The following is a 72,089-nucleotide window of genomic DNA, read 5'->3' as shown; positions in this document are numbered from 1 at the left end:
ATTCCACTATAATAGTGATGCAAACAGGAGCTGCCATGGACAACAGAATGTACAAAAAAAAAAGCATAGTCTGGCTGCTGTCTAATGCTGGGAGAAAAAAACTGAAGACTGGTTTTGAAAATGGGTTTTTCCATATAGGTATCATTGATCACTTTGTTTTATGTTTACATTTCTAACCCATCCTCCCTTCTCAGTTTTAAAAGAGAGCTTGTGCAAAGTAATAAAAGAAAGACAACTCAAAGCTACAGCCTCTGGGGTTTCAGAGCAACTGCCATATATTGCATTACAGGAGCCAGGAACCGTGAAAAAACCTCAATTTTTATGTTTGACATACTTTCTAATAGAAGAGTATATTGACACTACTCTCTTAGTAAAGTGGAATTCTCCATGTCACTCTAGCTGGGGACTTGTGATGTGTTCAAGCACCTGCACAGGATTCATATTCTACACACATAGCAAAAGTTTCAACGTCTGACTTTGAAATCATAACTTACTTACAGTAAAGTAGTAATGTAGTAGCAGAGTAGCAGAGTAGCTAAACTGGTAGACCTGAATTGTCTTTTCTTTTTTTTTTTTTTTTTTTTTTTTCAGAGGATGACAAAGAAATTCCCCTGGCACCCACTGCCAAAGATATTTTGTGTTCTGATCATGGTCCTTCTTCTTCATCAGTACACATGCTTGCTTTGTTACACACATACAGTCTGACCAAAGAATAAGCACATTTGCAAAGATGTTTTTGGCAGCAGGTTTGCTATTTTCTGAGAAAGTAGTTTTTAATACCAGAAAATGTGACAGGACCTTCACTGTAATGGTGCTGTGCAGTCTTGGGGAACTTAACACAAAATTTTATAGTTGAGGTGTGAGAGAGACTGCATGTGAGTGAGGCAATGGAGGGTTTAAAGAGCGATAACGTAAAAAACAAGAATAGTGCAAATTATTCATTATCAGGATAATAGTTACAAGATCAGTAATTTGTTATTATACATCGGAGCTTAATAAAAATGTCCATTACCTTGTAACTCCTTTCCAAGAGCAGTGCAAGCTGCTGCTTGCTCACTTCTGCAAGCCAAGGGACAGCCACTGAAATCCCCACAGACATCTACGGCACATCAGGATTCTTTCACATTAAGAATGAAACATGTCCAGATTGATCAGTTTATCATCCTGAGGTTCTGCCAGACCTTGAAAGATGGGTATCAGTGAGCAGCTCAGCACTAGATACACCCAGCTGCGTAAGATACCAAGTGGGAAAGAACACAGAGGCAGGCAGAACTCAGTTAAGTTGACATCCTTTGGTTTGTTTGTTTGTTTGTGTTGTTTGTTTGCTTGTTTGTTTCTTTGCTTGATTTAAGATAAAATCTGTTGTTTGAGGTCTGGTTTAGTTTTCTAAATCAGCCAGAAAGCTTTACATTCTAGATCTTATTTGAAAAATAGCATCCACTGTGATAAGAGAATTCAGGCAATGGAGTCATGGAGTGATACCCTTACTTGCTTACCACATGGGGTTGAAAGGTTGTGCCTGTTCATAGGAGTGGAGAAGGCACTCACAAGGTGCATTCACTAGTATAATATTACACCATTTTTTCTGGTCTGTGATGTCCTGGCCCACTATCATGAGTTCACGGCACCAACAACTACATTTTTAATCCCACATAGAAAGAAATGCTTGCTGTTGTTGTGTTTTGAAAGGCAGACCTGCCTTGGCTGTTTAGGCCAGATGTTTTTTGAGAAAATGATGCAAGAGCAACAGAATTTACTGTGATGACTGCACTTGCTCCTCCAAGTTCACCAGCTATGGATGCTCTTCAAGATAGCATGTTCAAAAAACAACAGCAGCAACTTTATAATTCAGAAATGAATCAACCATGCAAAACCTGGTTTGGTGATTTCATCTATACTTTCTCTCACTTCTGGAGTCCTTCTGCTTGCTCTTCAGAGTGTCTAGTGTCAGTATGATGAGGCAAAGTTTAGTACCTCACAACCATGGTAACCAAACATTTAATTCCTTGATACAATTTTTTGATCATACACACACAAATGTGTTGCTAATACCATCTGATTGATCAGTAGTTTCCAAACCCACTTTAATGCTAGAACAGAATGGAAATTCTTGTGTCCATAGCCAAGCTTCAGCTCTTCACACACTTCCCTTGCCCCTTCCCTCATCTAAGATATATAAATACACTTGGATATATATGTATCATCTGGCATCTCCCCCTGTACAAAACTTCCTCTAGTCATTACACAGCAATGTATTTAAAGGACTTGTTCTTGAAAGCTGTCTTAGTAAAGCAACTGTCTAATTAAAATAGTTATGTGCTACTCAATAATCTATTCAGCACATCCCTGTTGCCAGTTTTTAAGAACCAGCAAACTCAAAGGATAAATTTTGCCATAGGACTTAGGAGTTTCATGTTAAAGCTCATATTCTGTTTGGCACCTGGACAAAAATTGTTTGCCTGAATAGTGTTGAAAATTTTATAAAAATGAACTTTGTTTACATTCTTTGCTTCTTTTAGAAGAAACTGTTGTTATCCCTGTTGCGGAAGAAAAGAAAATTTTGATCCCCTGGAAAAAGTTAGTCTAATGATTTAACTGAGTTGTTAATATTACTTTCATCCAATCCTACAAATTTATCTTTTTTTTTTTTTTCTTTTTCTTTTTTTTTTTTTTTAAATCTCTAAAGCTAAATTACATTTCACTTAGCTTCATCATGAGGGAATATACTTTCAATGGAAGATTTTTGTTGTAAAATCTTAGTTTTTCAGTCCTTAAATGGGGAACAGAATAGCAAAGCTATCTAAAGAATATCTTAACACTTTGCCTTTCCTAAACAATTTGGGCTTAGCAAATCAGCATTTGTTTCAACAGTTGCAATCCTGATATACATTGACCATTGTCACATTCAGTCTGCAATCTTGATGAATAACTTCCCTTTCTCCTTCATCTATCTTATTTGTGACTACACACAAATAATCACCAGATTAGCAAGCTGTGTTGCAAATGGAAGGTAAATACTAGGAGTACAATCACCACCATGAGCACTGCCACTTTAGTAAGAAAACAACTCCCATTTGTTATTTGTTGACTATATTCAGCTGACTTTTCCTTGTTGTTTTAAAGTTTGTAAGTAAGACAAAGTATGTAGGGATAGGTGATAATATTTTTAGGCCACTTGATGATAGATTTCTCTTAAAAAGAAAAAAAAAAAAAAAAGAAACTGAAAAGAGAGATTTATCCTCAGTATTTCTTATGCTTCACATTTCTCTGTTTTAAGGTAAGTTTCTATTAGTCTAATCTAGTTCCATGGAAATGTCTCATGTATCAAAATACATTGAAACTGAAAGAGTTTCAAAATTATCAGAAGAAGACAATTAAAAACTACTGGATTAATCAACGTCATGTTAGATTACAATCTACTTCTTAATGAATTAGATGTTATTTCCTTGAAAACACCACCAACAAAATTTAGAGCACAAATTTCTTTTTCCCCAGTGTTTATCTGAAATTTTCAGTGTTTCCATTTGACGAGACTGATATCACAGGTTCCTTACAAGCCAAGTTCAGAGTCTGACTGGTAAGTCACTGCCAACTTTTACACATTTCCTACTTCCGAGAAAATTATTTGACTGTGATGTCTCATACTTACATTATCAAATGCTGGTGTGAGTTAACTGCAATAACACATTTCCTCCACCTCCAGAGCACCATCAACTCTAATGACAACAATCAAATTTCCACTCCTATTTAGAATAATCTTTTTGGCTTTGCATTGGGCAGTATTTATATTTGGAAGCAAACTGGTTGAATAGAAACCTTCAGTTAAGCCTTCCCTTGTCTTCAGACTGAAATGTACTTTTAGTATTGGAAGAGGCTCATTCTTTATGTATGGCCCTGTAAAATAAAATATGTTTTATAGATACACTTATCTTCTAACAACACCTGGAGACAAAGCTATAGAGAATACTCTTGTCAAAAGAAATAGTGCCAGCGGTTAAAATTGGGTATGTTCAACTTGGTGCTGCTTATCTTGTAGCTCTCTGCTAGAGTAGCTGGTCTTAATAATATTGAAGAAAACTATACTCTGCCATGAGATTATTAGTGCTCTGAAAGTGGACAGCATCCAAAGCAAGATAAAGCTTTGTTTAGAATATGTACATTGATTACCACTTATGTTACAAAAGGAATAATTTAAGACAGAAATGGCTATTGTAACTATTTGGGAAATGGAAAAACAGTGACATAGAAAGTGATCAATGTGTTTAGTAATCAAATGCTGAAAAGTAATCTGATAGTTTTATTATTATTATTGTTAAAACAAAAAATACCAGGAGGAAGTATTGGCTAAATAGGTGTATGAACTGGTTATAGGCCAAATTAGTAAGGTAATTGGAATAGAAAAATCAGTACTTTAGAGGTAAGCCATTCTGGACTGGTATTTGAAATGTCATAAGGATCACAAAGAATATAATGTTTCATGCAAGCAACTCACAAGTGTGTAACTGGGATTTGATGACAGGATAGAAGTCATTCTGATGTTGAAAATTAAAACTTGTGATTTGTATCTTGGGGTGGTTAACTTCTTGTATCTGTAACGGAGGCTTGAAAGGAGACTGCATTTCCATATATGTATTTTGCACTGTATTTTAAATACTTTAATCCTGCCAGCTGTTTACCTGCAGGGGCCAGAGAGATTTACATTTTCCCTCAGTGCATAATTTGGCTTTTGGGGAATGAGGGTAGGCAGGGTTACTTTCTTTTGAAGCATCAGACAACGGCTGCAGAAAGTGATGGGATATTGGGACAGAATTTATTGGTATTTTTTTTAAGCTGGACAAAAACCTTTTCAGCCCTGCTCAGTTGTTTAGGAAAACCCTGACTGCCCAGGTCAATCAAGTTAAGTGCATTATTAAGTATAATACAATATGAAACATGATCATTAAGTACAATACACATTCCTCTCCGAAGTTCAGCATGTGTTGTCTGACTGTTGACAGTCTTTTCTGTTTTCTGCCTTTCTTTGTGGTATCAAGTAGTGTTCATCTTCTAGGATCCCCTATGCCTTTTCTTAAAACAAATGCCCCATTACTACTAAGGCTGTGATAGGGACATTCGTGACATCTTTTTTTTTTTTTCCTATTTTATTCTTGCATATTATCGTCCCTCACATTTTTTTGTCTTGATGCTGAAAATTTAGGGTTAGACACAGAGTGGCAGAAACTGTTATATAGGATTTTGAAGTTTCGTGGGGAAGTGCATAGTTACATATTTAGGGCAGTCAGAGTAGATAGTTTTGTAGACAGTTGTGGAATTTGTGGTTGGCTCATATTGTTCCTTAGCCCTTCGATCTCACCAAATAATTGTCAAACCTAAGATTTTTAATTTGCTTTGGGAAAGACTGAAAAAAGAACTGTGTCTGAAATCCAAAGACAGGACTGAATCTCCAAGCAGGCATTTCAGTTCAAGAAAGAATTTGACTGGAACATTAGTCAGAAAGAGTCCTCGTCTGATGGACTAGAGCTATTCCTGTGTGAAGCAGACTGAAGTTAAACGTGCTCTGTGACGGTAGCTGTTTAGAATAGGTTTGCTGTCCTAAAAAACATTAAGTATAGGCAATTGCTCCTTATGTCCTTTAATTGAACATACTGAGAATATACAGTTTACAATCGACACTTAATTTTTTACCTTTTATTATTATTATTATTATTTTATTTTATTTTTTAAAGTAGGCACTCCTATGCCCTTCTCTGTTTCACTGGTTCATCAGCCAGAAGAGTAAGTTCTAGCTTCTGATGATGCAGGAATATAATAATCACTTATCTGTGTTTCCATTCTGACTTCATGGTGTACACAGGTTGGCAGTATAGCAGGATTTTGTCTTTGGACAGTGATGTTAAGAGTCGCAACCTTCTATGCCAAACGACATAAAAAACATCACTGCAACTTACCAATCACTATTTTTGGTACTGTTCCAAAAGCAGCAGAGAAGATTGGACAGCCTATATTAGGTTCCTTGCTCAGTTTTGTAAGGTGTCACTCAACACCTGCTTGACACTTGGAGACTATAGGCCACTTCATTTATTTCTTCCAGATGCATAAAGCCAACTACTAGTTCTACAAGAAGTTTTGTGGTCAATGAGCTATTTTTGCAGGAGGAACTCCTACTGAACCACCTCGGTCTTACATCTACACCTTGATGGTGCAGCAAGGTGCACCCGGATTGCTGTGTATACAGCAATAGTAAACCCTATTCTTCCTAGAAGGGAAGAAATACTGGATAGGGCTAAAATAAAAGTGTTTATCCCATGAATTATGAATTCCCTGATAAACATGCTGACTGGCCAGAACAGATTAGTTATTCGGGAAAGGATCATTCTTGTAAAACCGCCATGATCCAACCTGCTGGAGCTAATTCTGTCTACTCCCTGAGCAGAATTGTGATGATCCCTTAAAAGAAGAAACACCTATATATCCTTAGTTGTTATTGAGTGAGTAAGATATATTTGGAATTACAGCTCAGCTGTAAAGACAGTATAGAATGTAAAGAGAATACCCAGCACTGGTTAACAGTGTGCAGACATCAAACCAGTTGGATGCCCTCAGGGAAACATTTGAACATAAGCTTATTTGATTAAGCAGCATTTCAATCTTTATTTAGCTGGATGGTAAGCATCTCTTTCCTATCACTGGATTAGCATTTGCAAGGGACCAACAGTGAAATACACAAATACTCACTCAAAGGAGACCAAATTGTTTCTTCTCCTACAGTTGCTGTATTATTAAATCTATTTGTGCAACAAATCTTTATCTGTTGTGCATAAGAATACTTAATCCAGAGCTGTTACATGTTCCTCATTTGAGTCTTAGGTATTCCCACATCACATTCAGGGATGTGTAAAGGGACAGATCAAAGCCAAAGGCCTTTTATTTCCTTCCCTTATAAATCTGTTAAAAGCTTTTTAATAGCAGGGCATGAAATATGTGTGTGTGTGTATACACACACACTCACAATACAAAGAACAGTTAATTTGTGGAAGTAATTCAAAGGAAGGAGAAAAAAGTATCATGTATTTTACTCTTGGACATGACTTCAGTGGCGGGAGGTAATTGCTGAGAGTCTGACTGAAGATTAAAGTACCACTCTATCAAAATAAGCATACATCCTAGACTTGTCCCGCAGGGAGCAGTGTTTCATAAATGCATAAACAGGTGGCATAGTGCATACTCCAAAGATGGGAGTATTTCCAAAAGAAGCTGCAGAAGCTTTTATGGAGTAAATCTTTATCTGTCTGGGGAGAAGATTCTCATTTAGCTATCTGTTAACACAGTGTAATTGAGTTAGCAATCCATATGGATTAGTTTGGGAAGAAAATGTGCGGCACTACTTGTAAAAATGGTTTCCTTTTTTACTTTTTCAATGAAACCAGTCACTTCAATTGGGTTATGAATGTTTTGGTAAGATGTAAGTCATCAAAAAGTCTTCTAACATATACAGTATTTGAAGCCTTTTTATAGTATTTAAGTGATTGACATGGAAGGCTTACAAATATTTGAAGAAGAAATTTTTGCTTGAGTATTAAGGTAAAATGGAATTTTATTGGTTTTCAAGAAGCAGAATTAAAATATTCATAAAAGTTCCTATAGCCACACAAAGGCAATTTAATAAACAAAATTAATGAGTCAAAAAACAGCCCCCATTCATTTCACCTCTGATGCTAGAAAGGAAGTGCTCAATAACTGCAAAGTAACCACACAACAATTCTTTTGAGCATCTAAGAAGCTGGATGGATTGCTGTCAAGTACAAAGAAAAGCTGATACTTGATCAGACTCCCTGGGTCTCAGGGAAATAGGAGGAGCACTTATTTGGATGAACATAAGATTGCAAATTTTTATCATCGGCATCACTATAGGTGAAGGTTGTGAGAACAGCCTTATACACAGTAACAGGATCCTTCCACCAGACATGACAGAATGTTTTAGTCTCTGAATCAGGATGTCAGGCCAGAAATTCTTGCATATAACAAAGACAAAATTTGGCTTCAAGAGAAAAGGATGTGCCCAATGGCACGTGACTAAGTAGTCTTAGATCCAGGGTTATTGCTGCCTACGGATTTCTCTAAAATTAAAGCTAGTTTTACTGATTCTTGTTGATGCTCTGAAATCCAGAGTTTGCAAATTCTATTCTGCAGGATGGCATTAGAAATTATATTATTTTTCATTCTAAGCCAAAATTTGGCAGAGATTTGAGAGACAGCATATTCTGCCTGTGATCTGGCAAAGAAGATACCCTAAATTAACTAGAAGTGGGTGGGGAAATATTATCCCTGAGGATCTTGCCTGGAAATAAAACATGGAGCTTTTGAAGTTCCTTGCACAGAAAAAAAAAAAAAAAAAAAAAAAAAAAAAAAAAAAAAGTTCAACAGAGAAATAAACTAGAGCAACTAATAGTCACACCAGCTTCCTAGGATACATAAAATCTATCCTGAAATTCTGGCTCCAAATCAGACCTAGGTCATTCTCATAGGAGGCAAGTACCCTAACCATATTTAGAGTCATTGCCAGCTTCAGTCCCTTGATTGGAACAGTCCTATTCTATACAGATAACTAGGTATTAGTTGGGCCAGAAAAATGGAAAGGAATTCCTTAGAATTCCTCAGAGTTTGGGAATTCACCTGGGATGCAGCAGCAGCAGGTGCAAGTCCCTCGAGTGTGCCTTCCCAGATAGTATAATTTCCATCTATTGGCTCATCTCATGCAAGTTCAGTGATTTGATCTGAAGTGCCTGGGATGCAAAATATTTCAAAACATGTTTACTTAAGCCAGAATTTCCTCATAAATCACAACGATTTCAATGAATCCACATTTCCCAACATTATTTCATTTTTTCAGAGAATATTTTGCAAGCTGCCAAGACTGAGAGCTGTTTATGTTGCTGACAACTCAAACAGCAGGCCTCTAATAGGTTAAAAAAAAATCAAAATGAAGCCTAAAAATAAAACCTTCTTGAGTTACCCTAATAGTAGATTAATGATATGCCACAGATAAAGAGAGTTAAGTACCTAGACACTACTAGCAATTCTAATCGCAGATGAGACGGTTGGCTATACTGCCATTTTATGCCCTCAGGAGATGGAGAAGGTCATTCAAGTGCACAGATGTGGGATGCTGAGCCTACTGGCCAAAAAAGAAATTCCAAACTCCAAAAAACGTTGTGCCAGGATGGAATATATATAACCACATCACTCAACGAATGACTGTGTGTCTTTAAGGCAATGCCTATGGAAAGGAATAAAAGGCCCAACAGGCGCCGGTAAGAACTGGATTTTTGTGTGACACCATTTGTTTTCTATTATGGATATTTGCGTCTTAGGTTAACATTCCTCTGAGATAAGACTTCATACCTGATAACATTCATCCCCAGGCCAGGCCACAGATCTATGTCCCTGGCACCATACAACTATTTCTGTCTGGAATCCAAAATACTCCCAAGAACCACATCACTTTGTCTTTCAGTTTTTGTTGTTGTTGTTGTTGTTTCTTTCCCTCTCCTTTTTTTTTTTTTTTTTTGTTTTTGTTTTTGTTTTTGTTTTGATGTAGAGACCTGGTCAGAAAAATTGCCCGGGAATAGGAAAATGAATCGTGATCCTGGAAAGAGACCCTGAGCACATATGAAAGACCATATGGTAATGATCAAAGTTGAGGAAAAACAAAAAGCTGCCTTCCACCTGCAAAACAGAATTGTCTGAAGATAGTGAAATGGGAATGCTTTGAAGATAAGCCATCATGCAGTGTGGGAAAAGGAGGCAAGAAGTGAAACCTGGTTTTGAGACAATTTCCTAAGGTGCACTCTGTGATTGGTGAGTGGGGGAGCCAGGTGCTGATTATTTTCTACTCTGTTCTAACATGTAAAAGTCAGCAGCAGAAGTGCTAATTGCATTTGTTACCTGCTTTTCCTCATAACCTGCCTTCCAGTGGATAGAAAGCAGGCAAGGGAGAAACTGAAAATGATCTCAGCTCTTTCCCTGAAAAATATTTCAGGTAGTCTGTCATCTCCCCTTCCTGAAATGGGATTCCCATATTGCCTCCCATGTTCTTCTCCTGGAGCTCTTTGGGAAGATAGAGGTTTAAGTTCAAACATGGGCTTTGCATTTTCTCGCTCACATGTTTCTTAGTCTGAAATGTGAAGGTAGGCACTGGTGGGAAGTGAGGATGCTATTTCTGAGGTCACATCCAGAGGAGTATACCTAAATGCACTCCTGTTGCGTTCACTTGTAGCATCTATGCCTCCTTCAGAAAATATGTAGAATCTTCAGACATTGGCAGGACTTCATTACTGAACCAAACTACTAGTGTCAGATAAAAGAAAGGTAGAGAAGGCATTTCTTAGCCCATCTTTGTAGCAGGGGCAGCCGCCTCAGCCATCTTTTTTAAGGGCGGCAGAAAAATACCTGGAACTTGAGAAAATATGACAAAATGAAAATACATCTGTAATTCAGACTTAAGCTGTGCAAGGCAAGGAGAGTCAGATCTAGTGATGTCACTTTGACAGTTTCAACATCCCTCAGTTAGTTAGATAATATTTTACAGAGCAAAAATTAATCATCGCTCAGACAACGAAGAGTGGTACTGATGACTGATCTTGACATGCTTACAGTTGAGATAGCAGCAGCTTAACTAGTCTCTGTTTATAGACATATAAGTGGTTATAGGAACATAAAGGTGGTTACCGTGGCTCCATCTAGCCCACGTCCTGTTTCTGATGGGGAATGAATGTAGGCAGCCGTCTAGGTCTGCAGGGATGCCTGCTGAGTCGTATACCTTCAAGTATTCTCACAGCCTCCAGTCATTTATGCATAAGGGATTTCTAAGCTGGAGGTGGCTTCTATGTATTTAATAACCTTTAATGATCTTTCCCCTCCCCACCCCCCAATAGCTTGTTTAGTCTCTCTTTTGAGACATATAAACACTTAGCATTCACATCACGCCTATGGGAGTAGACAAAAACGTACATCTGAAGCTCAGTGCATCTCAGCTCTTCAGATTTCTACACTAGGCTAAATGGATCAAAACCTACCAGCTATTAAAGGAATACAGTTTAAGTGTGGATATCCGCATTGTGGACAGGTGGGTAGTTCTCACATCACCTCACATAGAAGCAGATACTTTACAAGTTACAGTGATGGGCTGCAGCAAAGTTGTTTCCAATTTACCTTTCTTTTTAAAATTTGGATTATATTGACAGTGGCAGGTTTTGCTTTTTATAGCTACTTAAAGCTTTTTTATAGATACCTAAAAAAAATATTGTTTAAATCATTTGATTTACATAGCTATTACACTTGCACAAGAGCAAAATGTGGAATCTAGTTACTGAATGCTTTCACTGATGTTATTCAGTACTACTCCCTGTTGAGCCAAATGAACCATACTCTCCTCTGAGTTGCTCTATGTATAGCTGCAAAGAGCGATTGCAAACCAGGGATCATGAAAGTGTTAAAGAAAACGTTTACTTGTAGTGGTAAAATATTTAGTAGTTTCTTTTATAGTGTTTTCCTCAGTTCTTTTTTTTTTTTTTTTTTTTTTTTTTTTTTTAAAAACAGATATTATGCCAGTTGTAATTTTGGGGTATTTTATATGTTTAAAGTCCAGACTTCAGGATGTTGACTGGTGAAGGAACTTTGCTATCAGTACCCCTATGGTAAACTGGATATCTGTCTTGCCAAAAAGAAAGAAAAAGTGCACCATATAAAGCTAAAAACCTCATGACCTATGCAATATATTAATAAATGAGACAGTCTGCAATGCAAAGGCCATGCAACTGCAACATTTCCTCAGCCATGTCTAACACTCAAAAAGATTTTCTCAAGCACTGTGCAGACACCCCAGATGAGGCAATAAAAGCGGTCAGGTGGGGGTGAGGGGGAAGAAAGCAAAATTACATTTCATTTCTGAGCAGCTCTCTATGTAATTTTGACAAAACACCTACTTGGCAACAACTTATCAGATTGTCTGTAAACCAAAATGGTGAAACATCCAAGCACTGACCGGAGAATATATTAGGGACTGCTTGTGGTAAGTGTTCTGTTCAGATTTTACATTTACAGTATTTCTCAGTTTGATGTTTTACTTCCCTTAGCTGGTTAAAGCAGAAGGCAGCAATGACAAGCCTGCATTTGATTAGAAAAATCATCTCAATAGGCTGACTAGAACTTTGCATACATATTCCTGTAACAGACATCCAAGGCAGCCTAAAAGACAACTGCTTTACTTGATAGACATGCTAAGAATTTTCTCATCTTCTCTACATAATGCAGGAAAATTCAAATATCTTCCAGTATTTATATCTGCAATAGCTGGGTAAACAGTATCTTCAAGTCTTCCTTGCTATTTTTTATATAGTTTTACAGCGATACCTGTGAAGAATAATTGTAGTTACTGTATTGAATACTGTAAAGCCACTGTTTTACTGGGATATTTTAAGAGGGTAAGCTGTACATATATGAAAATACTTAATATTCATTTGAATATTTCTGCAATATCAAAAAATACTTTTGAATCTGGGAAGTTTAGCCACATATGAGTACATGAGTCTGATAACTGGCTTTTGAAAAGCTGATGATCACTACTGTGAAAAAAGAAACACCCTACTTTTTTTTTTTTTTTTTCCCAAATATCCAGCAGTTCCAGCTCTCCAGAAAATGCACAAACTAGAACACAAGTTTCTTGCCAAGTGACATATGCATGGTTGATCCAGTAGTTCACACACACTAGCAAAATTCTAGGTGTAAATTACACCCCCACATCCAAGCAAGAACTTGACACAGTTTGTATGCAGAGTACACACACACATATATGTGTTTATATTTAACTCTCCACTTAGTAGTTAAGATAGACAAATTTTCTGTTGGTCTGTTGTTACCTTTTCTTGCCTTTTATTTTTAGGTGTTACGCTAATTCAATTCCACACATAATGTGATATTAAAGTATCCAGTGATGAGTTAGGAGTGTCTAGAGCTCCCACAGACATATTAACTGTATACCTCTGTACCTCTCCCAGGTGTCACCTCAGAATTTCAAGAACAATTTGGCAGGTGCAACACCCAAGCAATGTATACCACTGAATACATACTAGTTAAGTTAGTGTGGGAAGCCAAAAAGTTCTTTGCCACTGAATTCCAAAATTTGCTATGTGAAAACCCTCTGTAAAGCCAGACGGATTACTGGAGTCACTTTTTTCACTGACTCCCCTGAAGGACGTGAGAAAGTGGGCTATGAAGATGTTGAAGGGCCCACAGGGAAAGATGTATGAGGAGCAGCTGAAGTCACTGGGCCTGTTCAACGTGGAAAAGAGGAGGCTGAGGGGAGACCTCATTGCGGCCTACAGCTTCCTCACGAGGGGCAGGTGCCAATCTGTTCTCTTTAGTGACCAGCGACAGGACCAGAGGGAATGGAGTCAAGCTGCGACAAGGGAGGTTCACGCTGGAAGAGGTTCTTCACCAAGAGGGTGGTCGCGCACTGGAACAGGCTCCCCAGGGACATAGTCACCGCACCAAGCCTGTTGGAGTTTGAGAAGCGTTTGGATTGTGCTCGTAGTCATATGGTCTGAATTTTTGGGTAGACTTGTGTGGTGCCAGGAGTTGGACTCAGTGATCCTTGTGGGTGATCCTTGTGGGTCTCTTCCAACTCAGGATAGTCTACAATTCTACATGTGTAAAGTGAGTTAGTTTCTTAAACAGCCAAATTGACCCATCCTTTTTATATTGAATCTGTGCATGGCAGTATAGACAGAGACCACTGGAGGGGAATAAAACAAACAAACCTGACATCAGATTTGTCACGTTCTGTTATTCAGGTCAAGAAATAATTTTAAGCAAAATCTTTAAGCTACAGATAATAGTTCCACAATTTCAAGTTTCTGTAGGCCAGACAGCCTTCCTATTTAATCTAATCAACTTCTCCAAAAAGCTTTAATTTATATTTTCTGCACAGAAAAGCTTCAAGGCAGGGACATTTCTATGATCAGTCATGTGAAGAATCCTTATTTTAAATCCAACTGAATTCCAGCTTTCAATACAATTTCAAAATATATTTTTTGTTTTTATTATTGTGTTGAGCTGTTGTAGGCACATTTACTTCAGAAATGTTCTGCTGTCGCTGATACTCTCTAGCATTAATCAAGTACTAAAAAAAAAAAAAAAATCCTCCTCAGAATGTCAGGAGAAGATGACAAGGACTCACCAAAGAAAGCTACATTGCCAGACATACTGTAACTTATCACACAACTGTCTAAAATTATTTTGTAGGTTACTTCAGATTTATCTGTTGTTTTGTTCTTTTTGGAATAATAAAATATGCTCACATGCCCAGTAACCAAATGTAAGGTCAGATAACTCTATGTCTGGCAAAAACAAACTACACAAATTCCTGGTGTGAAATTACAGGTAAAAGCTAAAATTAGTCCAAATTAACTTTTCCTTCTCTAACATGACAAAACTTTGCAGATAAGGGTAATTAAATTTTCCATTTCATAATATCACTTAATAGTCTGATTTGTTTTAAATTATCCATCAAACTGCGTAGTTAAGGAATATACTACTAGAAATCTGAAACTGTGCTCTTAGTTTCCTGACAGTCTTTAGGTTCCATTACATCATTGTAATTTTAAGAGTTTTAAATATTTTTAATAAAAATATATTCATAGGAAATATGAATGCTACCCTATCTTCAAAATAATGTGTCCCATAAAAACCTTTAAATTACCTTTTTTTTTTTTTTTTTTTTTTTCACAACATAAACATGCAAAATATATCAAAGCATGTGCAGGTACACACCCACATTTAGTAGAGAATCTAATACTGCAAAGAGTATATTAAATGTTTGTATGTGAATTCAGCAACAGAATGGAGAACATTTACTGGCAGCATTTTAATTTTGTTTAGGTATGAGAAAAGACAGTACAGTATACAGATTAGGGTACTTCCGAGCATCCCAAAGACAGATAATGTTGGTTGGTATGGTTTTTTATTTTGTTTTGTTTTCCTGTGACAAAAGATGACAGTAAGAAGGAAATGCAAATACAGGGTAAAAGAAAGAAGAAGAAAAAAAAAAAAAAAAAAAGCTAAAATTTATCCAAAATATCCCTGTTTTTAAGCAGAAATTATAGTACTGGAGTGGCCAATCTTCCAAAAATCCATGCATTGAAATTTCCACATGGTCAAGAGGGATAAAATAGAAGAAATGTAAAGAAATGTACCACATACTTTGTAGACCTGTTAGGAGTAAAAGTAGTAGCATATCGAAGAAAAAAAATTGACATCTTCCTACATGACCCAGCTTCTACAGACATTGTTGCTGGTTTGTGTCTGTACACGTCTTTGGGACCACTAATACCACATACAGCTCCACCAAGGTGCAGTGGAGATTACCCAACAGACACCAAGATTGATGTGGAAAATTTTGGGAAGTCCTCCCTATGTCCACAAAGTTGTGAATGTGTGAAGCCACACGCTACTCTACCAAGCTATAGTTACACAGAAGTGCATGTACACAAAGTAATGAATTCAAAACTTTCTTAAAAGCAAGCACGTTCACCCATATGTGATTCAAATACTCCACATCTCATTGTGACATGCAACTTCCCAAGAAACCAATCAAAGATAAGCCTTTTTTTTTTTTTTTCTCCAGAAAATTGGTGATACTGTAGAATGATTTGATAAAACTGAGACAGGATTAAGTCAAGTAGCAGATTTCTGCCTCCTTATTTGAAATCCCTCACATAACAAATATGCAGAAGTCTGAGTATAAAGTACTTCAGGTTAGGCCTTGATACTTTTTTGCGTAAGCCTTTCCATAATAATGGATTCTACTGAACTGCAAGAAAAATTTCCCAAATCTACACAGCTCAATGCAAAAGTAACACCTATGTAAGGCATCTCTACAATGTTGGCATGCAATCGTCTTGTGATTCTTTAATATTTTATTTGTTGTTTCTGCTTAAGATTTGCCCTGGTTTCAGTTAGAACAGAGTTAATTTTCTTCCTAGCAGCTGGTAGAATGCTATGTTTTGGCTTAGGATGAGAAGAGTGCTGATAACACCCCGATGTTTTAATTGTTGCAGAGCAGTGCAACAATTAAAGTTTTAAAGTAAATTAAGTCCAAGCCAAGGACGTCTCAGCTTCTTGCTCTGTCCTGCCAACGGGCAGGCTAGGGGTGCAGCAAGAGCTGGGAGGGGACAGACCCAGGACAGGTGACCCAAACTAGCCAAAGGGGTATTCTGTACCATATGGGGTCATGCTGAACAATATATAGGGGTGGCTAGCCGGGGGGAGGGGGCCGGACTGCTCGGGGTTAGGCTGGACATCGGTCAGCAGGTGGTGAGCAATTGCATTGTGCATCACTTGTTTGTACACATTATTATTAGTAGTACTATTATCATCATTGTACTATTATGATTATTGTTATTATTATTATTGTTATTATTATTTTCCTGTCTTATTAAACTGTCTTTATCTCAACTCACGGGCTTCACTTTCCCGTTTCTCTCCCCCGTCCCAGAGAGGGAGAGGGGAGGGTGAGCGAATGGCTGTGTGGTGTAAATCTGCCGGGTTAAACCACGACAGATTGTAAGGTATCTTAGATGTATGTAAATTCCGCTGGGTAAATAATGTGTTTTATTTGTTGGGAACTTTGAAGTCTTCTTTTTTTTCATGAAGAATTTTGATGCTTCCAGAATTCTCAATTCATCACTACCAGGAAAAGATCTGATTAGTTATATGCAGCACAGCTACACTTACCACCATCAAGATGAATCACTAACCTCATTCAGCATTTACACTGGAGTCTTGAAAATCACTTTAGATTTCCAATGTCAGGATACTCAAAAGACTAATTATGGTACCTGTTTTTTTTTTTTTTTTTTTTTTTTTTTTTTTTTTTTTTTTTTTTTGATATATTTTGTATTTGTGAACAATTTTACCTGTCATAACACACCATGGATAAAAGGTGGTGTTCAACAATGAAGCATTCACTTCTAAAGGAATGTAACTAAAGCTGGTCATATCATCTTGTACAATTTCAGCTTAAGCCTAGTTCTGGAGTACTCTGAGTACGTTAGTGAAAGGGGAATGAAGTTTAATATCTTTTTTTAAAATTGTTTTTAAATATATACATATATAATATAATCCCATTGGCACTAATCTTTTGTCTCTTGCAAACTGTTGCACTCAGTTTTACTCCTATGTTTCAAAAACTATAGCAACAATAATCAACTCTACCAGTGTCAGCATGCTCATTGTCAAGAACCCCTACATCCTAGATCAAAAAAACACCCAAGTCCTAGGAAAGTGGTTGGAGGAAAAGAAGGGCTTAGCTCAAACCTCACAAAGTAACTTCAAAGTGGCGTGCATGTTAGAGAACCATAACGAAGATGTGTGTGCATATAAATATATATATATATATGAATGTATGTATAAAATAAATGAACAGCAGCAACTTCCTCTAGCCTCTTTAAAAAGAAATTTAACAAATACTCTTTTGAATATTGCCATTATCTTAGCTGAAGAACCAAAGAAACTCTGCTCTATGTGAAACTGGTTCTAGTTACAAGTGGTATGGATTAACATAAAGCAGCTTCACAGATTAGGCTTCCAAAAATCATGACAGGTATTTAATGTTTATCAGTCATTACATTGGGCTACATAATTTCAAAAATCAAGTTGTGCATCTGCTGCATTAGATACTCAGGCACTTTTCTATTTTAATGCTGACAACTATCTCACAAAGCTTGAAGACAAAATAAGATCTTCCTGATCTTCACTTGCAAAACACAAAAGGAAGAAAAAAAAAGTCATCGAATAGCCTTTCTTGTTACCGCCTCATTAGTAAGGACTGCATACTTAGCTTTGCTGAAATACAAAGAGATGCAGGATACTGGACTGTTAAGATTCTAGTTTGGTGCACTTTGGTGTTCCTGGAGGAATGTAGGCTCCACTGCACAATGCAGCATTCAAAATTCAATAGGAAGATGAATTGAAGTAATAGTTCTTGTCTGTGGTAGGAAAACAGCAACATCAGCCAACTGGTTGATTACACTGAAACTGGGTCAAAAACAATGGTTTAAACAAATGTTAGCCAGCATATAGGGCAGCTGGTTAAAACTGAAACAAGTATATAAGCAAGTCCAGACAACGTAAGGTAGTTTTATGCCTTCTTTTTGCTAAAATGCAGTGGATAGCACTTCCACCATTCTTGAGCTCTGTGTGAAGAGAGTTCAGCTGTTTCTTTTGTGAGAGTTGGTTAGGATAAAATTCTAAGTTGCATGTGAATAAGGTGTACCCTTCCCCCACTTTGTAATAAATTTCTCTGACCGTCTGTTGATACCACAATTTGTTAACTACAATTTAAAGGAAAAAATAAATAAATCAAAAGCTGCGGACATGTAACAGCAAGGATTCCAAACAATGTTGTACATTAATATAATTAATGATTTAATGTCTTGTAACACAAACTGAGTTTAGACTATATATTCAATATTAAGTCTGAGATGCTATCACAGCATCTTTTGTCAGGCAACAGGAAACTTCAATGCAGATAAATATGCAACCAGCAATAAAATATCTATCTATCTATCTATAGATATATATAGATATATATAGATATATAATTAGTGTATGCTGATGCTGTGTGAGGCACCTGACACTCTTTGGATTTAAATTTGTGAATATTTAACTGGTTTAGTTTCATGCTGGAAGAGCACCACAGAGAAATAATTATAATCTCAGTCTTTTGGAGTAAGCCTCCTGTATATTCAACACAAAACCACTGGTTTATATTGAAGTTATTCTATCCTCTTATTCTGGAACAATGTCAATATTGATTTGAGCAGAAAGGAGCTTATGTAATATATTTATGAAGAATTGTGTCAATTATAGTCAAATGTTAATTTTTGTATATCACACTGCTATTCATCCAATAGATTTATCTTGTATATAATGAGAAAAATACACTTATATTGAGAGTTTTTACATGCAGAGTTGATAAGTTTAAACAAGATATTGAATATAAAATTACCCTGAAAGATAAACCACAATCTTCCTTTAAAGTTGCAGCTGATTTTGAACATTCCTTCTGACAGATTCCTAATGCAGCAAATTTTTACAAGTATGAACACCCCAAATCTCTTCTCTATATAGGGAAGTTTGTAACAGGTTCAATTGGAGACATCAAAAACATTTTAAATAGACATCACAAGATGCATCTGTAGTTTAAAGGTCAAATTTATTAGGAGATTAAGAGATGTATTATACTTGGACTATAAATACAGCACAGCTGACTTTATTCACATTCAGAGACAGCCAATGCCAACTTATTTTGTAGACACCCTTGTTCTTTTGTTCCAAGAAAAGTTTGCCCCATAAGACTTGGATTTAGGTTTTGGAACCTTCTTCTCTTCAACGTCATAGTTCCAGCCTGGAGGTTGTGGGGGAAATGGTCAGGGGCAGGGGTAAGAAAAAAAAAGAGAGAATTTTAAATATTCACAGCATACAATATAGAGCAAATGCAACTTAAACCTTTTAACTTTAGTATCTTTTTCTCCAGATAGGCATCCACTAGGTTCTTCCTTTGTAGCTGGCAGCAGAGAATACAGAAATGCCATGCATGTGACACATGCTTGTTCTCAAAATTGAGATACTTCACCATACTGCATACCTCAACCTTCAATACTCCTCCAGAAACCTTGACAGTCATCAGTGAAAAGCTCAACAGGGAACACCAACCATTTCTGTATGCAGCCCTGCAAGATCATGACTTTACAAGCTTTATAGCATTTATGTTACTCTATACAAGCTCTATAACATCTACGTTACTCTATAGCATCACACGGGCAGTCTGTGTATGCTGGGACAGGAAATGAAATAGCTAGGAAAGAAAAAAAGGTGAAGTGATATAAAAAATAGCATACAGGAGACCAATACAATAACTTTGGGAGTGAATGGAGACATTGGAGATAATGGATATTGAAGAAAAAAACAAAAAGGTGGGAGGACCAAAGTAAGGAATAGCAAAGAAAAAAAAAGTCAACATTAAAAGGGAGTATAATACTTAACCTTTTTACAAGAACATAAAAAAATTAGTAGTAAAAGAGAAGGGAATGAAGTGATAGAAGACAAGTAAATTATGTGATAGTTAAGCCAGAGAAATGCTAAAAAATGTCAGAAAAGAAGAGGTGGAGATATTAGTGTTTATGTAAATCAAAATGCAAATTGGTTGCAGCCTCCAGGTGCCTGGAAAGTTGCCAGGGCAGCACTCAGTATTCCAAAGTTTGGTCTCTTTAACTGCAACATTTCACTCAAAGTTGAAATTCTTGAGTTGAAGCTAGAAGTGGATAAGAATCCAGTTTTAACTGCTACTAATAAGATGATGCATTTCTTCAGTTTTAAAACAAGAACTTGGTAAATCTGAAAAGGCTTAACATGTATCTGAAAATCTACATTTGTTAAGATATTCACAGAAAACACTCAAAACGCATCTACACATCAAAACGTTTTTTTAGATGCACATGTTGCCTTGTCATTGTGCCTCAATTTTGTGTATTCACAAATGCCAAGATTTTCTTTGTTTATTAGGTTGAACCAATGTTAATTTCCAAGTTAACTATTATTAACTATAAGAAATACTGGAATAGGGGTGAGGTTTTAAAAACATATTCTTTCCATGTGTGAGAGCACTGACTTTTGCCTACTATTCTGATTAACAAATTAAGATTGAGTGAGCTGCCAGGACTACATTCAGAGACAGACTGTGGTATTGCAACATTCGGCATTGTAACACCTAACACTGAAGCACTTGGTTGCTAGAATGGAATCTACAGCCCCAAGTTATTGCTTCATGTTTTTATACACTAGATAGAGAGGCACTGAATACCTCCAAAAGAGATTTGCAACTGCCAGCACAATGACTTGGCCTGCCATAGCTATCCAAAATCCACAAAGTTAGTTACATCTACCTTTGGATTGCAATAGACAGCCATATGTGATAAGGTTTCACACTCTGGAACATGCTCCTTGAGTTAGGAACTGTCAATTGTTCACAACAATGAGCAGAGGTCAGTTTTATAAAAATATTACAATGCTGTAAGAGATTATTTTTGCCCATAACTCTGCCATACAAACTAAGTGGATAGAAAGCAGATTTCACTGCCTGTGGAAGAACATCTTCTGGAAGAACATCCTCATCATGTGACGAAAGGTTACTCTGGAGTAGAAAAACTCTCTGTCCTTGTTACGAAAACTATGTTTATCAACAGTGATGTCAGACAGGACAAAAAAGAAATTTAGGTCTACAGGCTAAACTTTTAATTTCACCCAGTAATGAGTGCTCCCTCCTTATTTCAACTTCAGACCATCCTGAGCAGTCATATTTTGGACAGAGATCTCTCCTGTTACTGTGTTCTGTGCTCTTATTCCTACTAAAGAAGATGCTTCAGAAAGGACAGGCACAAAGACAGCTTGCCTGAGGTTTCTTAAGTCCTTCAGTGAGAACTGTATCAAAATCATATCCCAATCTTATAAAAAATGTCTGCAATAATCCAGGATTTGCAGAAGCTAAACGTGAGGTTTTCAAGGAATTTTGTTAAGCAAAACTTGGGTAATTCTTACTGAAAGGACAGAAAAGTTAACTGTGTTCCCAGACTTAGACGTATTTCAACAATATCAGTTCAGAAGTTGTGCCATTCTAAAGGAGTGCCTATGTTCCTCTTTTCTTTCTAAAACCACATTTGTAAAATTTTTATTTCCAGCTGCATCTGATACTGAAGCTACTACTACAGAAAATATGATGCACATAACATACATATAATCCTATGCCACCTTAATTTAGGTAACACAGTACCTGCAGAAAATTTTCATATATCTCATGGTAAAATTATGGGTGCAAATTAAGTAAATATTGAACTACTATACGTCACTGTAGTTTAGTTGGTAAAATTTCTTTGTAGCTTTCTGCACAATGGAGATTCATTACTAATTCAGTGAATGCATAGATTTCCTACACTGAACATATGGAGTATTTAACTTGAATATGCATACCAAAAGGGTAAAATATATCATGTCCAAAGAGATAACATAACTACCTCATTAACATAATGGCCAGGATTCAGGTTTTTTTCTTACAAACTGAATTTCCTAATAAATAGCATTAACAATACACAAGTGTAAGTAAAGCAACACCAGATTTTCTGTAATTTCTTATTATTTGCAAAACATTACAGAATACTATTAAGAAAATCACAATTTATATATCCAATGCAAATATGATGATCCTATTTTTTTCTTAATGAATACGATTTATTTTTCAATGCAGTTAAGACCATTAAGTGTAAAAATGATCCCCTCTAAGAGCAACAGGGAAATTACATGTACCAGACTTTAAGAAGCGCAAATAAACTGCACTGGTTTGAATGGTTTAGCTTTTTAACTGTGAAAGTTAATGGATTCCTATTTTTATGGGTGCATAGTAGAAATCAACTAACAACTTTATACAATTTAGTCCGATTAAGAAATTTTACTCTTTAATTACCCTCGACTAAATATAGATGAAAGCTGCACACCACTGGAAAAACTGCTGAAGAAGCTGTATTCCCCATGTGTGTTATTCCTGGCTTTAACTCAGTGCTACTAATTCATCACTTCCATGAGGACTAAGCATCAAGCTAAATCTATCATACATCATAAACGTAATACACACCATTTTTTTCAGCAAAGGCAATGGCATCTTCTTTAGTAGCGAAAGTAAGAACCATGTTGGATAACGGATCAGCTCTGTAAGAAATCAGATGACAAATTCTAAGAACAGTTGAAATAAAAAATACTTGTATATGTATCTCAAGTGCTAGCCAAAGGCTATATTACACAAGTCATTGTGGTATACCACCTCAAAAGCAGCCTGAATTTCAGCCATTCAAAATCCCTAACATTTTTAATTAGTTCCAGGATTAACATTTACATTGTGGACAATATTGTTTCCACTTTTCAGTTTGTTAAAATTCCCTCCTAACTTTCTGCTGAAATTAATGTTTTAAGGTTTTTTACTCAATAAATATGTCTAACTACCTGCTGAATTTATAATAAATGCACTGCAACAATCTTTTTGATTCTGAAATCTGTGTGCACATTTTCTTTTTGGGTGACTGGGAGGCTTACAGCAATTTTGAACAATTCATGGAGGCCAGAAGTCTGAGAGTAGCTAATGGGAGAATAATCTTATACAGAAGAGAGAATAATTTCAAACTGAACAGAGCAGGAATTAATCAAAGACTGAAAAGATGTGAACAAATTCATAGTTCAGATTTGGCTGAAGTCACATGGCCACCAAAAATTATTCCAGTACTTCACTTAGATCTCAGGCCACCACTGAAAACAAAGTTCAGAAACTCAAACTGCTAGCTAAGTAATTACACAGTGGTTATTTTCAAATTATCAGCCATTCTCAACCACATTTCTGAAAGGAAGGAAACAAGCAAAATGCTTTTGGAAACAAATTAAAATTTCAGTAAAAAACACTCCCTTATTTGTTGCTATAAAAGCTTAACTTAAAAGCAATGACAAAGGTTTAAAAAAGAAGGACTTTAAAAATTAATCCACAGGACTCTTGTAGACATAAGATAGGGGCCATAGGAGCGCAATGATTGCATAATGCTTCCAAGAGCCAGCCACCACACATGAGCCTGGGAGACAACTGCAAGACAAGACCAAATTGCAACGAACTATTGAAGGAGCTGCCTCTGACTGCTCTCTCTTTGAAGCTATATGGGTAAATGAAGAGAAAAAGCAACCAAAGGAACACTGAACTCTACAATAAAGGACAAAGCCTGTGACTGGCAGAGGGGGAAGGGAAGAGGGGGAATCTAGCTTCCAGCAAAGACAACAATGTAATTTTATCTGATGTACACATGGAAAAATGGAGTTCACTATACATCCAATATATTCCCCAAGAAAAAAAAAGAATAACAGGATAAAGGCAGAAATTACACTTTGACATGCCACTGTGATGGGCTTTCTTAAAAACATGTAAAGATTTATCTTACAAAGGCAGTACAGAGAATTAGGGACTATGAATTAGTCCATTGTGTGATCAGAGGAGAATCATGCAACCAAGTAAATTGCAATATTGTGACAGCTTTTGCTTATTGGTCATCTCTTCTGTGATTGAGGTTGGAAAAATCTAGTCAACTCACTACTAAGTGGGAAACAAAGAAGTTTCATTTTGATGTGTAGCGAGGAACTTGTACCTCTTCAGTACTGAAAGTTTAGTGAAAAACTTCCACGACAGAGGCAGTTTGGAAATGAGGACTGTGCAGAATTGGTGTGTTCTGCTCTCTGGTAAGATCATCCATCATACAGCTTTTTGGTTTCTTTTACATGTGCAATCCATGTATTTAAATTTGAGACAATCTGTGAACAAATGCTAGAGTTCAGAACAGCCAGCTGGATGTCCTGGTGGTAGTAACAATGCCACAGCATTTCCCATGCTCTAGGCTATCTATCAGAGATTACAAATTGGGATTCTAAATTTTGTTCTTTTTCTGAGATTCTGTACAATGGAAACCATATGATTCCTGCGTTTCTTTGTTTATAGCTTCGTATTAGGGAGGTACTCAAGAACTACCCGTAAGTATTCTTGTAACCAAAGTTCCCAACTAAAAAAAAAAAAAAAAGCCATTAATCTATTTTATTCAGATCTACAACTGGATAATTAGCATTGCAAAAACTACAACCAAGAAGAGATGACAATGACAAAAAAAAAAAAAGCACACAAAAAGAGAAATGAGATTGTAAAATCACAGAAATACAGAAAAGACCTATAGTAAATAAGCAAGTGTATGGAGTTCAGGAGAAAAGTACTCACCAATAATTATATCACATTATTCAAAAGGAAAGAGTAAATGCAGATTCCCACCCAAGAAATAACTTGTCTAGAGAAGTTAAAGTCAGATGAAAACTAAAGGGGAATTGAGGAAAAGTTCAATTCAACCTGAACTATAAAGCTGGTGTTACTGGCACCGGTTACAGTACTCTAATCTGTGCAGGGGTATAAATGGACTGGACACTGGTGGCTACACACTTTGGGAGCTCACAAGACAGAACACAAAGGTGCATTGCATGTCAACAGTCTATCAGTTAATTTAGGCCACTGTGAAACAACAGCCATTGCTTGCTAAACATGGTGGCTACTTGCAGTAGTGGAATCATCCAAGCCATAACTGTTTTAAAGCACTGAAATCTTATCTTGAACCAGGCGTTTTAGTATGCTTAAGATGAGATGGTGAAAAACCCCACAAATTACTTAAGATGGGGTCATTGTTGTATGCAAGCTTGAAGTGTTAAAACAGGTATTTTAACAGGGTATTTCAATACAATTGATATCTTAATTCGTAATTAAGATTTCTTCCTCATCTAGTCACAGTTCATCTTTGCTTCTGTAACTCCTTTGCAATAACAATACAGCCAAGACGTTACAGGTTGTAAGCCTCAATATTTTACGGAAAACCAAAATAATAGGATGACTTGATTCCAGTTATTTTAAACTAATATTTCACAACATTTGTATTAAAAAAAAATAATAGATCAATCTGGTCATAGATGTATTTACTACACCTTAGGGAAAAAAATGTATTCCCAAATTACTTCATATGTATTTATTTATTTATTTATTTATTATCAGAATTTTGTGTTCTTTGATTGTAAATGCCATTATGATTACAGCCACACACTTCCAGTACACATTGCATCCATTCTGCAGTTTGAAAGTTAATTTCCAGTGTTTAACTTTTGTTTATGGATAATAATTAACTTTCCTGATAATGCCTCTACAAGACAGCTTCATAACAAGATTCAGTATCATCAGAAAAATTGCTGTCCAGTTTACAGGAATTCTAACCACATTATAAAACGTAGGTAGTACATTTATTTAGAAAAAAAAAAAGTACATCTAAGTTATACTTACATCTCTAAATTGTAGCATTACTCCTTTTCTGGATTTCAGTGTATTTAAGATTTTTTACTACTCCTAATGGCAACATTGAAACAAACTCATTTTTTTTTTTAATAATTTGTTAAAAATTAACTGTAGCTCTTCATTTCAGATCTTATATAACTTAAAAAAAAATAGAGAAACTAGATATCATTAGTTTATGTTTAAACAAATGTTAAATTTGGCATGCAACTGACAGTTGAGAAGGGATTCACTGTTTCAGGTACCTAATAGCCTTCTTTTCTTGATGCTGGCATACAGTAACATCAGCACAAATGTCATAGTTGAAATTTTTGTTTAACACTTACCAAACTCTTCCAGATGATTTCATGAGATAAAATCAGTTTTTACACAATCATTAATCATACAACCAACAAAGTCAATCACTGTAAGCAGTATTAAAGCTAGTATATTTACAGGTAGGAAGAAAATTTCAGACTTAAAATTTACATGACTAGTTAAGAGCCAAATATAGAAGAAAAGTATCTGAAAATTCAGTAACTACTCACGTAGATGCCCAACCCATCAGAGGGTTCTCCCAGCGCTCCCTGTTATCAAATTCCATCTTCCATTTCTTCGTGTTGTTAACTCCTGCCTGCATCGCATTACGCGCTGGAACAAAAATGTGAACTTTCCTGGTTTTGATGTGCTCATCTGGAACACCAGTTAAAGAAGTGATATCCTGTGAAAAACATAATTGGACTTGTTAAAAAGGAATTCATGTAAAAGACAAGACTTCTAAAATAATACTCCTTATGCTTTTTACACAATTACATTCCTTTTTTTTTTTTTTTTTTTTTTTTTTTTTTAAATATAATTACAATAAGAGAAGTTCTGCAGAAATGTATGAGTCTAGCTTTATAAAGCTGAAGCAGACTCACATTGGGACTGCTCTCATCCTACTTCCCCTGGCTGAATTCGATTTAACATGGATCAGCTACCTGAACCTGCTCTTCTCCTGGCTACACAACTGATAGTGCCAGACAATAGGCAGGAGACATTCCCTCCAACTCTCAGACTACAGCTGTGACGGTAGGACTGCTCCAGCTTGTACCAGCTAAAGCACCCATAGAAATGTATCATGAACTCTTCTTTCCCCCTTAAACAAAGAATTAGAGCATAAACTGAAGCATCAACAAATCTGGAAATTTTACATTAACATTAGGAGCCTACAGCTAATACAAACTGGTCTATTCACCAAGATCCTGGTCAGCCATCTATCTCATGTAGTACAAATGCATGTATATATATATATATACACACACACACATTTCTATATATATATATATGCAAACTTAAGCCCAAGTGAACACATTCATATAATCAAGATATATAGATAATCAAGAGGCAGCAACACCCAAAATGAATCGAAAAGGTATGCTTAGTATGAAGAAGCAGCAGAAGTTATCTTTTCCACAATACTCTATTCACTGTAGAGAAGGTTACCAGAACTCAGCTCTCTTATTTCTCTAACCATTAATTATTACATAAAGTTGACCTCTCCTCTTTAAAAAATAAGGCCAAGTGTGTTTCTAGCTCTGAATATCTGCTTTGAGAGTCACATCTTCCTGAGATTACTAGTTGATATTCAAGATCAAAAGATCAGTCAGGGCTCTTCATCTGACTTACTAACCCCCTCTCAGAGTGCAGACCTACTATTTTTTTTTTTTTCACTCAAATTCAACATATGCAGATTATAAGGCTACCTAGTTTAGCACTATTCATTCTAGGCCAACAGTAAGGGCTCAGTCTTTTAAACTGAGTAATAACAACGCTCAACAACCATTGGTGTCAGTTTGAGTACACGTCTTTTAAACAGGTGTTATACAGTAATTTGACATTTTTAAAGGGATGTTCTTCACTTATTTGCACCATTTGACACTGGTAACACTCATAGGTATTTTTATGAAGGATAAAAGTATTCAGGAGATTCCACCCTTCACAAAAATGGCTTATAATGTGTTACATTGTCAGAAGTAGGATGCCCTCCTCAACTAAGGTTTGGCTTGTAAGCTTTCTACAAATAAACCTAACAAAGATAAAAACTGAAGGATCACAAAAAACACCTAATTTTTTTTTTTTTTTTTTTTATGTTGAAGCTGACTCCAACACAGAGTAAGAAGGAAAAACCTCACTAGAATTGCCACAAAAAAATTACTCTCAGCAGCATCTGATAAAGTGAACTTTCTCTTTAAAAACTAAACAGTAATTACATAAAATTAACCTGTCAGTTCACCCTAGTACAGTAAAGAGAGTGAAATCAAACATCAAATCCTGAACTACTCCTGTTCCTTACATACTTAAAAGGCCAGTGGGAGCTCCTTGGTCTCCCTCCCCTCCTCTCTCCAGGAACAAGCTGTAAAGTGGTTAAAGTCCAAAATTGAGTAGCAGAACTCTGGGCATACTGAATTCATCACACCAGCAGTGGCATGACTTGAATGAAAAGGCAAACAAGTTTAGACAAAATACTGTGGCTTTACATGTCTGTAGCTACTAACTTTATGGGCTTTTGCTTTGTGGCAAACTTAAAAGCTCTTGGTGCTGTCACCATATAATCCTTTGAAATATGGCAAGTCTCATTTTTTGTTTTACTTTAGAAAATAGACTTTGGGAGATCAATCCCTCAAAACTGCAGCAGGGAGCATGTTTAAAGTGTTTGACTTGTATTCGCAATTAGAACAGAAGGCGACACAAACATGTAAACTGATTTTCCAAATTTTATATTTTCTATCCAGACTACCAAAAGGCAACTGTCAAAATATCTTAACAATTCCATTATAAATGCTTTCATTAGGATCAAGTAATGTTTATTTTTAAAATGAGTCTAGCAATGATATGAAATACTACCAATTACTGAACTGTTGCAACACACACAAGAAACACCTCCTGACGGACTGGCATTTCTGACTGCTGAAGCTCGAACCACAGTTTCAGAAGGAAATAGCTTCAAGTCTTCTTATTTGAGCTGGCAAACTGCTTTGTTTAACCTTTTTTTTTTTTTTTACATGCAGTAAAAGTTTGGTGGGACTTCAATGCCTTGTATGTAATGCCTCCAAGCTTGCCTTTTATAGACCTGTACAAGTGTATTATCCTTTACATCTGTATTTTAACAAACACGTTTCTATTGAGAAAATGTACGAATATTCCCCAATATTTAATTTTCCCTTCTGAAATAATCTGGATCCTGCTACACTGATAGATTCTGGTTTAGTTAGCAATCAAATACCTCTACATTTGCAAGCTTGAAAATATTACAAAAACTTTTTTTTTCTTTTTTAAAAAGATATTATTTAACACAGCAACTTGTATGTCCATTATGGATTTTATGCTTCAGATTTACAGGTTTGTGAATTGCTTATGAATTCTCTGTGATTAAATACTATACTAACTACCATTATAGACGTATTACATTTTCTCTTTTGAAGCCTCCACACCAAAAACCCATAAAAACACTACATATTAGTGCATACAGAACACTACTTAAAAAAAAAAAAAAAAAAACAACAAACATTATTAAAAACCAGCAAATGCTATATATATGAGGTAACTGTGGTAAAGAAATGCCTAGACTTGTTCACCTAGATGAAAACAAAACCAATAACCCAGATAAATCCTAAGCTCCTTCAAGCCATGGTTTTTTGGGAACTTGTTTGGCTCCAAATCAAAGTTATTTTACTACTAATAATAGGATTCATCCCATAAAAAATCTTTTCAAGGTGAAAACTAAAACCTGCCTACTTTCAGAAACTAAAATATCTACATGATGTTGCTAGCTCTTCACACTTTGATTCATTATAGCTAAAGTTTCCATGCCTTCTGGGAATCTAGCAATTGTTTATTGATATCTTCCCCATTTTAAAGCTGGCAATTGAACAGACAGTTGTTAGGACAATGAGTTTCTGGTTTCTGAAGCCCAAGTTGTCCTGACATAAAATCACTGTTTTTGCTTGCTGTAGACATGTAAGGTACTGTAGCATAGCTGAGCTGTTGCCAAAGATATGGAATAAAAAGGCTTGGCATCTATCACATACTTGACACCTAAAGAGCACAGAAGCTCTAAAATTCCTATTCCCTGTAGGCGCACTCTTAGTCTAGACAAACTGATTTCTCACACTTTTAAAATGCATTACAACACTCTATTGTGATCATTTCATCCACACAGCTCCAGCTAGTGACAGAAGAACCTGTCCTTTAAGCGACATTTCAATGGGCTAAAGCTCCCGCTCCAAGATTCCATTAAAACAATATAATACTTGAAAAGAACTGTGCTGCACTGGGTTGAACTCTCTACTGTGTCTTCAGAGCTTTGTTCTGAGTTCAAGTTTTCATTGAAACTACCTGTGAACCAACTTTCCAAAACAATGATGTTTTTGACAGCTAGTTTCACACTACTATCTTTTCCTCCTTTTTAAGTGTTCTTTACTGAATTTTGCTCCATTAGCATATAAAAATATTAGTGAGGTGTTCAGCATTACAAATTCTAAATAATAAGGTGATAACATAAAAGACTTTGGATTTGAACTGTATAACTTTGCAGTACTAAAAATTAACAATTCTGCTTCATGTTTTTAATGCATGCTATCATCTAGAAGATGAATTCTGACCGTTTCGTTTTTGGATTATTTATCTATACGGTGTTTCTTTTTTAATAGTAATTTCAATTTTTTTAATAACCATTTGTGGAAATTTGGTTCTTGAAATAAGCTCAGAGAGATGAAGCATTTATTTAAGCAGCAGAAATAACATCAGATTGCTTACAAACCAAGAAGAGTTTGTGTCTTTATTACAACTTACACTACTTAAGAACACTTGTCATGCTGGAAAGGCTGGTAAAGCTGTCCTGGAAGAAGTAATAAAAATGATGGAAGTGCTACATAGGGGGGGAGAAAAACTCATACACAGGCAGAGTCAATGAAAGCAGGATTCAGCATAAAGATAACTTTTAAAGGAAAGGAAAATTTCTTGTAGTGCTCCACTAATAACACAAACTCCAAAGGAGACAAGGAACTGAACTCTGTAATTCCAGGCAAAGACAGAAACGATAGAAAATATCTCTGAAAATAAGTATTTTTGAATGGATGAGTCAGGTGTTCGTAAAGGTATCATATTTCAGCTCTGACATTTCTCCCCATGCATAGGCAAAAACTGTACATAACTCCTATCAACTATACTGTTTAGCATCCCCCTCTTTTTTTTTTTTTTTTTTTTTTAAATAAAGGAAACCGGGAACAAGCAATGGGAAGTTGATGTCAAAACACAGAAAAACCTCCCAGCAAGCTTCCCGCAACCACCCAGGATTTAGAGTCTTGCTAGCCGCTCTCTTTTCAATGCGAGAATTTCACACATTTCAATGACCATTATGACTTCAAAGAATCAAATTTTCATCATTGTCCGTCATCTGCCGGTTGATTTGTATAAAGGAGTTCTTCTGCATGCACTCCGGACAAAGGGCTCCTTACTTTCGTGGCTATATATCAAGTTTAAAAGTTCTGTTTGTGACAGTTGTGTCTGTGGTAAATTAGGGTAACACTGAAGGAGTGCAGCTGCTCGGCAGGAACCTCCTTTTTGGCATCATTTCACTTAAATAAAAACTGAATAATTAGCTTCTGCCTTTATTAAACCGCAAAAATGCCACTGGCCTTAGTAATTACTTCCGGTTGCCCCACCTACTTAACCTCAACAGTTTACACTTGTTAGAAAGGAGGGAAAGGAGAAGTTTTCTGTACTTTACAGGAGTTCACAGCAGCTTGCTTACTTCCGCACCCCCAACCTGTTTTACCAGCCTAAGTTCATGAAGTTTTGCTATAAATTCACGTTTCACATCGCAATACACTTTCTGTACGAGCTGCTGTATCAAAGCACAAACCGGCTTGCACAATACCCACCAAATAGCAGCTGTGAAAGAGGCTTTTTATTTGGTGGGCTCAGCTGCTTAGGCTGGAACTCAGGATGAGGATATTTACATTTTTACATTTCACTACATTGTTTTTGAAATACGTGCAAGAGAACAAAGTCTACTATGCAAATCATGAATGGAAAAATGGAGCAGAATGAACTCAACATGGTCAGACAACATTTATCTAACAGCTACAGACATAACAAGGGAAAAAAGCATATTTGCCCTTAGGAAAGTCTGTATCACACAGAATACAGCTTTCTTTCAGGCTTCACAATCTTTCTGCATTATCACAGTAATCTGTGAACATGTGTTACCCGTACTATGTTCTCCCATCTAACCACACTGCAGAACAATTAATAAAAAAGTTGAAAAGCAGTGAAAGAACCACATGAAAACAAACAAATAGAAAACCAAACACCATAAACATGAGGCAGAATTCAATAATAACAAAGATGGCAAGAATGCTTTTAAAGAAAATCTCTTTACATAGACAGTTTTGCAGAAAACACGGAAGAAAAACTGGGTATAGAGAGAAGAACATGCCAAGAAGTGGGTCTAACAGAAGCAGAAATTGTCACACTGCTGGAATCATCATAAGTTCGTTTAATACTTTTAAATCTACACACTGACATTATGGAAAGGAGGAGTCAGTTTCCAAAACAGTTCCACAGGTGATGGGACTTCTGAAAATCCCACGTGTGTTGTACAAATTTGAATGTGACTTCATAACAATGAGTAGAAAACTTCCCCCTCACCAACCCATCTTTCAATTCTTGAAGCACTTTATTTATAAGCTCTGTTACATTCCCAAACTGTGTATTCACATTTTGTGTCCTGCCAGAGTAATAGAAAAATTGTATTTACAGACGTGATTAATGCTAAAATTTACGTTAAAAGCTGCTGAGTTGTACTTTTGTGAGTTTAAACCATAATGCTTAAAATAAAGACAGAAGTATGACATTTAGCATGTCATGGTACCCTGAAAAACCTCAAAGCAGAGTGGAATTTTTCTTGACAAACCATAATGCATGACAAAAATGCAGAAAATACCCACCATTCAGCCTGTACTTTTTTGATGGACAGGTAAACAACATTTCAGAAACTTAAAAATAAAGTATTCAAAACAAAGTCCCACTTCCAGCATAAACTGCTATTTCATGCTTAGCATAGGTTTCTTGGCCAAGAAAGAATCAAAGGGCAAGACAAAAGCTATTATTTAATTATTAAGAATGCATTTTTTTCCTGTAACAGTACCTCTTAGTTTTACAAATGTTGTCTGAGTAAATGTCACGAAACTAAAGAAAACAGAAATCAAGTATCTGATTTTACATTTCACAGTTAGTCTATAACATACATGACTGTAATTAAGAAAATCATTATTAGACAGGAGTACAGGTGATCAGGGGAGGAAAACTGGAAAAAGAATATATTTCTATGAAATATATTGATATTGTTACTGTTAGCCCTCTAAGAGGCTTCAGAGTGTCATGACATTCTTTAGATTGAGGAAATTATAAACCACGTGCTTATCTTTAATGAGGCAGGAAAAAAGCCTCTTGAGTTATTTATAGCATATATTGTAAACTACTTTTTCTCACAACAAAGTAAGATTTAGATAGCACGTATTACCTAGAACTCATTCAAAGCATATGTAAAAGCAAACCTTATGCTTCCACACACACAAGTGGCTGGCTCCTTTACTGTCACTACCTGTAAGGCATTTAAAAATACATGTGTTCCTAGAGTCAATCCTCAGATTAATAAAAGGGCAAAAAAATAAGAAAACAGAGGAGTTTTTAGACCATAAACCTTCAAATAAAAGGAAAGGCACTTTTAGTTTACCTGCATTTAAAAAAGCTTCCAGTGTGTAAGTAGTTTTGACAATGGACAACCAAATCCCCAGTCAGCAGCTCAGTGACATTAGGAATACTTTCTGTACTTTTTGTGTGTTTCTGATGCTATTTTAGTGAAGTCCTTATTTTTAACATTCATTAAAAGTTACCTGTATTTATGTGTGTGTATTTACAAAATAAATCGTAAGCATATGACCTAAGTATATTTCATAAAGTTTCTGTTTTCTAGAAATTCCATGATGAACAGGGAAATGAATGGTTCTGCCTGCTTTGGGCCTATCTGAAAACCCTACAAAACCTCACATTAAGAAATTTTCCAAATAAGGCCCTGGTAGATTTCCAAATAAGGCCCTGGTAGAGCCCCCAGATACTCACACCGCTTGTTTTATCATCTCCAGCCTTTGGAAGGGACAGGGTCCATCTAGTATGTGTAAGATGTGTGGTCAGTGTACCTTCTCCAGTTTTTTTGTGGAAAAGCTCACAGTTCAAGCTGCAAAAGACTCAAGGGAACACAGCATTCAGAGGCTGACAGTGAACTGGGACACTACTTACACATAAGCTGTGCAATTGCTGCAGTGATGCAGAACACCTGTGCTTTTATTGAGACAATTCATAATCTAGACAGCAAAAAGCTGAGCTGTTGAGTTCAAATTTGGATACATGGCAAAATTTCAAGACTTGGTAACTCTAGTAAGATTTCTTATGATGAAGTTGTAAGTAACATCATCACTACAGTATATGAAACAGCTACTGTGGATTCAGTTTAAGTAGCTATCAATCAGCCAAAGCTGGTAGCTAGAGCACAGAATGCTACAATATTTTGAAAGAACTCCACTACTGTGCATTCCAGTGTTCTTTTCCTTTCACCTCCCAACTACCTATTTACTCTGTCATTAGGGGTAATTGTGGAACGCTGTTTAACTTGAAGGGTTAAAATCTTACAAGCTATTTAGGCTTTTATTAAAAAAATATCTTCATCAAAGATGGGGGAAGGGTGGAGCAAAAAGTAGCATTTTCAAGTTTAATTTGACAATACTGCCACAGTACTGCATGGTCTGCTACTAAGAACAATATCCTGAAATTCTGAGTTCATGTAAACCGATGCCTGCCTCCATTGTGATGCATGTTCTCTATTCTCTACATCTCCTTTATAATTAAAGTGATTTCTTTAACAGATCTTTGTCACAAAGTAGCCAGTGGTATGAGGCACATGGGAGAAAAACAGAAAGCACAAATCCCCAATCAAGAAATGCAAATTTAGAGCAAGATCACTGCCGGTGCATGCTTTTTAGAAGTTGCATTTAAGAAGTTACAAGGAAGCGGGACTGTTAAAAGCTGTCCCTAATGCGAGATGCAATGCTTCTATGTAATATGCACGGACTTGAAAGCGGGTGCTAAATAGTGTACACGATTTCCATACACAGCAGGTAGTGAAGCAAGAAAAGAAGAGACACAGTTACCCTCGTTAAAGAGATGCACAATAGAGAACTGTTATGCAGTGTTAGCATACTGAAGGTCTATGCATCAGGGATGCTGTGGCTATTAACAGCTTAAATGTTCACTGTATTTTGTTAATTAGTGCACACAGCTTTTAAGCCTTCCATGTGTTTTAGGAGGATCTTTTCTAACAGTAACACATTCATTATTCCCTGGTAGGTTCATGAGGCCTCAACTGTTTAATCATAATCCATAAATACGTGGCTGCATTCCACTGGACAAAAGCTATTTCTTTAAATTTACCTATATGGCTAAAATGGAAGCTTTCTACTATCTCTGTAAAAAGCAGAATCACAAATAGAATGTGTTAAGTGTTATTTTACAAGCTGTTTTTAGCTTGCTCTATCTAGACGTTTGTTGCTGCAATTTGTGCTTTGGCTTTTATATACTTGGCCTTAAAGGTTACTTACAGGACAGAAACCATGGTCTTGTACTTTCTAATATAATAGAGAGACCTGTCATGAAGATAAAAAACTAGGTATTCAAATTCAGTAATTCAACTTGATCCACTACAGCTTTCCTTTTCGGTTTTCTATTACTGTGGGGAAAAAAATCAAAGGAGACTACAATGCACTATTATGTTTACTAAACAGTGATAAAATAGTAAGAAATTGTTTTGGAAACAGACATTACAGAAGATGTTATTCAACTTCTGACTTATCAGACAGCTAGAATTATTTGACCCAAGAATGCTTTCAAATGGAGTAGGCATGGTGGCAAAAATGTGGTCACTTAAGAAAGAATAAAAAACAGAAGAATAAAGAATAAAATTATATAAGCTAATAGTTAACAGGATGAAAATTATTTCCCCATCAAGCAAAGATTTTCCTTTACACAAAATATAAATGGATGGGCTTTATGGAATGAATAGCACTGAGTATGTCAAGACCAAACAAGAGATTGAGAACTTCCCTACAATGCATGCAAGACTTCACAACACAAGAACTAAAAAACGCTGTGGTCTGAACATCGGTTGCTCTCTCCATGGTCCATGTCCTCACTTAACACAGTTTAACATTCCTGATTTGAGAAAGCAACCCCTAAAGTAATTCAAAGGCACACAACAAGCTGTTCTGGAAGAACATCGTTTTCCATTTCATCATTGATCATCTTAGTAGAAATTTGTAGTTGTCAAAAAGCACCAAGCTCTTCTGCAGTATGCCCAATCCTATGGGATTACTGGGCTGCAACTTTCCCTTTCAGACAAGGAAAGCTTTTTCTTTCTGACTAATACGACAATTCAGCTTGAACTTCAAGACTAGAAACCGCTTTCAAGTCTGTACATAGAATTTTCTCAGACAGTAAGCAAAATATGTGTCTTATCTATCTGAATTTGGATTTACTACATAAACGAGGAAAGAGACATTTTAGTGGACAGAAAAACAAGGTCTCTACAAGGACTTGTTTATTCACTACTCCTCACAAGACAAAAAGAATTCATGTCATCTACAGAAATATTCAATAACAGGGGATACTAACTTTAGCATTCTAGACAAGGCCAGGATAACGGCATTGTTTATGAGAACATGAAAGTATGACCTAGTCTTTAAAAATCAGAAATACAAAACAAAACTGTTCCAAAAATGAAGTTAGTTCTTACTCCTCTTGATTACTAGACTGTATCAACAGCTTTTATTCTTTCTAGCAGATTAGAAACACTGCTTACAAAACCAAACAAGTATTTGCATGTTGAATAACCCCTTGGAAACCAGACAAACTAAACATGATATACTCCTTTTATTTTTCTGAACAGCCACTGTAGCAAGCACTTCAGAACAAGTATTCCTTGATAGAAAATAAAAATACTGTGCAATGAAACAAAAAAATCGCCTGCATACTCTTCAAGCTGACATATTCTTTGACCCAGTGCTTGCAGACTAAAGCCTTGAAATTTTTGCACAAGAATGCTGCATGAAGGAAGTCCAGACAAAACAGACACTCGAGATGTTAGGAGGTTGTGTAAGCTCAATCTCAGTCACTCCTCCTTCCAATACCCAGCAGAGACAGCACTACCATCCACCAGAAGAAAAGGCTCTCAGAGGAAGAAATCCAAATCATTTACCCTATCCTAAAACTAAACGAACGTATACAGGGATAAGCATGCAACTGCAGCTCATTGATAGAACTATGCAGCACTTCACATACGGTTCAGGGTCATGTGCAAAATGTAAAGTTTTCTGTATTTTAAAAAAAATAAATATATATATATATATATACACACACATCCTGAGCTTTTGTTTACTTAAAAGCTCTTAAAAGAGGCTAAGTGTGAGGACAATTCCTGTAGTTTCTATAAGTGTTCAGAAGGAACAGGAGGCTGCTTCATCTTGAGGAGTAACTTGTTGCCTGCAGACATTCTTACAGAAAGCTGTCTATCAGTATCCAGCCAGCCAGGTTTTCCAAACCATTGCAAGCTTCATCAAACTACAATTGCTTACAAAAACAAGTTGTAGCAAGCAGTACAGGCAAAACTAAGATAGGATATTCCAATTATTTAATTACAAAACATACTGAATTAGCAGTGCTGAAAATGTGTAAGTGGCTAGATAATCTGTAGCTCCACACACACCCCCTACACCTGAGCTTGTACTGTACTGAAGACCAAATGCAACTACCAGTCAAAACTACAAAAGAAACTGACATGTGATTTAAACTGAGTATCACTGTTTAGAAATAAACAGTGCTCTGGTAGACACACCAGCATGGTGTAAGCAAAGTGAGAAGGATTATCACCATCCCCAAAACCATTAAAACCTTTAAATATTAAACATCACATCAACAGCTTGACAAAATCATCCAAGACAGTCTTTTTCTCCCCAGGGCAGAATTTGTTAATCTTCACTGAAAAAAAAGGAAATAGAAAAATGTTTTTAAAGATAAAGTTTTCCAGTAAAAAATGCACACACACAATTTTTACTGATCCTAAAAAGAGTAAAAGTGTTTAACTCAGCTTAAGTCCACACTTAAATTAGACATAATTCAAGTAGATGAGTACGTATTTTTACTTGCAAACACGTAAAGTTTTGAATATTTCATTTATATTGAAAGAATTTATTTAATTTTGAAGTACTTCTAGAATGTGACTTAATATCTTAAACATCTTCTGCAATGGCAACTAATACCATTCAAGTGTCAAACATCACAGCTACAGATGACTAAATGTAAACTAAACACAATGCATTGAATATGAAGCGAAACAAGACAAAACACACCGTATTAAACATTTTCTATACCAGCACCAAACCACTCTTCATCCATCCTGAATCCCGAGTACAATATAGAATTCAAATAACCTGCCCACCTGCTTATGTGACACAACTGTGATGGAATAAAGTACCTCTTCAAGCTACGGGACATACACAAGGCCATTTTGGCCAAAGTATAAGGCACACAAAATTTATTGAAGTTACATTCTTCATCTAAAGAGGAACACTATCCTAAACTGAATTCTTTATGGTAACCAGTTGAATAAATATTGCAGTTAGAGAGGATTAAATGAAGAAAAGATTATTCTAAATTTTTTCATCCTGTTAAAATGCTTTATGAACAGCTTCAACTAACCCTCAAGGAATCACCCACAAGGGGTTAACAGAATTTTGGAAAACCAAAACATAGAATATCCATGATACCCTTATTATCTAACACAGTGGTAATGCTTGGAGAATTCTTGGCTGAATAGTAGTTTCAAGAAAAGGAAATCTAGTAAGCCTGTCTTTAATAAATGGATGCTTTGCCAAGTATTTCTCTTCACTGAGTTGCAAAAACAGCTCCTATAAGCAGTCCTCAAATGCAATGTCTCACTGTCTTGCACGTAACTTTATGACACATTACTGCCTTGTTTTTCAGAGTGCAGTATATTGTATACTCTTGGTTCTTGGGAAAGGCTGATAGGAACAATCACACTTCAAAGAGCATGTTAAAGCTTGATTTGCTGTGTCCTTTGTTTCACAGCACTGTAGACTATCAGATTGATATCCAAAGAAGTTTCATCATTCCAGGCTATTTTTCACTTGTTTGTATATTTTATTTTGAGCTGCAGTATTATCCCTGTTTATTATAATATACATACAGTCCACACTTCACTCTTCAAACTGAGATCATACAATTTCACTACATCCCAAGCCTCGCCAAAACTGGGATTTGGATGAAGGTGAACAAACTATGACTCAATCCTGAAAACACCGTGTGATGTTTGCTAATACTGCAGTCTTGTAGAAAAAATGGACTGGAGTGTTTCCTCAATTAGTTATTGAAAGTCCATGCATACTTTTTTTCCCCGAAGAGGTTTGTGTTCCGAGAACCCTACTAATACTGCTACTCCTGGATTATCCCGTAGTAAACACTTACAACAGACACTAACTGTTGTTACCTATGGACAGCCAAGAGGAAGCTGCTAAGACTCTTGATCCCCATTTCACAATAGTTACTAAACAGTTTTGGCCTAGGCTGATGCAGAATGCAGCACTGACTGCTAGTCATGAACATGATCTGAAAAGTATGAACTGCTCATCTCCAAAAAAGGGTCAGATTTTCTGTGCCAAATTCAACATATACTGCAGCATGCAAGGTATCGTCAATGACAGCTACATGCAAGTTTGTCTACAGTCAGAAGAAAACTGTCCCTCTATTGATTTTCAGAACTGAGACTTCTAAACTACTGCTGAAAAAGCTTAATTAACAGTATTGACAAAGTTTAGCAGTTTCAGGACAGCAGCTGAAGTGTCAATAGCATTATTGTGGTTAGCCTGCCATGCTTGTGATATAGCCTACACGTTCCCAAATGCTGCAAAAATCACTTTAGTACCATGTCAAATGCACTTGATACTGCTGTTCTCAAATGCTTAATTCTGTGTAGCAACCCATCCTATTTCATCTTGGCCTAATGCAGAATAAAAACATCTGTGAGATGGCTGCAACTAATATCTGATGCTTAACCACTGTTCCAATGTTTCTAGCATCTCCCCAGTGATCAAACTCTACAACTGTGCTTGCATTCATTTTTGCTTTGTGTCACTACATATGTGTTACTTACTGATGGAGTATCCTACTTTTGAGATGCATGAGATATCTTCTGCCACTTACTCTAATTTCAAAATACTCTTGCAACACTTAACCATTACAGAAAAGTTATTTTAGTGGCAAATATTTGGGGAGAATTTGGTATGGCACCTGCCCTATGCAGACAGCTACTCCACAAGTGTGTCTAGCCTCTACAGACTCCATGCTAGACAACCACAATGCAGCGTCACCTGTGCTGACTGGGAACCTGCTTAAAGCACGTACGCTGGACTTCTTCTAGCTAAAACCAATAGCGCCGTAATTATAACGACTGAAACAAATCATGGTAATTTTGAAGAGTTTTATCCCAGTTTTAGGCAAAACCACCGAAGCCTGATGTAACAATCATGAACACTAAGTTATTCCATACACACAAACAGTTAAGCTGTTTGTAACATTACCTGAGGGAGATATGCTGCCAGCAGCCTTTGTCCTCTATAGCCCAAATTTCCTAACACAAGCAGGGTCTTGAGAGACTACTTTTCACCCAGCTATTTGTCCAGACTCTTGGAATATGACCTAATCGGTGGCCAGAGATTCAAAATATGATGCAAGAACTGTATTTTTGTTTAGCTTTGTTCAATTTGTATTACTTTCTTTGGATTTAAGTGTCCATAAAATAAGTTTTACTCAACATTCACAGAAAACGACTAGTACTTGTGACAAAAACATCATTTCTTGCATTAGTTATATACAAGTGGAGCATTTAACTCCTTTTACATTTAAAAGTCCCACTTTCTTCTGACATCCACAATATAGTGTTTAGACCACCTTCATTTTTCACTATTTCATTAGAGCTCATTCTTCTGTTGTATTCAACACATGCTGGGCTGTAGCAAGAAGGCAACTGACTACTGCTTAATAATTCAGTGTTACAATACTCTTCCCCCTCCTCATTTGAGTTTACCAAGACAAGGAATGTTTTAGTACTTTCAGATTCAAACTGGACTTCAGGTAATTCAAAGGAATCCACATTGATCAAGTTCTAGCAAGTGTACACACACATAGGAATACAAGGCCCATAGAAGTACTGAGAACTCAATTACAACAGGCAATTAGACTCTTTTAATAACCATAATAATGTTACTATATATATTAACCTTGCAAGCATCTACTCATGAAGGAGTTCAGTTTCAAAATAAAGAGTTTTAAAAGGAATACAGAAAATAGATAACCCCAACCCATTTTCCACCTGTTCTTGCTGCTCCTTTCTGATGTGCACAGAAAAGCCACCTGTAAGGTGATGTCAGACTATATCTAAATATACACATTAAACCGTATAAATGTTATTCTAATTTGACATCATTTTGTTTCAGGCCTCATGAGAGTCTGGGGAAAAGGATTTGTGCATCTAGAATGCGTGCCTACATGCACAGTACTGTAGGAAAATACTATTCAGTCTGACATTTAACTTAATGCTGGAAAGAACTGAGAATAAAAAGATCATTTAGTTTATATGTACCAAAAGCTGACAAGCAAACAGTAGTATTGAGCAAAATGATTCAATGGCTGCTAGTATCAGATCTGAAAAAAAAAAAGAAAGCAAACCAACAACTACGTAAACAGTGCCTTCAACTTGATGAGAACACATAATGACATTAGAAATAGCCACCTCATTTACGATTCATTTACATTAGCACTGAGAGAACAGAACAGTTGTATTTTGAATTAGCATCACTAACTCAACTGAAGGGATAAACTCTCATAGTTAGACAGGGAAATGAAAAACCCTGACTTAGAATAATGTACATTTAAATACAAAACAGAAGATAGAAGAGTGTTTATTTTGCAGGTCTGTCTTTGCACTGCAGTCTCTTTCAGACCTATGTATCTATCCATCACCTGAGGTTACATTAGGGAAATGTGACACTGTAAATTCAGGCATTATCAAAATGTTTAGACATTTTTTTTTAGTATTACAGAACAGTGCTAGAATAAACAAACACAACTCATAATATGTTTAGGGAAATGTGGGTCTATTGAGTTGGTGCATCTTATTTATGTAGTGACTCATGAACTCTTATACATTAAATGAAATTTCCTGAATCCCAAACTATGAAATTAGGTAAGCAAATAACCACCCTCACTGAAATACAGTATTATTTTTCTTCCCTTATTTGTGAACCTGACATGGTATTACTAATTTTTAAATTAAAAAAAAAAATAAAAAAAAGTATATAAGAAAGCTGAATGCACAGGCAGGTAAAAAAAAAAAAATCTCTCTACATCTGTGTTAGAAAACGTTAGAAATAAAAGCCCTAAGGAGTTGCTATAATAGGTGCATTTTTTCCTAATAATCTGTTAATGTTGAGCTGTCTCCACCAGTAGTTATCATTACAAATGTTCAATTTATAAATACAAATCCCAAATATTTCCTCTTGTTCTTAAGTAGTTAACATAGCTTCAGGGATACAAGAGAGCAGATAAATATGAACTGTCTGGTACATATGATGGGATTTTTTTTTTTTTTCCTGAGGATTCAAAAGCAGTATGAAAACCAATGAAAAGCATGCTTTTGCTGTGACGCATTCCCTCCAGAAGTCTTACAAAAATTATACTATTGAATAATGTAAACATAAGTGTCAGGTTGCATCTAGAGTAACAGACCACACATTATGGAAGAACTTACAAGAAAAGATTGCCAAATTTCTGATCTGCTACTGATTAGCAGAAGAATGTTATGCATTTGTTCCTAGTTGTAATATAACCTTCATGCATATTCAAAAGCTAGAGTATATGTACATAGTAACAATAACCTTGCATGCTTCTTTACACACTCTCTTTAGTAATATGGGTCCTAATGATGATAATTTTAGGAAGCTGGCAAATCCTGTATGATTTCACTACAGAGAAAAATATCCAGATTTCAAAAACAGCAAATTTGTTATAAGTTACAGCTCATACTAGTCCTTGACCACAATGCAATAATAAACAAGGTACTCATCATTTTATATTGCTTAATACTTGGAATGCCATATTTCCTTCACATACTTGTTTTACTAATGCTGCTTTTTAAAAAATGTATGAAGGATTTTTGCTTTGTAGTTCACATTTGTATGGCTTTCCTAGAAGAGTGGAGAATACCATACTGAATGCCTATTGTGCAGAAATAACCCTGAAGGCTGTATCATAGCAGTATGCAGTAGAAAACCCTTACCAATTTTTCATCAACTGTGATGAGTTGCGTGTCTCGAGTTTGGTTCTGTGCCAGCCGCCATGTGGAAGTGCTCAGTGACCTGCAGTGCAAGACTTGAAGTTAAAAAATGATTCATGCAATGAGAAAATAGAGGCAGACAAATCTTACATAAACAAGTTACTTTAACAATATCCGTCTTGTAAAAAAAAATGGAAGAGGGAGAGATGAGGGCACAAAAATCCTTTTTCTCCCCAATTAGTTCTGTCTGCTGAGTTTTTGGCAGACTCCCACTTAGCAGTTCACAACAGGCTGCACTTTATGTCAGCCTACAGGCTCTCTGTCACAGAGAGACTGCCAGTGGCAAGGACTGTACTGCTCTATATGAATGTACAGTAGCTGGTTTGTCACGAACAGACAGAAAAATACAAGGCTGCTGCAAGCATTCTGGAACTCTGATCCTTAAAATGATGGCATCAGAGGAAAAAAATCTTAAACCTCTTTGTAATGGGAAAGCTCCAGTTCTAGGCTTCAACAACAGAATATTAACTTTTTTTTTTTTTTTTAAGGAAAAAAAAACAATAAACTGATAATTCAAACACATTTTTTTTTTTATCTCTGAGTGGGCAAAGCTCACAATTATTTTGCTGCACTCCTGAATCAGTACGGGCCAGCTTATTAGCTTCCAAGAAATATGATTAATCTTTCTGCATAATTGCTAAACCTGCGAAGTGAAGATGGAAATATGGAACCCAATCCCCCATCACTGAATTGAGAAACAAAATTTGTCATCAATTTGCATTATGTCACTGATGTCAGGATAAGGCCTTTTGAGTGCAAATCATCTTTTAGCAAAATAACTCAACAGCAAGTGAAACAAGCTAGAAAGCACAATTCTCTGAGCTAGTAGTGTGCTTCACATTTAATTAAGGTCACTTTAAACAAATGAGGTACAATAGTGCAAGAATACAAATAACTGAACAGTAAGAGGGGCTAAGCCACTTTAGTTTCAACTGTTCTTCAGATTACCAGACTTGGGAAACAACACATACTTGCAAATGCAAATGAACTTTCTCTATGGGATGCTTACAACTGTACTTCTAGTAATTTAATACTACTGATAACATTTACATCTCTTTTGAGGAAACCATCCACAATTGCCTCCACAAAAAACCCCACAGCTTTTGAAGCAGAATTCCAAGACACTAAAAAAATCTGCAATACTATCAAAATTCAATGTCCCCCCACTTCACATTCAATAATTTGAAGGGCATATTGGGATGAGGTAACTTGCACGCAGTCATTCAAAACCTGAAAAATTACAACCGTGTACTTTACATAGCATTTTACAAGGCCAATGAGAACACGGAAGGTGTAGCCAGGGGAAAAGTCCCTATAATGTATGCATCCACCTGCATCTTCTAGTCTTAAATCCCTCTCCAATTTTTGTGGATTCTGGTGAAAATGCACTTCATAGACTCACAGAACCACAGAATGATCTAGGTTGGAAAAGACCTTCAGGATTATCAAGTCTAGCCATCAACCAGAACTACTGAGTCCCATCACTAAACCATGTCCCTCAGTGTCCCCACATCTGTGTCCCATCCCTAAACCATGTCCCTCTGTGCCACATTTGAAGATACTAAGTTGATCTCTTGGAAAAAGCCAGTCATAATTCCACATAACAAAAGAATAGCTGTACTGGATTTAACACATTAACTAAATGAGCATTCAATTTTCAGACAATACTGGCATGGTAAAGTTTTGAGGATGTAAAACCTACACTAGAAAGAAATTCAAAGTCGGTGACTATCAAGTAAGCCACAAAAATCTTACAGATCTACACAAATGGAAGAAAGTTCAGTCCAGTAATATCTCAAATGCAGATTCCCACCAATCTATACCTCTAACATAGAATACATGCTATTAAATTATCTTTGATTTGAAAATAGCAACAACAAAAAGCCTCCATGTCAGGAAAAATGAACTCAAAGCACAAAGTTTATAGAATCACTCCACTTTCTGATATGGACAGACACGTATCTGAAATGACAAAATTTGCCTGCAAGTGTACTTTGAAGTAATAGTTCTGGCAGAAGCCAGGGAGTGCAAGAATTTCACATCTAAATGATAACTACTTTGTTAGCTCAAAAGCTCTGTTTCAGAGAACAACACAGCTGTCATTTTTTAATTTGGACATATCGAACAAGTATGTCATGCAAACAGGATACAACTATAACTGCAATATACTATAAAGATGCTTTTAGATAGTCCTTCTTCAAAACCATGCCCAATATGAAGTTATCCTAAAAGTTTCTTAACAGGAGTATTACGTGAGTTCCAGTGGGAAGCAGCTGAAAGCGCACAACATTAAACAAGGCAAAACACCGTGATGGGAAAATAAGTTTCTTCCTCCATCCCAGGAATTTTAGTATCAAAATAGTATTCCACGGTTATTCTAGAACACCATGTGATATGGTATTCACTATGTTATTTAATGTATGGCCAAAGAATATTGGCCCATACAATCAAATCGGTCCTTTCCGGATAGAAAATAATCTGATATAAATCAAGAAGTTCTCAGAACCTTGCTCTGTGAAAAGGTCTGATGAACATGTGAAGGGTTTATGGAAGCCAGGACTGGAGTAATTAGGCTGATCAGAATCACACATTATCCTTGTAATATAGATGCAACTTGAACAAAATGTAATGTATTTCATGCCATGCCCTTCCAAACTTATTTCCACTCGGCGTTATGTCACCTGACATCCTTATTATTCAGGTGATTGTTCATTTTGGAAATTTCTGCCTTTTTGGAAAAAAATAAACGTTAACAGGAAACTACTGATACTGGTAAAACTCCCATCAGATTAAAGGTGGGCAAAACCACATACAGAAGGAGCTAATTTATTTGCACAAGGTGTCTCCGTCAGATGGGATGAATTGGAAGGCTGTCTGTGATGTTTTAGCTCTTCTTCTTCAAAAGCAGACAGACAGTTTGCTAGCCTAAGTCAATTTCTGCTCCTCTTCATCATTTTTCAAAGGCCATTTCACTTGACTACAGGATTTTTGAAAAAGCTCACCTGCCACTGGAATTTGCAACCTTTTTTCCTTAAATACGCAGACTTCTGTCCAGCCCCAGCTTACAGTGAGTTGGAACTTTCTGTAAGTACTCCATGTTTGAAAACTGGTTGAAAATGGGCATTTGGACTAGACTAAGAATCTGGAGTCCATGGAGGTCTCTCCGTGTAAGACAACATAAAATAGCAGCTTTGCTTTAATGATGACACACTATTGACACTGCCATTTGTTGCATCTCTCATAGGGAAGTACCCTGGAGCTTTCCTATGTAGCAGCAACTTTGAAATATCATGTGATCTGAAATATTATTATTTGAAAGTTAATAGAAAGCGTTACTTGACTCCCAGAGCACTTGTTTCATTTTCAACAAGTTTCATTCATTGCATGCTTGTCCCTAGTGTCAGACACTTAATCACAAAATCACAGAATATCCTGAGCTTGAAGGAGACCCACAAGGATCATCAAGTCCCACTCCTGGCTCTGCACAGGACCACCCAAAAACCAGGCCATGTGCCTGAGAGTGTTGTCCAAATGCTTCTTGATCTCCAGCAGCTTGGTGCTGTGACCACTGCCTTGGGGAGCCTGTCCCAGTGTCCGACCCCCCTCTGGGTGCAGACCCTTTCCCTAACCCCCAGCCTGACCCTCCCCTGTCCCAGCTCCATGCCGTTCCCTCGGGTCCTGTCGCTGTCCCCAGAGAGCAGAGCTCAGTGCCTGCCCCTCCGCTCCCCTTGTGAAGGAGCTGCAGGCTGCCATGAGGCCTCCCCTCAGCCTGCTCTGCTCTCGGCTGAACAAAGGGACCTCAGCTGCTCCTCATACATCTTGCCATGTAGACCCTTTGCCATGTTTGTAGCCCTCCTTTGGATACTCTGTAATAATATAATACCCTTTTTATATTGTAGTGCCATAAACTGCACACAGTGCTGGAGGTGAGGCAGCAGCAGCACAAAGCAGAGTGGGACAATCCCTTCCCTCGACCGGCTAGCCGTGCTGTGCCCGACGCACCCTAGGGTGTGACTGGCTCTCCTGGCTGCCAGGGTTGTGTTCAACTTGCTGTCAACCGAGACCCCATTCCATAGAGCTGCTCTCCAGCCTCTCAACCCCCAGTCTGTACATATAGCCAGGCTTGCCTCTTCCCAGGTACAGTATCTGGCATGTACTCTTGTTAAATTTCATATTGTTGGTGATTGCCCAGCCCTCTAATTGGTTAAGATCCCTCCGCAAGGCCTCTCTATCCCCAGTAGAGTCAACACCTCCTCCCCATTCAGTGACACAAACTTAGAGCACTTTCAAGTCCTAACTTCACTGAGGAGATAACCATGAAACAAACCTCATTCACGGTATCTTCTCTTTTCAAACTCCCATGACAAGAAATATCATTTCATCACTCATATCTCCCCTTAAACTTGACAACACTTATTTAACCTTCAAATTAAATGAACATAAAATCTAAATCACTTAGGTGACTACTCTGTTTCAACTTTTTTTTCTGTCCCCAACAATAAAGTAACTCATACAAAATTCCCAATTAATACTTGCCTCTGCCCACGTACACCATGGACCTTTAGGTGGCTTTTTGTGACAGACCGAATTGCAAAAGCATAAAATACACTTTTTACTGTTCCATTCTCATACAATTCTCCTTTCTTTGACCTCTGGAACAGGAATGTTTTCTTCCTTTCTCTTTCTAAGCAATATGGCTTCATGTTACAACATCATGCCTTTCTTGACTGCTTATGCTTTTTTTTTTTTCCCCCATGTTGGTATCTTCGAGTCCTATTTTCTACCATTCTATGACAAACCAAGCTCTGTTTTAAAATTACCATAAACAAAATATTTTAAATAAATAGACCTTTAATTCTAATGTAATTTAATTCTAATGTTCAGAAACTCTGTAGAAAGTTTTAGATATAGCAACAATACACCCTGCTATCTTCCAGGCTTATTCATCTCCTATTCAAAATACAGATCAAACTTCCTTCAAACTTAACTATCTAATAAACAGTGTGATGAGATTCCAAGCTGGCCAGATCCATTGTGAATCTGCCCAAGCATTTTTCTTACTGTGAGATACTGAAGAAGAAAACAAGCTTTTAAATGCAAAAGCCTGGTTTCATAGAATCGCAAAATGTTTGGAAGGGACCTTAAAGATCATCTAATTCCAATCCCCCTGCCACGGGCAGGGACAACTCCCACTAAACCAGGTTGCTCAAAGCCCCATCCAAGCTGGCCTTCGGGATGGGGCATCCACAACTTCTCTGGGCAACCTCCTCTACTCTCTTAGTAAAAACAAAAAATAATCTTCTTTATATCTAATCTAAATATCCTATCCTTTCACCTAAAGTCATCATTCTTTGTCCTGTCACGCCACTCCCTGGCAAAGAGTCCCTTCCCAGCTTTGCTGTAGGACCCTTTTAGGTACTGGAAGGCCGCTGTAAGGTCTCCCCAGAGCCTTCTCTTCTCCAGGCTGAAAAAAAAATATACAACTTGCTCAACTTGTCGTTGTAGGAGAGCTGCTCCAGCCCTCAGACCATTCTCATGGCCTCCCTCAGGACTCAATCCAACAGCTCCATGTCCTTGTGCTAGGGAAGCAGAGCTGAACACAGGACTCCAGGTGGGGTATCATGAGAGCAGAGCAGAGGGGGAGAATCACCACCCACCCCGCTGCCCATGCTTCTTTTGATGCAGCCCGGGATACGGTTGGCTTTCTGGGCTGCAAGCACACATTGCCAGGTTATATCAAGCTTCTCATCAACCAACACCCCCAGGTCCTTCTCCTTAAGGCTGTTCTCAATCCATTCTCCACCCAACCTGTATTGGTGGTTGGGATTGTCCTGACCCAGGACCTTGAACTTGGCCTCATTAAACTCCACGAGGCTTGCACAGGCCCACCTCTTAAGCTTGCCCGGGTCCCTCTGGACCCTTCCCTCCCTTCCTTCCAGCATGTATACAGCACCACAAAGCTTTGTGTCATTGGCAAATTCGCTGAGGGTGCACTCAATACCACTGTCCATGTCCCCAACAAAGATGCTAAACAGCACTGGTCCCAATGCCAACCCCTGAGAAACACCACTTGTTACTAATCTTGTTCCTGAACACTGAGCTGTTGACTGCGACTCCTTGAGTGTTACCATCCAGCCAATTCCTTACTCACTATTGTCCATCTGTCAAATCCATGTCTCTACAATTTAGAGCCAAGTATATCACGTAGGACAGCGTCAAATACTTTGCACAAATCCTTACAGATTACGTCAGATGCTCTCCCCCCATCCACCAATGCTGAAACACCATCACAGAAAGCCACCAGATTTGTCAGGCACAACCTGCCTTTAGTGAAGCCATGTTGGCTGTCACCAATCACCTCCTTATTTTCCACGTACTTTAGGAGAATTTCTCTGAGGATGTGACCCATGACCTTGCCACAAACAGAGGTGTGACTGACTTTTAATAGAATTAGTCTTCTAAAACAAAAGATACAAAAAAAAACTCAAAATCACTTAGAAGTAAAATTAATATTTTATAAAAAAAGTCACTCATGTCCTCTATAATCTTCCTGGTACTTTCTCACATACCCATTATGCAGCTAATCAACTCTGCAGCTTCTTGGATTGTAGCAAACCAAGGTCTCCTAGCCTCTAGTTTTATTTCTGCCATTAAAGAGGACTGGCTACAGCTGGTTAAGATGCCTCTAGGGATGCATCTAAGATCCCTTCGCCCCAAGGATACTTTCTCTCTTAAATCTCCTAGCCATTGTCTTAATGGAAGATACCTTTTGTGTGCTTTACACATTAGTCTGTCACACAAACGAGGTATACTTGTCTTTCCACAAACATGACTAACTTTGAATGAACCTATAACAAGTTCTTTTGCTCCAAAAAAAACACAAAAACAAGAACAATTCAAAATGTCATTTGGTTTACAATTACAAAAGTGGTATTTTCTCCCTTCCCACCCCCAGAGTATTGTGTTGGGCATTTAAATTCCTTAAACTTGATCTATATGATCCTGCATAATCATTTCCAAAATTATCATTATGTAATCCTATCATTTATTATCATTTTATTATATTACTTTCTGCTTTTCCCTTAAAAAATAACTATTTATAATACTTTTTTAAAGCATGAGTTTAATCATGGCCCAGCACAGCATGAGCTCAGCTTTAAGATCTGCTATAAAACAATACATGTTAATGACATTTCTGGGTTTTGGTGTTAGGAATTAAAAAAAAAAAAAAAGCTAAGGTCACTTTTTCTTTCATAATGCACTGTTCTTGAGAATGGCGTTACAGGCTGGAACATTACATCCAGACTGGGCTAAGGCTACAGTTGTTTTATTGTTTTAGAGTCCCATAGTAAATTCAAAGTTATACTCAACAGAAAGAGTAGAAACATAGAAACTTGACAAAGAGTACACTAAATAGTCTTTTTGTTAAATACTTGTAAAAAGACTCACACACTAGCTCAGTAACAGTGAACGAATTAATGATGAATACTAGAGAAAATGTGAATTTGCAGAATTCAAAAAATTATATAAGTTTCACTTATTTTGGAAAAACAAATTCTGTGATCAACTAAACACATGCATGTCTTCTGTGAGAAGACATTACTCCCCACCTACAGTCAGTGAAGTCACAAATACATTCTGCATCTCAGCTACACAAATGGAGAGGTCCATTACGAAGCCATTTGAAGTTCTTTAGTCTTCACCACAATATATGTCAGGTATTAGTCTCTCAACCATCTTATCCTGCCATAGAATAAGGACATAGCAGAGCTCCTTGCTTTCAGGGACATGTCTTCTCCCTTCTGACAATTAAGAGGTCACTGCTCTGTTGATGGCATTAATTAACCAGTTCTGATGAAGTGAAGAAACCAAACAGTCAAAAACTGAAGTCTTCCGTGATATTTGGATGACGGCAACTAAGGCGTCTGGCTTAAACATTTATCTCGGTAACTTTGGATATCTATAGTTAACTTGTAAAAATCACCAAATTTGAAGTTCTCAAATATCTGCCAATGTTTAACACTTACATGCTTTTGTTTATTTAACCACATATGCAGCAAAACACATTGAAGTCTTGCAGAAGAGAACACCAGGAAGTGTCACAAGGAAGTCCCACAAGCCTAGCAAAAGATGACAAGCAGCCATATTCTCAATGCATGAATCTGCTTTCCACAAAAAGCACCACTGCCACTAGCGTGTTATATATGACACCCAGATGCAAAAACTTATATTTACCTGTACTAATCTAGTAGTTAAGATTGAATTAGTTGCAGGAAAAAAAGGCTCCTTAACCTCTTCATGCAACACATCTGACTGTTTGATCTATTAGCACCCCCTTTTGGTCAACTGTTGGAGATATATTAAAGAAAACCAGATATCATGGCACATGTAACCAGATCACAACAGAGATGAAACAACGTCCTAGAGAAAACTTCATGCACCTCATAAAAAAATGCAGGCACTCACTAAGAAGTAAGTCTAAATGGAGTTTTAAGTATTCTGATAATGAATGACCAGAGCACCAGAAGATGTGTGTATGTAGAAGCAGAACTGAATCCTTTGATGCAAAAATGAGATAACCATTCTTAGAAAAGCAAAATTTTTTTACATATATTAAGGCATTTATGAAGAATAAAAGCTTCACAGCATATAGCCACCCTGAAATTCTCAACAAGAATATGGAAAAACTGTCAGCTCAGAACTTTTCACAACATCTAACCTAGTCACACACTACAATTAAGTAGACTAAAAACAAATTAGCACAATGTTCGTTCATGTAAAATGCAGACATTAATGACTGCCTGTTACATCATGTCAGATACAGTACAGATCATGGTATTCAGGCCCAATATACTGCATTTTTATACAGATAGCTTGTAAAGTTGAACTTGTGAGAGACAAACTTAAGTACAGCGGGATAATGCTTCCTCGGTAGTAAATTTATTACCGTTATACTGTTACTAAAGTGAAAATGCCTTATCAGAGTCACTGATATTTTATTTTTTTTTCCAGGATACTTTTATTATTTTTATAACATCCCAACATAAACAAAATATGGGATAGTTTATAACGCCAAACAGTACATGTGGAGACCATGAAGTTCTATTTTGCAGTATGAACCCACATGAATAACTTTGGGATTTGGAAGAGAAGCAAGTTCCCCATTTATAACTTTTCAGACAATAATGGCATATCATAATTTTTACTTAGCCTGCAAAATGATATTGAATTATAAACACTGTAAGTTCTATTTCTGAATGAATGAAAGGAATACTGACTTACTTAACCTAAAGTAATGAAATTTCTATATTGTGTTCCAAAAAAAAAAAAAAAGGCCGAAATTGAAATAGGAATATATAAATACTGCATAAGAACATAAACATAGAAGGTCATATGAAAAAACATGTATTTCTGGAAGTGGGTTTGGAAATTAGGGCAGGAACTGATTGCGCTTTATTGTTAGAAAAATCTGCTTGTGAAAAGAAGCACTGGGCATCTAATTGTACAAGGAAATAGCTTCTAGCATTCTAGTTGTGGTTTGTAACTTAATGTGTATTACCAAAGCAAAACGTTAAGTTGGTTTGCTTTTGGAAATTGAAATAATATAATACTTCTAAGCACTAAATATTTTATTAAGAAGGAAACAGACAGATCTTAGTTCTTCGGGATTCTACTTTAATTTCCCCATGGATAAAGAAATGTTACTGACTGCCATGGCACCAGTCGAATCACAGCACTATGCAATCACAGCTCCAGTTCCCAACACTGCCCTAGGACCAGAGCATTACAGCCACTTGTGGCAACCCAGTGAAGTCCCCAGGACAAACGCCAGCTCTGTGAGCTGCCACCAGCAGGAACACAACGAAGAGCAGTGCAGCCCTTCCTGTGGCTCAGCAAAAGCCTGGCAGAAAACACACACAGGCTCAAACTATTCCTGCAGTTACACAAGTGTCTCTACCATGCTCCTGAGCACTGCCAAACAGCAGCATGCATGGCAAAAGCATTTATACATTGAAAACTGCTTGATCTGAGGAATATTTGGGGCAAAAATCCACACTAGTTCCAGTTCATGTCAGCACCCAGGCAAACAAGGGCTCCAAGTCCTGAAACAGTTCTGAGCCAGCCCCAGGCTGATACCAGACTCTTTTCTCAAACCTCTAGGATGTAAACTCCATCTTTGTTTGCAAATAAACTTCAGAACAAAGTCATGCAAGTGCTTCTAGTTCCCTATATGCACGTAATTCAAAGTATCCTAGCCAACAGTGGTGAAAAGACTGGAAACACTTTTGACAGAGGAGATTTACATGCTAAGAATGACCCAAAAATATTTAAGTATTTTTGTAGTAGAAATCACAAAACTCACTAGGAAAGAAAGGAGATTTTGGCTAATACTTTTTTAGAAATAGAATATATCATCTATAAGATGTCCATTTGCTGTCAGGTGGCAGAGGAGCTCTAAACTGTACAGCTGCTGATCAGCAATTCCATTACATGCTAGTCTAAAGAATAAGACCTAATCTTAGAAATTTCATTGCAGATCACAATTTGAAAATCACAGCTTGCTGAGGACCAGTAAACCTTCTGTAGGCAAGTCATCTGAAAGGCAAGTAATACTAGAAATGCTGCACAGCCTATTATCAACTATCAACTGAATTTTACGTTATCTAGTTAGAAAACCTAATAAAGTTAAGAAGGAAGAGGGAAAAAATTCTGTTGGGAGTAAACACAAAACACACAGGTGACATATTTGCTTTGTTTGTGCTTACTAAATGTCAAATTTCTCCCCACACATACACATTCAGGCATTCACATAACTGGACAGTAACTAAAAACTGTGCTCTCTTTATAGCAAGAACAACAAAAGTCAAAGGGTTTAATTCCAAAACTGTGAGGAATGAAACTAATGTTCCACAGCCCACCTCTGTGTTAGGGAAGCCTAAGCATTTCGAACAAGAGCCTTTGAATTATGTAAAACTAAACAAAAAATGCAAACATGCAAGAATCTTTACTCAAAATGTTTTATGGCATAGTGTAGTCTTGTATTTTGTCCTCTTGATTTTGCCTTCCTATTTGACTGAGCATACAGGTTTATGTAATAGATATTCTAACAATCTTACGCTAATCTCAATCTATAAAATATAGCATACAAATTAAGGCAAATTCTTTCTTATTTTAATGTCACCAAACATTTAAACTGTAAACTATTGAAATGTAGTAAAAAAGAGAACCAATCCCTTGAAGTGCTAATGCAAAACTACAGGTTGTAACAGTTCACAAAAGTCAACGAATCTATGTGGCTAGTATGCCTAAGCTGTTGGGCAACTATTAAAAAAAAAAAATGTATTCCAGAGCTTTTTATTCATTTTTGTTTGTAGTACTTCATAAACATCACAGCCAAATGTCTCACAAATGGAACATGACATACAGAAGGTCACTTTTGGAACTATATGCTCTCAGCAGTTGTTCTAGATGGCAATGGGATAATCTAGCTAACATTGTGGATAATTTTATTTCACCCCTGCTTTGTCCAATTTACCTCATCTCAGCCACCTTACTCTTCCATTTCCTTCCTGAGGTCAAATTATTGTCCTCAATTCCTCCTCGAACTGTCACCATTCCACAATTACCATCTGCTTTTGCTACTTTCCACAATACCACACAGCTTAATTAACCACAGCCCATTTTTTCTTCTTCTGCCTGTACAAATTATTCCTCCATTGAAATAATTCCAACTCATCTATTCCATACACCTCTGAGTGGAAAAAACAAGTTATTTGTTATTGTCAGCTCTTGGGAGACCTCCCCCCATGGTGTGGGGGATGTGAACTGGGTGATCTTCATGTCGCTTCCAACCCAAACTACTCTGATTCTATGATGATACTTCAGTAACTCTTTGCCTACTGAGTTATATGCAGAGAAGAAAACCAATGGTGCCATCTAATACTGCAGAATAATTATGATTTGAGTTTTCACATCAGCTTGTTCTCTAACATTAACAGCATGAAGACCAAGGCTGCCAGACCATGTGTCAGGGCCCTGAGGGCACTAACAGGCCATAGTAACTCAGATCAGTTTCACTCACAGCCTCTGTGAACACCAGAAGCTCCATTTAAGCTCAGCTCTGGGTCTTTGTTCCCTACCCAAGTGACATGACTAGCTCTACTGATCCTTACTTAGCGTTTTGTCTCAATCCCTCAATCCCCAAACCTGCAGCATGGCTCCAACCACGTTTCTACTCTGTTGCCTGGATGGACTTGAGACAAACATTGTAGCTTGTCTTCAAACCGGTCTCTTGTCTCCTTTTGCTCCTGACTGGACACTCTGGATGGACGCTGGACCTTGCTTTTATCACTTAGCTGTGTCTGGAACTGTTGACAGACTTTATCAATTGCACCTAGCTCTGCTCATGCTGAGATGCTGTAGGACTGTGTCCTGGTCAGTGAAAGCCCTGTTGTTGGTGAGATAACCTTTGCTTTCCAACTTGCCTTCCCTTCAGGCAAGAAGGGAAGACTCTGCCAGACTTTGCAGCTTCCTGCTACTCATTAATTTCTATTAAACTCAGATTCATCAACTGCATGTAATATATTTGCATGTGTTTTTCAGCCTCATTACTTTGCAGTCAAACCAAAGGGCTTAATTTTTATCTAGTTTGTCTGTAATGACCGATTTTATATCTTACCACTTTCTCATAAGGTACTAACCACACATTTTTTTCCTGTGTGGGAACCAGTGTGATTAATTAGCTTCTACAAAACCCATCCATCCTTAGGTTAAAACAAATGGTTGGCTGCAACCTACGTGGCCTATGTAAGTCTCCAAATTAAGTTTTACAGAAGTTATCACATCAGAACTTCAAATGCTATTCTACACTTAAGTGCAAGTAGTGATTACATAGCTCTAGTTCATAAACAGAAGTATTTCCTTCTACAGCATATCATACAAACATTTGCAGTCCTCAGACAATTACTGATGAGGGATAAACTATGCTGTGGTACGAGGGTAATGTGAAACTGTCAAGTTTCTTAAATTAAGTCTGCTTTAAAAGAATGGATGACTACACTGTTGTTCCAGAATTATCTTACTGCGTTTTCTTTCCATTTAAAGCTATTACAATCTTACAATCAATTTTTGAGAATTCACCTTTGAGATAAAAATAATAATTGGCTACCATACTTGTGTGTTTCCTTGTACTCTTATTTATACATTGACTCTTTTCTCCTCCACTGGTACTGTTCTTTCCTTTTGCTAGTCTCTTTTCATAGTCCTACTATATGAGTAGCTATTAGCTCCCTGAAAGGAGACTACTAGCCTTGCTATTACTCACTCTGTTCTCAGATGGAATAAACCCTTAAGGCAAAACTGGTGCTTCAAATGCAAACCTTATTCTTGAATTGCAGTTCAGACAACAAAATTCAGATTATTTGTCTCTTTCTCTGGTAGGTACAATCAACATTGACGTATGACAAAACATCACTGCTGCAGAATTCCCCTTGATAACTTATGCAGCACATACAAATATGCCTTGAATACATGACAGAACAGTCAAAACTACTGCATGAAGAGCTGTTTCTTTCCTTAATTTAAAACACAGTATTTCTAACCAAAGGTAGTAAGACACTTGTTTATTGTTGGGTCTTTAAATAGCTACAAAATACACCTCTAGTTTTGTAAATAAAAAATGGTACTTCTGAAGATTACTGAATTCAGATACAATATTCATAAAAATCTCTAACTAAAACTACTGAAATACACAGAAAAAATGAAAAATTAAATAGTTATTCTATAGCTCAAGAATTTCTTTTGCACTTTATGGCATCACTAACATTAGTAGGACATGACCTCGTTAGATTTATAGCAAATGACAATATCAGAATAATTATATTTGTACTGTACACATTCAAAAAAGATCAGACTTCAAATATTTTATATAAAATACATCAAATATGATTTTTAAATATAAGTAGAAGCTGTTAATGAGATCTTTCATGTTAACACTGCAAGAATAAACAGCTGCAAGAAATGTTTGCCCACACACATTCTGGAACTGCCTACAGTCTGTCTAGTCAAGTCAGAAGTTAATTTACTTCCTCAACATCAGTCACGGGTCAAGGGAAGATTAAGTCATACACAGATTACTGCTGCTTAAAAGTGGCTTTTTAATAAAACAGTACCAAAACATACTTTTATACTGGGCAGTAGGGAGCAACTGCACTTAAAAATTCAGACAAAAGTGTGTGATTCATTTCTTAGGACTCGTGCATTATAAAGAAGGCAACGGTAAATTTTCAGCTTGCCTCCTGCTAGCTTAACAGTATTTTTATTAGAAACAATAATGCACATAATCTTAAAACAGCTTGGGTGTATACTTTGTGACATACTCAGAATCCAATTCTTACAAAAATTTTAAAAAGCTTATCAAAACCCACTGTATTGTTGTGAGAATGAAAACGTACATGGATGAAACTATACAAATAACCTCTGGTGGATTATAAAATTTTCTGAAACTGTTAGTATAATTTTTTTTTAAACTTGTTCTAATTTTTTTTAAATCCTATTTATAATAGGTTTTATCTTCCCTGCTTAGCATTTCAATACAAATAACTTTTCTCTTATGACGGCCAATTTTTTATACAACAGCCAATTTGCTCAATAGCATAAAAATCAATAGCTGTTGCAGGAGTTAGAATATCTTTCAATTCCAGATTTTCTTTGAATACTATGAGTTTAATTTCTTATGGTAACAAAAAAAAATGCAGACAGAGTTTGCTTTTAAATACTCAAAAATGCGCAAGTTTTCTGCATCGCTAAGATAAAATGTAACTACGAATGAGACTACCTGTTACTCCCAGACAGAAATGAATACTGATTTTGCTTTTGTATTCCCAGAAACTTATCTTATGCCTAACACTGTTTTCAAACATGTTTAATGTCCACAGATTCCCCAGATTCTGGGTAGTGTCAGACACTACCGCAGATTGCAGATGATTAGAAATTATTACTATTCTAACTAGGCGATTTGTCACTAAGAAGGTGTCAGCAAAAGCAATACTGAAAATTGAGAACACGACCAAAAGTTTAAAATGTCAGTCATATTAACTAATTAGTGTTTCTATCCTCACCATTTGTCAACATGGGCTTAATAGGTGAAATTACCAACAGTGCCACAGAGGAGACTTAGTATACTGGTCTAACATACTGAGACCTATACATTGGTCTAACAATTCCTACTGCACTTGCTTCCTTGCAAAACAGAAATGCTACATATATAGCATGAATGCTAGATACATTATAAATAATTTGGCTGTAGCTAGTTGCAAGTGAAAGGCCAGAGTAGCATGCTATTGGGATAGATGGCATTTAAATTCTTGAGTTACTTCATTTTTGGAACTTAAGTTCTTCTGAATCTCACTTGTACATTTTGCTAGTACCTGCTTTTGTGAAGAACAGCTTTAAAGGTGATAGTTCCTACCAGTCAGAAATACGAACCCGAAACAATCATCTTCTGGGCAACCATATATAGATACTGCACTGAGTTTAGATTTACAGTGGAAAAAGATAGGTAACTGAATCATAAATATCAAACCTACTTTATGGGAGTAGGTTATTTTGCAACCCAAGAAGTTTTTCCCAGTCTATAGATAATGAACAGTATATATTAAACCACTACAACTAAAGCAAATTTTATTATTTTGTTCACATAGATTTGAAATGCTATCTATTGACAGCTGGCATTCAAATTCCCTTTCTTCTTGTATCCATATGGCATTTCTTCATCTATAAATTTCATGTTTGAAGTCACTGTAACATGTTGTACAAAAACACTTCTCTTAAACTTAGAGACACCAAATATTTGGTATTAGGAAATACCACCATAAAAGCCTTTTCCATGAAAGAATTTGTTTATTTTTGTTTTTGTATTTTAAACCAAAATAGGCATCATTTTCAAACACAGTATCAAAACCTATTTTAAACTGTTTAGTCCCTAAGGAAAATATTATGTCCTTCTGTCTTAGGATATTAGTGCCAACAAACTTCACCTCTGCCCCCTTCTTTTCTTTTCTTTTTTTTTTTTTCCTCTCATTCTCCACTCCTCTTCAAATCTTCAAAGTAGAAGGAAGACCACTAGGTGGACAGATCAGTAAACATAGAAAAAAACATATTTTAGAATGAAATAATGTTTTCTTAAAAATATGCAGTGACCCACAGTTCTAAACTCAAACGGAATTGTTGCACTGCTTTCAACTGTTTTACTGCAAAAGCAAACCCACACCTCATTTACTTGCTATCTTTCCATACAAACATACCTTAAAGGTCTTCCTTCTTTTCTCTATTAAACCTGCTCTTGCTAAAGAGGTTGTCATTCCTTCTATCTTCCTCTTTGGGGCTCTAATTCCAAAAGTGAAGGAAACAATAAAATTAAAATAAGTCATTCTAAGTTATATGCTCAACTATGAGTAGCAATTTAAGAAGTCTCATCAGGTATGCTTTGCTACCATCATCTCCTGCACTATTTACTTTTCTCCGATTACAATAGAAAAACAGTCATTTCCAGAGCAGCACTTCTCACCCTTTCCCCCTATTCTCAAACTTTGGCCCTCCCCACCTCTTTTCCCCATCTGACCCTCCTGTTTCCACATATTTCTGATGATCCTCTTCCTCACCTGGACCAACACCGAAGCTATCTAAAATTTAAGAAACATTATCGGAGTCCCATAGAACATTAAGGATATGGACAAGAACTAGAAGGCGGCTAAATAATATGAAATGGTATTTTTCTGTTGTGTGTTTCTCTCATCTCTGACAGAATTCTTCATTTTGACAGCAACATTATAATGTTCCGAATGTTTCATTACATTTCCTGTTCCCTGTGTGGTCTTTCCAAAGCATCCTCTTTCCATCCTAATGGAAGCAGGGAACAGTCCTTCACCCTGCTCCCCGTACTGCCAAAAGCAGGAGATTTAAAACACTACTCTGGTTCACCAGAGCTGCTCTGGCCTTGTGCAGATACGCATGATTCTAGGTTCATGTATATCCATGAACCAGTCATGAATAACACAGTACGCTGTTTGCCTGTCAAATACTGCAGGACAGAAGCAAGTAAGGATTATCGATTTTGACATCCTACATAATGTACTGCAAAAGGACTTGAATTATCCTACTTGTCAGAAATCTCCCTGTCAAAGCATGAAAAATGGATGCAGGAAAAGGTTCTTCCTTCACGTGAAAGAGAGACCAGATGATGATTCAAGAGGCATGTGACAATAAAAAATAACCACTGATGATGCTTTCAGACACAGTGAATACTCAAGATGTAACTGCTAGACTCTCTTATCCACACAATCATTGTTTGAACAGTGTGGACAGAGTCAAAAAGAATGTATTTTAAATTAACTATACACTTAAATATATGTAACACCTACTTCTTCCAAACTGCTTCTTGAGGCTGTCTGCAAGATCAGATGAAGATTCACTGCTGCCTGGAGTCTTGTTTTTAAACTTATCTTCATTATCTGTACAAGCTGCAGTGTTTTTCATTTTTTTCTCCCCTCGCTGTGTCCATTTGTCTCTCCACATCTTTCACCTTGAGTGTGCTCCAAACCTCCACGTCACTGTAATCTTATGACTAAGAAACTCCCTGGAGCTTTGTTCTGCATTTCAGTCTGCAGTTGTACTGCTGTGGTAGTGTAGTTTGATTCACCATAATTTCTCTGATATGCATTAAAAACAAAACAGAAATTAAAGTAATTAAATAAAATTGTAAAATCCAAGTTAATTATGTATTTCAAAGGTCTTTTTCTCCCATAAACAACCAAAAGAAACTTATACCACAAGGTTAAGATGTCTGTGAACTTTATCCCCTGATCTTATTTTGAAATTTTAACCATACAGTGTATGCAGATGTGGTTAGTCACTGGTATCAATTTTGGTTAAGTTAAATGCCGCAGAACTAATGTCTGTTAAAGAAAAATGAGTTTCTGGTTTGTCTGAACCTGACAACACCGCATGTACACTATCTTGTACAGCATATGACAGTACATGGCTGGCATGCACAACAGGTGATTGAAATAATAATAATAAAAAAGAATTGCTGCCAAATGTTACTTATTCAAAGTCTGAAAAAAAGTCACACTGGCTAGCACTAATGTTAGCTAAACAGTGCTTCTATTAGCCAGGAACAGGAACAGCTTTGTGAATTATTGTGCAGCTCTCTGGTCAATGCAGAGCTATCTCTGGGAAGTCTGAAGTCTGCCTACTAAGGCATACTTTAAGAACGTGCAACAAAAGCTAACGCTATTTTGAAGAAAATAAATAATAATTAAAAAAAGACAGCAATATGTAAAAGTTAGTTATTCTGAGGAAAAAAATAATAAATCTATTACTGATGAAAGAACAAGGTAGTAATTGAACAATTTGATAGGCTTCTTTTGCATTTAGAAGTTCTTTATTTTCCCACGAAAACGGCTTCCTGTCTCATTCTGTTCTGATCAAACCCTCTTGCTAATGTAAATGCCAACTCAAGAATAAGATTTAAATGGATTTAAATCCAAGTTGCCGGATTCTCCTCAGCATACATCATGAACTGAGTAACTGACTTCCTACTACACAGATGTCCTTATCTCTTCACTCTCATAACCTCAGGTGTCCATGATGATAAACTAGCAAAACACTTCTGATCATCCTCAGTCTTTACAACACCATTACAAGAGGCAGGGAATACACTCTGAAGAACCATCATCTATCACTGAAAAGTGACAAGAAAAATCCATTATTAAATTAACGTAATTAACATATTTAACGTATGGACAGTATAGCCAGGTATTACGCCTCCATACACAAAATATTCCACTTCTGCAACAGAAATGAGAATCTTTGTATCTTGACTACAATACATTGTGAAACAACGAGACTCTCAAATGCTAAGCGGCTTTGGCATGAATAGCTCCAAAGTTCACTAGAAATTGGTTTGTTGTCAAACACAGAGCACAGAATCACAGAATTGTTTGGATTGGAAGGGACCTTGAAGACCACCAAATTCCAATCCCCTGCCATGGGCAGGGACACCTCCCACTAGCCCAGGTTGCCCAAAGCTCCATCCAGCACCCTTGAGCACTTCCAGGGATGGGGCATCCACAGCTTCTCTGCACAACCTGTGCCATGGCCTCACCACTCTCTGAGTGAAGAATGCCCTCTCAACATCTAATGTAAATATCCCCTCTTTCAGTTTAAAACCATTCCCCCTTGTCCTATCTGCTCATATAAAAAGTTTTATAAGCCCCAATAAGGTCTCCCCAGAGCCTTCTCTTCTCCAGGCTGCACAATCCCAACCTCATCAGCTTGTCTTCGAGGAGAGGCGCTCTAGCCCTTTGATCATCTTTGTGGCACTCCTTTGGACTCAGTTGAATAGGCCTGAGTCCTTCTTGTGCTACAGGCCCCACAGCTGAACACAGGACTCCAGGTGGGGAATCATGAGAGCAGAGCAGATGGGGAGAATCCCCTCCCTCGCCCTGCTGGCCATGCTCCTCTTAAGGTATTAAACAGCACCAGTCCCAGGACAGAACCCTGAGAGACACCACTCGTCACCAACCTGCACTTGGGCACAGAGCCATTGACCACCACTCTCTAGCTGCAGCCATCCAGACAATTTCTTTATCACTGACGAGCCCACCTTCAAATCCATCTCTCTTTATTCAGAGATAAAGATGTTGTGTGGGACCATGTCAAAGGCCTTGCAGAATTCCAGGTAGATGACACTGGTCGGTCTTCCCTTGTCAACGGATGCAGTCACTCCATCACAGAAGTTCAAGTGTTCTGTTCCCAGTTCAGCCTACCCACATTCTCTAATGCATGACAAAACTGCAGTCTTTCCCAAGACAGTCCCTCCTTTGTTTTCCTCCTATTGTTTTTCTTTCTATTTCTGTTCACATGAAATTTGAAGACCTGTGCTATTTAAATTATACCCTTAAATCAAATTTTGGCTGAGCTTAACTTAGAGGTCAAAATTGAAGTAATTCAGTAAGACAGACAAGCTAGGTATACCCTTCTTCCCAAAGAGGTCAAACTCTGAACACATTCAACATAATTTTAAGATCATTAAACTTGATAGATCTCACAGTATAAAAGTTTCAAAACTGATCTAAGCAAAAAGGTACTTCTACTTTGTGTAACAGCTCAAGCCACCTGTTAATAGTCACCACTAGAGAGAAGAGTGATGGACTCAGTAACTGCTGCTTCAGTGATTTAAACGAGGCATACACTATTTCCTAAAGGTATCAGGAATATTGTTGTATGTGCTCCTAACTTATGACTGAACACTTACTTCCCCGTTGTGTTAGTAGTCAACACTTCAGAAACACCAAGCAACTTAGGCATGTGTATTCTGAAGTGCTTAAATATGCACTGATAAATTCAATTTTTGCATTACAGGAAGACATACATGTAGTACTTGTAAGAGTCAAATATAACTCACAGAAATCAGAATATAATGTTTTCTGACTACTGGAAAATGATTTTGGGAACTGTTTTCAAAATCAGAAAGAAACTACTATTCTGTTCCAAAAACTGGAGAACTTGTTGGAGAAACTTGTTTTGCATGAAAAACAAACAAACAAACATAACAAAAAAAAAAAAAAAAAAAAAAAAAAAACCCTCAAATAGAACTGCAAAACAAACCCATTGCAAATAGAACTGTTGCTTGAAGGTTTTAACTTTAATCCTACAGTGGTCAAACAATAAACCGTATCACTCCCGTAATTTCAGCAAAAAACATGAATCTGTAATTCAGTGGTTTCACAGAATCCCCGAAGGGCTGAGGCTGGCAGGGGCCTCTGGGTCCATCTGGCCCAACCCCTGCCCAAGCAGGGACACCCAGAGCAGGCAGCTCAAGGACATGTCCTGGAGTTTTTGGATATCCCCATGGAGGAGACCCCACAGCCTGTCTGGGCAGCCTGTGCCAGGGCTCCCTCACCCGCACAGCACAGAAGGGCCCCTGGTGCTCAGATGGAGCCTCCTGTGTGCAGGGTTGTGCCCACTGCCTCCCATCCCATCACTGAGCACTCCTGGGTAGAGGCTGGCCCATCTCATCCTCCCTTCAGATAGTTATATAATGGTAATATCCCACCAAGCTAGACTCTCTTTTCATGAGCAGTCCTGTTCCACACAGCACAGAGGTTGCAGTTCCTTTCTCATCCTCACGACCTTTCACTGAACTCTCTCTGGTAGCTCCATGTCTCTCCTATACCAGGCAGCCCAGAATTTGACACAGTACTCCAGGTTTCCCAATTCCAAGGAAAATTTAATTCTCACTTGTCTAACATGCAATGATTGCAAAAATGTGTTAAATTCGACATAAGAGAGACTCATGGTACTTCTCCCTGCATCTTCTCCAAGCCACCTGAAGATTTATGATTGGGTGACGTTCCTAAGGAACGTGAAACACAAGTTCAACTTCCTCCGAGACGAGCATCTCCAATTTCTCTTTTACTGAGAAAAAATAAGGACACTAACACTTCTGTGGCAGGGAAGGAACCTGGGGCATGATTTCAGAGGTCCTGTTCCTGGAAGAAACACCAACCTGAGGGCCCATACCTCACACCTCCATGCTGCTCCCTTCCTACCCCTGCTACATCCTACTGTTTGTTTTGGAATAAATGCTTATGAGGTAGGGTGGTAAAACTTCCAAACAAACAAAGCTATTTTTAGCCTGGATCAGTTGACTGACACAGTTTACAGGGTACAGGGAACAGTTGTATTGGCACCACAGAGGACCAAACAGAGGGCAGAAACAAGCAAACATGAACAGTAAGTTTCTGCATTATCACAGAGGAATTCCTAAATTTATATCTGGGTTCCAAAGTGTTTTTATGAGACTGAAGATTAATTTCCAGCACTGTAAAACAGGTGTCATTTTAAGGAATAAGCAGAAGCAACTAAAGGGACTGTCAGTATAAAATTCATAAAAAAAAAATTGTGTGGTTGTAGTCCTTTTTTTTCTCTGTCTGTATGTACAGTTCCTGGTGTGTATGTTTACATACGTATATGTAAACATACACAGATTTAAGAGCCACTGTAACTTTCTACAACCCACTTTTATATTTAAAAATTTACGTAGCACCGGAGGCCCTCAAAATCGTAGGGCAGTGGCTCGAACTACGTCTTTCTGCCTGACCAGAGGCGCTCTCACAAACCCTTGTCTCGTGCGCGCACACCGTCAGCTACAGCTCGGGCCACGCACTGGACTTTCGGTAGAGGTCTCTCTACTGAAGAAAAATAATAATAACAATAATAATGATAATAACAATAACAAAACAATAACAACAATAATAATTATAAATATATTTTTAAAAATAAAAAAAAAATAAAAAGAATGCAGCAGCAGCAAAAATTATACGGTGATTTCCAGTGTTATTTCGAGGCGAATGGGGAGGCAGTGGAAGAGCAGACACGCGCCCTCTAAAAAATTAACAGGAAATTAAGAGCCGCCGGCGGGAGGAAGGGGGGAGGAAGGGGGCAGCGCCACGGTGCCCGTACGGGGGCAGGGATCCCCAGGAAGGCGGCGCCGCGAGGAGCCGAGGCGGCCGCCCGCAGGCCGGGCAGGGCGACCCCCGACCCCCGACCCCCGACCCCCCCCCCCCCCCCCCCCACTCCTGGAGGCCCGGCGGCGGTCGTGAGGCCGAGCCGGGACGGACACACGGACACGCGGCCCGGCCGTGCCCTCACGGCGGCCCCGGGCAGGCCTCAGGCCCCGCGGCCCCCCCCCCCGCGGGCCGCCTCCGCCTCCACCTCCACCTCCACCTCCACCTCCGCCGCCGGTGCCGCCGGTGCCGGGCGCTGCGTGGCGGCGGGCGGGGGGCGGGGGCGGGGCCCAGGGCGCGGTGCCGTTACCTGGCGGGCGGCAGGCGGGCCGCCGCGCGGAGCCTCGCAGCCGCTGACATTGAGAGGGACGCCGCCATGACGCTCGGCGCAGCCGCTGGGGGGACGGACGGCGGCGGCGCTGGGACAAACCTCCTCCGCCCGGACACAGGAAACGCGAGGGCGGGCGGGGAGGGAGGGAGGGAGGGGGCGGGCAGGCAGGCAGCGGGGGGGGGGGCGAGCACCCTCCTCACACCGCCCTCCTGCTGTCCTCAGCGAAGGACGTGGGGCCTGAAGGGCTTCAGAAGGGCCCTGTCAGGCCTCACAGCACCCTTGGGTGCGGGGCACCCCGGGGTGGCAGAGCTCTGCTGTGTCTTCTTGCACGCCTTGACCTATTTCTTAGTTTTTCTGCTTAAAATACGCTCAAGTGCTTGTTGCACTACAATAAACATGTATCTAACATGCTGTGCGTGTAGGAGCCCTGCTTTGACTTTACACCAATTCTGGACTTACTTCCCGTAGTCGGACAAGGAAGATAAACCAATTCTAGACTTGTTTCCTATAGTCAACGAAGGAAGACAGGCAAGGCCTCTGTTCTCTTAAAGTTGAGTCATATTTTTAATGCACTAACTGTAAAAAGGCAAGGAAATAACAGTGCTCACGTCCTGGAATATGACGCTTCACTCACAGTTAAAGAAGATAGATTGCTGTAAAAGAAGAGTCAAGCACTGTGGTACTCGGTGCCAAAACCTCAAATGACCTACACTGTCCGGAAACGCATGGTGCGAAAGCGCAGGGTTAGAGAGGGATCTGCAACGCTGTGAAGGACTGAAAAGTTTCTGGTTCTGGGGAAGAAAGTTCCACACTCTTAACACCATTTTATTTATTTTGAATTCTTTTGCCATTTTTGAACACAAACAAACTTACCTCAAGTTTCATTTTTACTGAAAAACTGGAAAAATACTAAGAAGCGTTAAACGTTAAACAAAAAGTTGTGAAACTCCTACAGGAGGAAAAATTAGTTTTGTCTACTGGTTTGTGAGTTGCTCCAAGAGAAGCCTGACTTTTTCTATCTTGCGCAGTTTCACAAGATAAGATACAAAAATTCTACACAAGCAAGTTAATCCAGTGCTTTCTTGTCCCAAATAAAAGACAGAAGAATAATAGTTCTAATGAAAAGTTAAACAAACTTTGAACAAATGTTTTCTGCAGTTATCAAATCAACAGAACATTAATTTCCAATGAGAACAAACAAACAACACCCTTTTGTATTATATAATGCTAATTAAACGTCAGACCTGGAGCCACTATTTCATAGTCTTTGTATTAGGCAAAGGTTGCAAAACAGTTTCTGTTGTAAATCATCCTGTTAGAGTGTTCCACTCACATACGTAATTTTCTACTCTTTTTTCCCGTCAACCATTTCAGAAATGAAAAGTATACTATTTTTCTTTTTCAAAACAGCAGCTATGCAGAAAAAGAGGAAAAATGAAAAATCATTCTGGGCAGCATAGCACAAAGACATTAAGGACAGTGCTTTACAAATTGGGTGCTTTTATGGATAGGAGTATTTAAAAGGAATTTTTCCATCATTAGTAAATATGGTCAAAGTCAGATGTAATAAGACAGACAGCAGGGGTAATCCTGTAGCAATGATTAATTGAACATGGCCTATATGGAAAGGTGACAGCTTGTGTTAAATGTCAGTGGGAAAATACACCAAACCTTTGCGCTTACTAGTTTTTCTTCAAGTGTTTTGAGAGAAGGGCTTGAAAAACTCTGTTCCCTGAAGTTCTATGATTTTTTTTCAATGTATCAGCTACCAACCTAATAATGCATGTTCTCTCTCATACCGAACGTTCATTCACATTCAGATAGACAGAGTAGGAATATCTGCCTCTCAGAAAACTCAAGAACTTTTATTCCCCTCTTCCAAAATCTTTTTCTAGTGGCCTCAGTGATGGTAGGTTATAGGAGGCCTTCACACCAACTCACGTTTGATTCAGTTAATCTAAACTTGTACCTTCTGTGATGCCTCAGCAAGGAGAAGTCTGTTGTTCCCTGGAAGCAGGAAAAGATTAAAACTGTTCTAAGGCATCAGCTGGTGAAGAGTCGTTTGCTGAGGCCAGTTGCTCTTGAAGGTCCAAATGTAAACTGAGGCAAGCTGTTTGATTCTGTCTATTTTCCATCAGTTGTCAGATAATCACAGCTCATCTGAAGACCTCTGGAGTGGACCCAGCTTTCAGGGTTTTTTCATCTGCTGTCTTCTTTCACTGTCAGAGGTGGAAACAGCAGTTTGGGCAGCATGCAAGTGCATCACATGGCTCTCTTTGAACTCCTGCTCTTCCTGGTACCTTTCCAGTGGGTGATGGGGAAAGGACAGGGAAATACCATGGGGCAGCTGGAGCTTGGAGCTGCCACTTTATTAACTGCATCCATAAAAGGAAGGTGCCAAAATCAGGAGCTGCCTTTGGCAGCTGGGGGAACAGGACTGTCTTGTGCTAGATCACAGCGACTGATGGGTGTGAGCATGTGCGCAAGTGAACGTGCTGCTAATTGCTAGCACAGTCCCTGGAAAGGTTTTGGCCCAGGCCAATTAGCACCGTCCCAAACAATGTCTGAGCACAGTCTGGGAACCAGCGTGAGCCTGGGACTGTTCCTAATAAGCAGTGTGGATGAGGCCATTCTGGGTTTTGGATTGTGTTTTTGGAGCTGGGGAGAAGAGCAGAAAGAGTTTAGTTCTACGGATGTGAGCTGTGCCACGTAAGCTGAGCTGTATCAGGGGTACGAAAGGGTCCTTGGACTGTTTATTTACTAATATAAATGTAACCATAGCATTTGTTGCTGAAGTATTATTGTATAGTAGTCACAAACACGAGAGACTATTTCTAGACAAATAACCATAGTTCTCCAGAGACAGCATGTGTGGCAATTCCAAGCACACAGTTTACCGTGAAATTAATATGCACCAACAGTCCCTTGCAGTCTGGTGCCTCAGAAAGGGCAAGAGATACGAGTTTTTCTCTTTCCCACTATAGGAAATAGACCTTAGAAATAGACCTCTAAGATATTCCTGTAAAGTTGTAAATTAGGTGTATACTGTTTTATGTGACTGGCTTAACTTTGTGTAAATGTATTCTTATATATGATATAAGACCTTCTTAATCATTGCGTCTTAGGTCAAACTAATCAATTTGTGTGCGTATACACAGTCTTAGAAAATAAAGCTTTACATGCAGTATTCCCCCAAATAATACAGTAAGTTAGTTTTTGAGGTGACCGCAAAAGAATCATTCGACATCCATACTTTCATGAAGGCTTAAACTTTTCATTCATAATTCTGGCTGCAAGCTGGTCTTCTGTCACTGATATACTGTGAAACACTGTCCCTCAAGACTGAAACAGTTTATGTGCCAGCACTTATTGTGCTGTACAGTATGCTCACAGTTTCTATTGTCTCTCTCTATGAGAAAGCTTATTAGCTTAACTATGCAGGGTTAGAGTCATATTTTCTCTTCACATATGTGAACAGCACACATTGTGAGAATCTGAGAGGAAAATCTAACCTTTTGCTTTTTTTCTATAAGAATAAGGTTGCACAATTTTACTCTATGCCCAAGGAAATCGAGTCAGATGCAAATAATTTCATAGTCTCAAATAAACTGCAGTTAGAAGTGAGAAATCTAGAGATATTCCTTAGTGAATTGTTTTGAATTGTTACATTTTATCCTGAGTGGCTTGTAGGAACTATTCAGGAAACAAAGTCATCATTCTCAAAGATCTTGACAGCCCTGTGTGGCAGAGCAGTGGTAGAAAAGGGGTACAAGACACAAGCAAACTGATTATACTGGTTACAGCTACATGTATTCTCACTCAGTTCCATGTTGTGTGTTGGCTGTATTGCTTTTATGTACAGAATCGATCATTTAAGTGTTGGATAACTCTCAGATTCTGACCCTTTGTATATCTAAGCATGGCGGTAGCTTAACATGTACTTAGTTATTAACATTACCTTTTACAGGACTGGAACTTAGTCTTTCAAATACCAATTTTTATTTTGAAAAGCATGTTTTGGCTTTGTAAGAGCTCACTCTGTAAGTAGTGCTTCTGTTGGCTCCGTTTTACCCACAGTAATTTCTTTTGCTGGTGAAATATCAGCTGCGGTTACCCTTAGAGGTTTTTTTGTTTGTTTGTTTGTTTTTCCAAGCATTTGCAGTCGGACAAAGACTATTTCTCTTATATAGTTATTTACAAACCTTACCATGCTTTCAGTGCCAGGATAAATTTGATGGAAGATTGTGTCCCAAATGTCAATTTCTGCGTTAAAAGATGAGTGATCATAAGAACATGATGTTTGGGGATTTCAGTATTTATTTACATTCTCTACATGGCAGCCAGGTTGGTAAGGAAGATGACAATATTCTCAAAGTCTGATTGCAAATGAAATTTAAAATGCAGTCGGAGCTGTCTGGATTTAATTTCTCTCTCTCTCTCCCCCCCCTCTCTCCTCCCCCCCCCCCCCCCCCCCCCCCATATGGGAGAATAAAACATCTCAGCTCATACAGGAGAAAAAAATTAAAACCAGGCAACGCCAGCTCCATTGTAAGCTTCACATGCAATCAAACAGTCTCGCAGGGAAACTCCCCTTCCTGACTGCACTGCTGCCACTTGTGAACTACAATTAAAAAAAAAAAAATCACTTTTTATACTCCCTGCTTTCAAGCTAGACATTGACATGTGAACCAAAATCTTTTTAACTATTGCCCGGGAGGCCACCAAAGAATCCCAGCTGACCCCCTGCCATCAGAGTGAGTGATGGTAGGCTGCTGGTGTTGCAGCTCACTTCCCTCGGGCTGCCACCCTGAGAGATCCCACCATCCACCCTCGGTGTGAGTGACATTAGCCCACTGGGCTTTGAAAACACTTTTCAGGTCGGTCATCGCGGAGAGATAGCTTCCTTCACACACAGCATCAGGGTGAGTGACGTCAGGCCGCTGGGGTTTAAAATACAGACCCTCAGGCTTGCTAAGCTGACACTGCTGAGAAAACTGCTTTTATTGTTTTACATCAGCAGGGACCTCTTTGTCTTTTTTTGTATTGTTTACTTAGAAGCCAGCCTCCCCCTTCCCTGTCTCCCACCCCAGACAATTATTAACATCTGTAGGGTAATTTCTAGTGTTTTTTGTTGTTGTTGTTGTTGTTGTTGTTGTTTTGTTTTGTTGTTTTTTTGTTTGTTTGTTTGTTTTTTAACTGGAGGTGAAGCAGATTTTAGTCTTTGAATTTTTATAGCTATCTGCTTTCTCACATGATTTTTGAAAGATCCTGGGTGTGCCTGAGTACTTGTTAGTGGGAGTGTCTTAGCATAATAAAAGGAGAGTAGTTCTTAGAGATTCTGTTCCTTTTAGCCATCCTGGATGGATAATGCTAATATTAATCATTCTTCCATCAGAATTTTTCCTGAGGTTCGTGGACTTCAGGAAATGTTCCTCCCTAGTCTTGACTGAATATAAGTCTGGCTGGTCCTTGGTCTTTCGATTCGTGATACAAAAATTAAAAGCTTTCTCTGTAGCCAACCACCATAGGAAACCTGATCAGGTTTCATTAGGAAACCTGGTGTTTCTGATATTATTTTATCAGCTCTAAATTGTGGTGATGAGATTTTAGGGTCTTTGTGAAGTTATGTATAGGAATTAG

At 37.7% G+C, this 72,089-nt stretch overlaps 1 protein-coding gene across 1 annotated transcript; it reads right to left on the bottom strand.

Moving 5' to 3' along the window:
* Nucleotides 1–19,254: 19,254 nt before the first annotated feature.
* On the bottom strand, nt 19,255–66,559 carry NDUFS4 (NADH:ubiquinone oxidoreductase subunit S4). The gene is made up of 5 exons (XM_032205962.1): nt 66,429–66,559; nt 43,491–43,569; nt 26,536–26,708; nt 22,742–22,815; nt 19,255–19,465 (listed from the first exon to the last, which is right to left on the bottom strand). Exons 1-5 carry the CDS (start codon nt 66,494–66,496, stop codon nt 19,362–19,364), a joined length of 498 nt encoding a protein of 165 aa, XP_032061853.1. The 5' UTR covers nt 66,497–66,559; the 3' UTR covers nt 19,255–19,361.
* Between the last annotated feature and the right edge of the window lie 5,530 nt (nt 66,560–72,089).

This window comes from Aythya fuligula, chromosome Z, assembly GCF_009819795.1.
Source record: "Aythya fuligula isolate bAytFul2 chromosome Z, bAytFul2.pri, whole genome shotgun sequence".
In the NCBI taxonomy this organism is placed as follows: Eukaryota; Metazoa; Chordata; class Aves; order Anseriformes; family Anatidae; genus Aythya; species Aythya fuligula.
This window is presented reverse-complemented; position numbering and strand designations above follow the sequence as displayed.

Excerpts from the sequence above, each read along its gene's own strand:
- NDUFS4 (XM_032205962.1), bottom strand. The coding sequence starts at position 66,496 with ATGGCGGCGTCCCTCTCAATGTCAGCGGCTGCGAGGCTCCGCGCGGCG. Across the intron at positions 26,709-43,490 it reads TCACAGTTGATGAAAAATTG|GATATCACTTCTTTAACTGG; the intron begins GTAAGGGTTTTC and ends TGTTTTTCACAG. Across the intron at positions 22,816-26,535 it reads CTGATGGGTTGGGCATCTAC|AGCTGATCCGTTATCCAACA; the intron begins GTGAGTAGTTAC and ends GATTTCTTACAG.